Source organism: Mus caroli, chromosome 2, assembly GCF_900094665.2.
Source record: "Mus caroli chromosome 2, CAROLI_EIJ_v1.1, whole genome shotgun sequence".
NCBI lineage: Eukaryota > Metazoa > Chordata > Mammalia > Rodentia > Muridae > Mus > Mus caroli.
Genome location: NC_034571.1, coordinates 166,041,939 through 166,112,968, shown reverse-complemented (window position 1 = coordinate 166,112,968; position 71,030 = coordinate 166,041,939). Strand labels below are relative to the sequence as shown.

The 71,030-nt window shown below is 48.2% G+C and overlaps 2 protein-coding genes across 10 annotated transcripts; both read right to left on the bottom strand.

The window, feature by feature from the left end:
* Positions 1-14,300: 14,300 nt before the first annotated feature.
* Npepl1 (aminopeptidase like 1) lies at positions 14,301-26,774 on the bottom strand. Its single transcript, XM_021153411.1, has 12 exons — positions 26,538-26,774; positions 25,844-26,029; positions 25,323-25,493; positions 23,004-23,093; positions 22,517-22,598; positions 20,789-20,931; positions 17,511-17,588; positions 16,688-16,788; positions 16,349-16,472; positions 15,886-16,062; positions 15,421-15,531; positions 14,301-14,912 (listed from the first exon to the last, which is right to left on the bottom strand). The coding sequence occupies exons 1-12, from the start codon at positions 26,685-26,687 to the stop codon at positions 14,751-14,753; spliced, it is 1,575 nt and encodes a 524-aa protein (XP_021009070.1). The 5' UTR covers positions 26,688-26,774; the 3' UTR covers positions 14,301-14,750.
* A 10,332-nt stretch (positions 26,775-37,106) lies between these two features.
* On the bottom strand, positions 37,107-60,538 carry Stx16 (syntaxin 16). Of its 9 annotated transcripts, none has more exons than XM_029473547.1 (10): positions 60,451-60,526; positions 59,647-59,712; positions 52,167-52,178; positions 46,113-46,220; positions 45,217-45,357; positions 44,218-44,383; positions 43,263-43,354; positions 42,713-42,856; positions 41,680-41,760; positions 37,211-39,929 (listed from the first exon to the last, which is right to left on the bottom strand). In XM_029473547.1, the coding sequence occupies exons 4-10, from the start codon at positions 46,203-46,205 to the stop codon at positions 39,825-39,827; spliced, it is 822 nt and encodes a 273-aa protein (XP_029329407.1). In that variant the 5' UTR covers positions 46,206-46,220; positions 52,167-52,178; positions 59,647-59,712; positions 60,451-60,526; the 3' UTR covers positions 37,211-39,824. The 9 variants fall into 9 exon arrangements, with proteins under 9 accessions (XP_021009176.1, XP_021009193.1, XP_021009184.1 ...); XM_021153549.2 differs by having other exon boundaries at positions 60,461-60,522; XM_021153555.2 differs by having other exon boundaries at positions 59,698-59,712; positions 60,461-60,476.
* Between the last annotated feature and the right edge of the window lie 10,492 nt (positions 60,539-71,030).

The window sequence follows — 71,030 nt, the reverse complement described above, 5'->3', positions numbered from 1 at the left end:
AAGATATACTTACAGAATAAACACACAACTCTGCTGAGTTTAAAGATGGCATTCTCAAATCCCTCCAGGTCCAGCAGGCTCCGTGTAGTGTTGTGCGGCAGAGGGGAAGTGAGAGCTCTCCCTCTCTCCAACCCACATTCTTTGGGGACCTTTGGAGCTCTGCTGAGCTACAGGCCTGTTTCCCACGTGCTTTCTGGCCCTGAGCCATCCTCTGGACCCTTGGCATCCTCCCACCCTGTGACATTCCCTGGTCTTTCTGGTCTTTCTGCTTTGACAGAGTCCTGAAATGTTCCCTGGTGGTCTGCTGCCACTCAAACCCCCTCTGGTCCTATGGTATTCTCTGGCCCCCTGTTGGTTAATTTTTAAGTACTTTATATATTCTGGGTATTGATCCCTGTCAGAATTGTACCTGGCAGAGATCTTCTTCCCTCTGAGGCTGTCTTTTCACTCCAGTAATTGTTTCCTTTGCTGTGGGGAGCTTTTAAGTTTGATAAAGCCCATTTGTCAATCCCTGCTATTATTCCCTAAGCTGCTGGAGCCCATTCGGAAAGTAGTCATCTATCCTGTGTCTAGAGGTGTCTGCCCACAGTAGTTTCAAGTTCACATTAAAGTCTGTACTGTTTGAACTGACTTTGGCACAAAGCGAGGAACAAGGGTTTTGTTGAATTCTTCTGCATGCAGATATCCAGTTTTCCTGGATCTCATGCTAAGGAAGACTGCATTTTCTCCAATGATTTTGGCCCAGGAAGCTAAGATACCAGAGGCTGTAGAGTCAAGTTGGTGGGTACTTGCTATGTACCCATGAAGGCTTGGTGCTCATGCATAGAGGTATGTGCGTGGAACCCCAGTGCTGGCAGGCAGAGAAAGAAGGATTCCCCAAGGTTCTCTGGTCAGCCAGTCTTGCCTTATTGGTGATCGCCAAGTCCCAGTGAGAGATTCTGTCTCAGAACAAATTGTTGGGTGGCTCCTGAAGAATTTTACCCAGTATTTCCTTCTGGCCTCCACAAACATGGGGACAAGTAAACACTTGTGCATGTGCATGTATTGTGTGCACAGGCACACATGCACACACACTGACTTGCAAATGAATCAGATGGCTGTCATCATGAGGGTTTGTTTCTAGGTCCTCTATTCTATTACTTGGTCTGTTTGTTTTGGCGGTGGTGCCAAGCTGTCTTTGTTACTATAGCTAGATATTATAATTTAAAATGAGGCATTTCAATCTTTCCATTGCTGGTCTTTTGTTCAGAGTTGCTTTGTTAAATTCTGCATCTTTTGTGATCCATTTAACTTAAGGTTTATTTTTCTAGTTCCTGGAAGAATATCTTTGGAATAATGGTGGATATATTATTGAATCCCTAGATCCTCTTGGATCATATAGCCATTTTCACAGTGTTAACATTTTTATATTATTATTTTCTTTTTATGTATATGGGTGTTTTGTCTGTATAAGACGTATGTGCCCAGTGTCTGTAGAGGCTAGAAGTAGGCATTGGGTCCCCTGGATGTAATTCCATTGTGTTTCTAACATTTTTTTGAATGAAGGATCTTGAATCTATGAACTTTCTTTCTAGAACTACCCGAGGTGACTCCCAGGTCATGGTTTTATTTTTCTCTCATTTAACTCTTCACCAGTTACCCAAAGGCCTGATGTTGAGTCTTCATGTTGATATTGCTTCAGCAGTCAGTTTTACAGTTGATTTCTAATTGTATTCCATTATGGTTTGATAAAACACAAGAAAATATCTCAGGGTTTGGGGCTTTTTTTCTTTATTATTTGTTAAGACTTTCTTTATGCCGGGCGTGGTGGCACACGCCTTTAATCCCAGCACTCGGGAGGCAGAGGCAGGCGGATTTCTGAGTTCGAGGCCAGCCTGGTCTACAGAGTGAGTTCCAGGACCGCCAGAGCTACACAGAGAAACCCTGTCTCGAAAAACAAGCAAGCAAACAAAAAACAAACAAACAAACAAAGACTTTCTTTATAACATAAAATGTGAGCATGTTGAGGAATATGCTAAGAACTCATGAGAAGATTGTATATATTCTTCAGCAGGTCCGGGAAATGGTCCGTAGACAGAGGCTGTCACTTGAGAGCGTTTGTCTGTGATAATAGTAGTTTCTTTGTTGATTATTTCGTCTGGCTGATCATCTTCTAATGAGATTGGGGGAGTGAAATCACCCACTATTATTAGGTCTGGACCATCTGCTCCTGTGTGTCTGCTAGTATTTGTTTTATGAAATAGGATGCCCTGTTACAGCCATATCACCCTGCAGATGCCGATCTTCTCCGAAATTGAGTGTGCTAACATTCAGTGTACATATGCTGATGTCCTCATGGACAAAAGAGCCAACAGACCTGCCATTTGTCTCCTGACCTCCACATGCCTTCTCTCTCTCTCTCTCTCTCTCTCTCTCTCTCTCTCTCACACACACACACACACACACACACACAATAAATCAATAAATGTAATAGTTTTTTTTTGAGATTATAATATAATTACATCACCCCCCCATCCTTTCTCCCTCCAAACTCTCCCATATGTGTTTTACTTTCTTTCATGACCTCGGTTTTCATTAGTTGGTGTGTGTGCGCACACATGCCTGTGCACATGCTTATTCATGTGTGTGTTCCTATTCCTAAGTACAGAACTACAACCTGCTCGTTCTGTATAACGTTAGTTGTGTGTGTGTTCTCAGGAATGAGCATTTCGGTTTGGAGAACCAATTGCGTGCTCTTCCCTGGGAAAGACTGTTTCTTTAGCTCTCAGCATTTCGACATGGTTACCTAAACAGGAGCTGAAGGGGAACAGCAGCGAGAGACGCTCATCTCTTGCTTGTCTCTACCACAGGCAGAGAAAAGCTCGCAAGGAATGAACCCTACATTAAACAAGTCTGTAAAGAAGAACTGGACAGGAAGATGACTTAGCACTTAAAGACGTGTGTGCTGCTATTGCACAGGACTTGAGTTCAGTCACCAGCAGCCGTGTCACTGGCAGCTCACAGCCTCAGGGGATCCCATACCCCTGGCCTTTGTGGGAACTTGCACTCACAGGCACTGGACACAAAAGTATAAACATAGTTAAAAATAAAGAGTAAAATTTAAGAAAAAGTAGAAATATTTTTTTCTGCATCAGTCTTTCTTTTCTTACTGAGTTCAGAAACGAGCGTTGGACATACCAACGTTGTCCCACACATCCCAGAGCTTCTCGTCCGAAACCATTGTCCCCTTCCTCAGACAGCATCATTTCTGTTGCTCTCCAGCAGACTTACCGCCTCTGGCCTCCTTCTTCTTCATCCTGCTGCGATTGTAGTCTGTTTCATTATTCCAGATACTGCTCTTCTCAACTCTAAAACCCTGATCTAACTGTTTTCTAATTAGCCTTTGATTTTGGTAATAACTTTCCATTTGCAAAATTTTGCAAAATGAATACAGTTCATTTCCACCCATCCTCCCACCACCACCACCACCACACCAGTTTCTCTCTGGTGCTAATGCTGGTGTCCTGCTGTAACACGATATGCCATCAAATATGATATCAAAGCTAACGGTGGGTTGATGGCCCTGATAAACTGTGCATCTAGAAAAACCAGACCCCAGATCCTGCAAAGATCACGCCAGTCCTTGCATACTCTGGTCACGTATTGCTGTCACTGGCCCAAGGTGCCCCATCCCATCTGCGGCTCGCTTCTAGTTTGTCTTTGTTAACCTTTGACTTTTGAGTGTTACCTCAGTAATGATCACACAGATAACTGGAGTTTTGGTCTTTTCTAATTTCAGCATCTAGACCATCTCATGGCTAAATTTGGCTACCCTGTATTTGTTTGTTAGATTGTTCTTTGGTGTTTTGTTTTTGTATCTTGTTTTTATGTTTTGTTCCATTTTATTGGTTGCCTTTCTTCTTAAGGATTGATCTACTGGGCAGTGGTAGCACACGCCTTTAATTCCAGGACTCAGGAGGCAGAAGCAAGCAGATTTCTGAGTTCAAGGCCAACCTGGTCTACAGAGTGAGTTCCAGGACAGCCAGGGCTACACAGAGAAACCCAGTCTCAAACCACACCCCCAAAAAGGGGAAAGAAAGAAAAGGAATTGGTCATGTGTTCCAAGTTCTTAGTAGACTGAGTAATGTTACATTTTTCTGGCTGTTTGTCTTTCCTGTGTAAGAAAATGGAATCCTGCTAAAACCCTTCTGCAAATGGGAGTTTTCGCTCCTTCCTCCTGCTCATCCTCTGGCTCCTTCTCCTCTTGTCCTCAAGTCCTTCTCCTCCTCCCCACACCCTTCTGCCTGCTCTGCTTCCCACCAGTTTCCCACTGTAAGCTCCTGGTTTCTTCCTGAGGATGGTGGCTCTGCTATCAGTTGTGTCTGCAGACTTTGGCTCTTCTGTTTGGCTTCAGTGGTCGTAGTGTTATTGCTGAGACCTTTGACCTCCAAGTGATTTGGCAGCTGACTTCTACTCAGTTGCATTCTGGGCAGGAATAGTGGGGAGTCTGTTGGTGCCCAGTAGTTCTGTGCCAGGGACTGGAGCATCTTCAGGGGCAAAGCTCTGGCAGCGTGCTTCTCCCTGTATGTATCAGTCACTCTTCCCATAGCTAGGACAAAAGCAATTCAAAGGCCAAAGGGCTCATTGGGTTTATAGTATAGAAAGCAGCTGTCCATACTGGCACTGGAACCTAGGCATCTGATCACATCGCATCTGCCTTCTGAGTGCTCACTCTCTTCTTATGAGGAAGGCCAGGACCACAGCCCATGAGATGGTATCATCTACATGACACCAGAGGTCTTTCTTCCCCTGTTAAAGGTGAACTCAGAAGTATGTTTCCATGGTGACCCATAGGGGGACAGTAAGGCTTGGCCATCGTACCTCCTCTTCCTCTGTCAGCCCAGGACTGTTTTCAGGAGATTGGCTTTTGCATATGTTGAGAGTTCACACTTGATTCTGGTTTTCCAACAACCACTGACATTGTGCTTGGCCCTTATGGCCTCCTGAGAGGTGCCAATGCAGTCACAAGAGAGAGAGAGCTGAGCTGGGAATGAGTTGGGAATCATCGGGGTAAATTCCTATGGCCAGGATGTGGAGGAGCTTCACGGTGGTGCGGAACTGGCACCTTAACTATGTACTACAGAGAACCTGCATTTATTCCAGTGGCCCCTGTGTGTGAAAATGGTTCCAGGAACACGGGTGAGCAGAGATTGCCTCTGGTGAAGTGCAGCCTGGGCCCTTCACGGATGTGGGCTCTGCCAAGCTCTTTGCTCAGAACTCCTTGATGGCTCCTAGGGCTCTCGGAGTGCAAGCTCAGCTCACTCTGCAGCCCACCTCCCACCTCACCTCAGTTTTCCAATTAGAAAGGCCTCTGTGTTGTCCCAGCAGCTGGTCACAGTCTCCCCTATCTGCGTATGCATTTTCCTCTGTCTGGAAGGATTTTTGTCTATCCTCTGCTCCATTTAAACTTGTATCTCTGTACTCTCAGTTCAATTATCTGGCCCTTAACAACTAGGTGTGTGTGTGTGTGTGTGTGTGTGTGTGTGTGTGTGTGTGTGTGTGTGATGTATATGAATGGGCACACGTGCCATGGCAAGCATGTGGAGGTCAGAGTACAACTCTGTACCAACTGCTAGTTCAATTGAACTTGGCTCATGGGCCTGCACAGCAAACACCTATGCCTACTGAGCCATCTTGCCAGCCCATCATCCATCTAGTCTTTGAATGATGTCTCCAAAATGTCCTCATCCTCTCCCCTCCCGAGGTTTTAGGGAGGTTGTTGCGGTCTTTAGTGTCTTTACTTGTGTGACAACCTGATGAGCACCCATCACCCCTGCTAGGCTGTGGCCATCATGAAGCTGAAAATTATCTTTTCAACACTGTCTCTTGGCATCTGACACCGAGGAGGAATAAGATGTACGCTTGTTGAATGAATGAATAAAAAACACACCGGAAGGTAAGGAGAAAGATGAGGTAGTCCTCTCTGCTGTCTCTGTGTCTGCCAGCTGTTTATTTATAGCGTGGGAGGAAATGGAACTGTGATGTCTCCCAGCACAGACGGATATGATGTCTTCCTTTGGGGGTCTCAAAGAACCATGTGTGGCTGTCTTGTTTGGAGTTCCCAGGGCCGGGTGAAGGCTGGCTGAGGAAGGAGAGCGGAGGGACAGAGGTGGGTCATCAGCTGGGAAGGAAGAGGCTGAGACCCACTCCCTGGCCTCTGTCCCTTGGGATCTGGGCTTTTCCACCCCCACTTCAGTGATGTATTTCTGACATTTAAACATTTGGCCAATGTGTAATGGATATCTAACATATGGTGGAGGAAGCCACAAGAACACTGGCCAAATGCTCAGCCATGCCCTGAGGGAGCCCTGGAAACATCCCTCCTGGCTCAGATAGAGCCTTGGCTGAAAGGGTGTCCTATCTAGACCATCTACTGTGGGTGGGAAAATGAAAAGGGGGTCTTGTGACAGAGGACACCCCAACAGATCACCAAACATGCTATATAAATGAAAGATTCAGGGAAACTCCTAGTCCCAGAGCTACTAAGAGACTGAGTTGGTCTGGGTTCTGCTAGCCTCAAAGCTACTGTTCACAGACCAGCCTAATTCCCTGGCCAGGGTGCCCAGGGACCATCCATGCTGCTAAGCGCTTATTTACCCCTTGTGTGTGTGTTCATGTTTGTAACATGTTCAGGGGTGTGTACCCATGTATACATGTGGAAACCAGAGGTCAACCTCAGATTTTGTGTCTCTGGAGCTATCTTTTTTCCCCCTGTTTTTTTGCTGTTTTGTTTTGTTTTTGAGACAGGATTTCTCACTGGCCCAGGCCCTGCAGTTTAGGCTGGGGTCCAAGAATTCCTCTTGTCCCCATCTGCAAGAACTGAAATGGAAAGCTCACATCACTTCCAGCTGGCTTTTTATGTCAACTCCGGGGATCAAACTCAGGTCTTCATGATTGTGTGGCAAGCCATCTCCCTAGCCCCGACAAAAAAAATGTATTATTTTTATTCTGGCAAATATATATACAACATAAAATTTGCCATCTTACCCAGTTTTAACTGTATGAGTTTTGAGAGAATTCACCCTGTGCAAGCCTTCGTACCACCCACCTCCAGAGCTACACTGATCCGGTTGAACTTAAACTCTCTCCCCATCAAACTAACTCTTCTACCTTCTCTCCCTCAACCCTACAATACTCTAGTTTTACAATTTAGTCTGAATAGTCTGGGGACCCCCGTGACTGGCTTATTTTCCACAACCGAGCAGCATCAAGATTCATCCAAGTTGTGGCTCAGGTCTGGGTTGCCCTCTCTCGGGTCCACTTCACACGTACCGTACTCATCTCTCCATACCCAAAGTAGTTGAATGTGTGGTGAGCTATCGTGTTAGCTACAACCATGGGTCTACACACCTAGCTCCGAAAACTTTCCTTGGCTTCTCAGAAGACGTGCTCAGTAGAAAAACTGCTGTGTCATGGGGTAATTGTCCTTGAACTTTTGGGAGAGCAGCAGGCTGTATCCCCAGCGCTCACGCCATGCGACATACCAGCCCCGCGTGACAGCTCCAATTTCCCTCCAGCCTCATCAACATTGATTATCTTCTGGGTTCCTTGCATAGCAGCCACCCTAATGGGTGCGAGGTTGTAGCTCGCTGTAATTTTGTCTCGCATTTTTCTAACCATTAGCCACGTTGAACATCTTTTCATGTGCTCATTAGCCGTTTGTGTATCTTCTTAGGAAAAATGTCTATTCAACTCCTTCGCCTATTTTTGAATTAGGCTGTTTTCTGTTGTTGCTATTTGGTGGGAGCTTTGTTGTCCTTGCTGCTGCTTTTGAGATGAGCTCGCACTGTGTAGCCCAGCCTGGCCCCCAGCTCACGATTCTCCCACCTCAGTCTCCAAAGTAGCTTGAATTACAGGTGCCTGCCATTGTGCCACCTAAATTGGTCTGTCTCAATTTGGGAGGATGAGGTGGAGGAAATGAGGCAGGGCTTTGTGTCTGCTAGACAACGCTCTGCTACATAATTTTGAGTTATAGGTGTTTATGTATTCTGGGTCAGACCCTTATTAGATATGTAATTTGCAAATGTTTTCTCCTTTTTACTCTGTTAATAGTGTTTTTTGATGTGTTTATATATAGGGAGGGGGTATGCATTGCTCATGTATACCTGTGGGGAGGTACGTGTGTGGCTACCTGTGTGTGTTATATGCATGTGTAAATGTGTGTATGTATGTTTGTGGTATGTGTGTGTGAGAGTATGTGTGTGTATATGTGTGTGTATAGGACAGAAGTGGACATTGGGTGTGTTTCTCTGTTGTTCTCCATCATATTTTTGGGGAGAGGCAGAGTCTCTCACTGAGCCCAGAATCACTAGTTGAGCAACATGAACAGGCTATCAAGCCCCAGGGATCTGTCTGTCTGTCTGTCTTAGACCCCTGACGCTGGACTTGCCTGCATGTTCAGCTGGACCCGTATGTGTATGCGGGACTGAGGATGGGTCTGGGCCTCACATTTGCACATCAAGTACTTCGCTGTCTGAGCCACAGCCTCCACCATCCTCATCCTTTTTGATGCACAACATTTTAGAATTTTCACCAATCCCAATTTTCTTCTTTGTGTTCTTCCGTTGCCAGAGCTATTGAGGTCATGTCCTAGACGTCATTGTCACATGCAAAGCCATGAAGCTTATGTATGTTACAGGTGCAGAACCTGAGGCTCAGCCTCCAGGCCACATGCAGAGCCTCCTGGGTATACACTCACTGTTGAGTGCCTTGGAAAGTGCCATCTCTCTGACCACACAGAGTCTGGTGCACTGTGTGGGGGTGGGGACAAAGGACAGAGGGTCTTAGAGGATGAGAGAGCTCTTTCAGTGCACAGGCTATGCCAGGCCAGATGCACCTTACTCTGCATACAAGCACCAATCATCTGTGGACTTGGGCCTCTGTAGATGCTATACAGGACAAGATCATAGCATTTAGCCAATGGTCAGGCTGTCAAGCAAGCAGCAAACTGCTGGTGACATATTAGCTATTCTTGTAGCCCATGGTTGGAATAGATGCTAGCCTCTAAGGTGAGCCTTAGGACTTTGATTTCCACCAAGCAGGCTCCCCGGACACCATACACAGCTTTCTCCAGCCTCCAGCAGGGCAGCCGAGGCTTCTCCTAACAGTTGATTTCTAAGGTTCAGGGTGGGAAGACACTCCCAAGAGAGGGGTCTGTGGTTAAGGGAGTTTACATGCAGGTGATGTTGGATAAAATGTGGGTGAATGAGGAAGTTAGCTTTATGCCGTTGGTATACTGATGTCACACTGGACTTGGCGTGGGCATGAATCTCAGAGACTCATCCAGCGCATGACAGGAAAGAAGACATGACAAACAAGTAAAGGTGCGTGGGGTGGAAGGAAGGAAGGTTCATCCCCCACCCCCCCCACCTCCCTGAGCAGGCTAGGGCCAGCCAACAAGAACAGAGACTTCTGGCTGGAGGCACCTTTTGTTCTGACTGCAGACTGGGAATGAGAACCAGGCTTCTGAACCTTTTAAGCTTGGGAGGGTGATTTCGTTTTCCTGCTGCATCCTCCTCCCTGGATTGATCTCAGAAACCCTCAGGACCACAGCAGGCCCCAAAGAAAGCCAAAATGGCCTCTGGATTAGACAGGGATATGGACAGGTCTTCTCCTCAAAGGAGTGTTAGTTTATCTCTTGTCCTCCCCTCCAGCCCCCCTTAGCCGGGGCTGTATCTGGGGGTGGAGACTGGGTTTGGGGGGACCAACCTGGAGACAGTCCCCCCACCCGCTCTGAATCCTGAGTAGGAGCTTCACAGCGGGACCTGTAGCTAAGCCCAGTGTGGGGGCAGGGTGTGGAGTGAGCCAGCTGCAGAGCTTGTCTTCCGGCAGAGCTCACAGGATGACAGTACCCCACATGTGCGTGGGGTTGGTACTTTTCCAAGGGCTTTTAAATGCATTATCTTGTTGGAGGCGCATTTGAGGCAAGGACTCGGAACAGACTGGAAAACAACTAATTTACTGAGTCCTGAATGGAGAGGAAGCTGAATGCAGCCTGTATTTTTGCTGAATCTCAAACCAAAACAACCTTTTGTTAAAGAAAAAACAAATAAACAAAAATGTTGAACACTAATTCACCAGGGAACATCGCCTGAGCTGGAGCTTCAGGCAGAGTCACAGCAGAAAATTCAACAGGCATTTACTGGGCAGTGAGGGACCTGCTGGGATCAGAGGCCGGGGAGGGGTGGGCACTGCAGCATGTCCTTGCGGCAAAGAACAACCTTCCCGGAAGCCCTCCAGCTGGGAACTCACAGGAGATGCTGGAGGGAGGGGCTTGGTGCTTGATGCTCTAGGTGTGGGGCTCTGAGCAGAGGCCGAGGGGCAGGCTGGGGTGGAGGAGGGGGATGTTCCTGAACAGGGTGTCCTCTTGGGAAGGGCCTGGATGAAAAGGTTTGGGAACAGGTGTCAGCAGCCTCTGATGGAATCATACCTAGAAGTAAACCGCAGTGTGTGTGTGTGTGTGTGTGTGTGTGTGTGTGTGTGTGTGTTGGGGGTGTCTCCTGGCACCCAACACCCTCTGTAGAAATAGCTCTCACTTGGTTCCCCCCTTCTTGTTTCTTTGTTTTTGTTTGTTTTGTTTGAGGCAGGATTTCCTCTGGATAGCCCTCCCTAGCCTTTCTGGAACTTGCTCGGTAGACTAGGGTTGCCTCAAACTCAGAGATCCGCCTGCCTCTGCCTCCCAAGTGCTGGGATTGAAGGCGTGCGGCATCAGCACCTGGCAACCTGGTTCCCTTCTTCTAAGAAAAATGTTTGTATGTATTTGTATGTGTGTATACATACAAACATATGCATATATGTGTGCATATGTGCATACGAATTCACATGTGTATGTGTGTGGTGGTGGGGATAAAGATATGCGTGTATTTGTATGTGTTTACATGTAGATGCCAGAGGTTGATAGCTGGTGTCTTTCCTCCGTTGCTTCTTACCTTAGTTTGTTAGACAGGGTCTCTCTCCCGAATGATTTGCTAGACGGGCTGATCAGCCAGCTCCAAGAATCTTCATGTCTCTATCTCCCAAATGCTGGGATTAAAGACACATACAGCTGTGTCTGCCTTTTACCTGGCTTCCCTCTATCTAAACTCAGGTCCTCATGATTGCACGGCAAGTACCTTACTGGATGAGTTCTCTCTCCCAGCTCTTCCATCTCAATGGGCTTCAGAGGCCACCTCAGCACCCCTAAGGGTCAAGAAAGCAGACTTCTTCCTAAAACACCCATCATGTCTTGTAAGGGATTACTCCCCTGTTGCAGTCACTCAGCCCTGCACGGTCTAAGATCTGGGTAGCAAAGATGGAGATCTGGCACTGACTTCTCCTTGTTTCTTCCATCCAGTTTGGATCTAGCTTTGACTGGATCTGTCCTCTGGGGATATTGTGTTGGAGGTGCAGCCACACTCAGTGCAGCCATGCTCTGCTTAGAGGTGATATTATGGAAAGGTGGTGGCTGGGTCGGCAGGAAGAGTCTTTGTGAGGCATTAGGTATACTTTGGGGATGTCTGTGGGCAACTGCGTCAAGTTAAACGATAGGGGAAGCCACAGCCTACTGTGGGTGGTGTCATTCCCTAAGCAGGGCATCCTGAACTGTGAGGAGTTGAATCACTGAGATGAACACCAGCATGTGTTCACGCATTTCTCCCCACTTATAACTCTCCACAGTGATGGACAGTAGTCAGGAGTTCTAAGCTAAATCCTCTCTCTCTCCTAAGCCGCTCTTCCTCACGGTGTTTTAGTTACAGAAGTGGAACTAGATAGCACTGACTTTGCTGGTGGATTAAGCCACTGAGGAGTTCATGCTGAAACTAGGTGGTGAAAGCTGACAGCAAAAGCAGTTTTTGACATTTCTTCTCTGACTCCCAGCTACCATGAGGTAAGCAGCCTCGACAGCTACCTGCTCCTACCAGCTGCCTTCTGTAGCAGGTCAATGCCATGATACAAACCATGGATGGAGCCCTCTGAAACCATGAGTGAAAACAAAAGGTTTCCCTTTCTGTTGATTTTCTTGGGGATTTGTCAGTGTAAGAAAAGCTGATTGATGCCCATTTGCTGGCACAGAGAGAACTGATTTGGGGGGAGTGTCTTCTTGGGTTTTGGGGACTTGAATGGGGTACCGTTATGGCTGTTGCCCATACCCAGCTCATTCAGCCCACTCCTTCAGACTGCAGTGGGGAGACCAGCTGACTTTTCTCCTGCAAGGCTGAGGTGCTCAGGCCTAGGGCTATGAGTACAAACCAGGCACTGGGTGACTGGAGGCACGGGAGTCACCAGAGAAGGTGAGCTTGGGTGAGACACTCCTATCCATAAAACAACATGGCTCCCGCACGTATCCTGTGCTTCTAAGCAGATTCAGGCCACTTTCAGTGTTCCCCGAAAGGCCAAAGGTGTGTGTTTCTATGTTCCCTTAGCATGGGTGCATGGGTTCTTAATGATGGTCCTGTCTAGGGCTCCTTATGTTAATACAGAGAGTAGGTCTTCCTTCTGTGTGTCTCCTAGTCAGGGGGGAAGCTGGACAGCTCCCAGCATGGAAGCTGAAGGTTCTACTCCTTCCTTGAGCATGCCAGGTGGTCATCCACTGTGGTCATGGTGAAGATGACCGCAGTCTAGCTCATTCAGAATCAATCCTGCCTAGGAAATGGTGCCGCCCATGGTGGGCTGTGTCTTCCCCACAAAATTGAACAAAACTGACAATGCATCAAATACATGCCTATAAGCCGACTCAGTGTAGACAATCCCTCATTGAGATCCTTCCTGGGTGATTCTAGGTTATGTCAAGTTGACAGTTAAAATGGACATCATCTTCATGATGATAGTGGTCCAGTTGCCTCTGCACACCTTCCTCATATACTGGGCAAGCCACATTTCTGTGCAGCTCTCCAGAGCCTAGGCTGACCTGACTCCAAGACTGTCCATCTGCCACAATCGAGATCTTGCAACCCTGTGACTCCTGCTGGGACTCCAGCAGAGCTTGGGGAAGCAGTTGTACCCTTAAGCCCTTTGACCTTTGGAAAGCAGAGCCTTTGGCTCACCCCCAGAAGCCCCAACACTGGACATGCCAGCCAGGCCCTGCGGCTGCAGCTGATCCCCAGCTGGGTCCCTACCGCTGTGGCTGCCTTTGTACTCATACAAGGGAGACTCAGTTCCCCTGATGCTCTGTGACCCCTGCTTCCTGTGTCCACATGGGCACAGCTCCCTGGCATGGGGTGGGATGGGGATGGTGCCAGATGCCCTAGAGAATGAACCAGACCACCTTGGTGACACTTTCCTCCTCTGGGGTGTCTCAGGGAGGTGTTGAAAGCTGCTACTGCAAGCAATTAAGTGGACTAATGACCCATGGAGGCCCCTGCCCTCCAGCACGGCCATGCCTCCCCCTACACAGAAGCCCGCAGCTCCCCAGTCATTTGGCCACTGCCCATAACAGCTATTGACTGTCAAGCAAGGTTTCTCAGATAGGGCTGGAACCTAAGAGTTGGCTTTTGACTTTTCAGGTCCGCCTGGGGTTGTACAGAGTCGACGATTATTAAACATTTGCATGGTATCAGACCCAGCAACAGATACCTTCTTTCCAGGGCTGGAGAGAAGTGGAATCCAGGGGTGGGGTGCGAGTGAGGGCTTAGGCTGAGGTTTGTCAGTGAACTGGTACAGCATTTCAGGGCACACACTCTGCACATCTGCAGGCAGGCCCTTGCCTTGCTACCCATCACAGAAGGTGTAGGGAGCGACTCCCTACTCACTGGGGCCTAGTCCTGATCTCTCAGGCAGTCACAATGGGATGTACTGTGTTGGAAGACAGAGAGCAGGTGGGTTTTGTCTAACATGGAGAGTCAGTGTATCTCCAGACACTATGAGACCTGCCCCTGTCCCTTCCCTGTAGCCTAGGTGTGCTGTTTCAGACCCTGAATCCTGGCTGGGCTCCCAGGAATCACAGGTGGTTTCCAAATCAGGCCCTTATGCCCTAGGACTTCTCTGGTAGGAACTGTGAGATTCAAGTTCAGAGTTGAGGAAAGCCAAGTCTACCCCAATATGAACGGAGCCTCTCAGAAGCCCCCGCAGTGTGTGGAGATTGAAAACTGGAAAAGAGGCCTGGGCCTGAGGGCTGCCTGCTGTCCTCGGGCCCCAGACTCCATGGCTCTGGGCTGTAAAACCAGTTCCACTGGCCATCTCAGGCCAGGGCTGCTGGGTGGAGTGGTTCTGTACCTCGGCCTCAGACAGGCTCTAGGTGAGTTGTAAGACAAAGAAGTTGAGAAAAAAAGTGAGCATAGACAAGGTTATGTTGTGGCCATATTTAATTCAACTTCAAGTGAACTGGGGGTTGGTGGGAGCTGTGAGGGTCTCCTGCTTCACAGAATGGGATCCCTAACAGCCAGTCACATCTACCCAGGGCTGGCTGGACACCCCAGGGAGCCCCAGCTTGAGCAAGGGCCTGGGTCAGGAAGTGCACTCACCACAGAGGGTGACCTGAGGTGGCTCTAAAGACCAGGGTGGAGGACAAGGGACAGAGCTTACAGATGCAGACCTATGGGGTCTGTGACAATTTTCTCCAGACCCCACCGAGCCCCTAAGCTGCTTCTAAGAGAAGAATGGCTCACTCCTGTCACCACTGGGCACAGAAGGAGAAGCCAAACTCATCTTAAGAGTTAGTTAATCTTTCAATTGCTTAAAATCAGTCAGTGCAAAATGAGGTAAGGAGCCCTGTGTCACCAGCTGGGAAGTAGCCCTCACACAAGCCTCCGTCTCTTGGAGTCACGCCCCATGTTGTCGCCTTCCTGGGCATCCACCTCACAGTCCAGCGGGGATACCAGGTTCAGCAGCGGGTCCTCGGAGGCACGGCCAAAAAGAGCCAGTAGGAGAGCCACCCCAAAGCCTGTGGCTCGCTCGCCCTGTGGACAGGACAGGGATGGTGGAAAGGTCTAAGCCAGAGGAGCGGCTCTGTAAAAGGGGCTCTCCAGGCTTCTAATCCCTCCTTCTCCACATGGAGGTCCTGGGACACAAGGCTGTGTCTCAGGACCTCCCTGCAGATGTCCTGACATGCTCGGGGCCAGCAAGGTGACTGGGTGGTGGACGCAGTCTAACTAATAGCTGCAGCTCGGGGTGGACATGGTCTGGGCCTCCTATTAAGCATAGGCGAGGCTGGCTGGGAGGACAGCACACAGCAGCTACTCTGTTCCCAGGGATGAGGAGGCCAGAGGTCAGAGGTCAGAGGGACTGCAGCTGGCTGGAGGCTGGGCCACAGATAATCTGACACAGAACACCGAACCTTACTGAGGAACTCAGCAGCGGCTCTGAGGAGCTCTGCAAGAACAGGGCAGGAGGGAGGGAGTGGCCCAGGCCATGAGGCGGAAGTGAAGATGTGTCTGGAGGGAAGAGGAGGAGCCCTGAGGCACTCACAGCATGCACTGGAGCAGCGATGTCCAGGTGGACCCAGACCCCGGGCCAGTCAAATCCGATGTGTGAAGCAATGAAGAGGCCAGCACAGGAGCTGGGGCTGTTGTCTCGGTCCTGGGGACAAGAGGACATTTGGTGACACCCTTTCCCCAGCAGTGGGAGAAGTCTGGAAGGTTCTCTCTAACCAATCCTTATCCATCAGCTATACACGGAAGTTATTTGGTGAACCAGATGGCTGAAGTGGGCTCTGACCTAGAACAGGGCATCTCCCTCCCCCCAGGGCAGGGAACACCCCAAAGGACCTCAAGAGGCAAATGAATCCGACCCTGCTGCCTGTGGGCCTGGTCAGGGAGCATGCTCAGTGACGTCGGACTCTGTACCGCGTCTGGTGCTTGGGAGCACTGGTCTTCTCGCTCACATACTCCTTAGGGCCCCGGCTGCACCCCTCAGCACAGGCCCCACACCTACCGCCACGGAGTTCTTCATGTCAGCCACAGCCGAGGTGAATTCGCTGAAGTGCAGCTCAGGGCAGTAGACTATCGGGTGGACCAGGTCCCCGCACTTCCGGCCAGCCTTCACGCAGGCCGCCTCCCACTCGGCGCTGTTGGTGAGCACGGCTGCATGGTACTTCCCTGTGGCAATGCCCTAGGCAAAGGACACAAGGGAAGCAACCATACCAGGGAAGACGGCAGAGAACTCAACGGAGAGCAAGCAGAGCAGTAGGCAAACGGCAGACGGGAAATACATAGAGGGAGAGGGAGAAGAGGCGTAAAGAGGAGGCTTGGACAACAAGTGGGCGGGGCATGGGTTCCGGTCCAACCGCAGGAGGGGAGCTACCTTGCCTCCAGAATGACAGCGGCACCTGCTCACCTGCCAACGAGGGTTCAGGCTTCTGGGGAGCTGCAGCCAAGAGGTGAAGTGTGGTACTCACTTGTGCCCCTGTCAGGGTGGCCATGTCCACGATGATATCAGCACCCAGGTCTTTGCAAGCATAAGACACCCCATCTGCCAGCACCAGCCTGCCCTCAGCATCCGTGTTGTTGATCTCTACAGTCCTGGGCAAGGCACAGACCCAGTTCAGGAATACAGCTTCAACTGAGCATCGGTGACCTCTCTTTGTAGCGGGGAACACTGTCTCTGCTGCTCCTCTATCTCCATGGCACGTGCCCTCCCAGGACTATGAGACACCTCATCCCTTAGGAGGTACCTCAGGAGGCAGGGTGGGACTCTACAAGTCTAAACGACAGTGCAACGTGAGAGGGGGCCTTACTTTCCTGAGTACAGCAGGTGAATGTCATCCGGCCTGGTGGCATTGGGTCCGACTGCATTCTCGGCCAAGCAGAACACAGCATGGAGGTTATCTTTGAAACCCTGAGAGGGGAGGCAAGTGAGAGGTCCCATTATAGACTGGGAATTCTGGGGGGAGTGAAGGAGAAAGCCAGGTGCTCTCAGACCCGTAGACAGCAGTAGACAGGAAGTGAAGGTGCAATTTGGCAAGACCCCTTTTAGGAGGGGAAAAGCCCTCCATAGGCCAGACCATGCAGCAGATCTCACTACACAACATATGAAAACTTTACATTTGAGGCAATCCTCCTGCCTCAGCCTCCTGACCATCATTCTTACCCAAAATTTTACCACACATCACGTCACTTCCTGGGTCCTGTGACCCGGTTCTTCCTACAGGTAGCAATCCCAGCCCCCATGACAAGAAAGAGTCTTTCCACCTCTGTATTCCTTCAGTGTGACCCCTACAGCATGGCTGTGACACTCAAGTGTCTCATGTGTGGTGTGTGTGTGTGACTGGCTGTGGCCTCCTGGATCCACCACCCCTCATGCCCATCACTGGGTACCCCAGCACCAGCTGGAGGGGCGTCCAGAAGAACCGACCTGCTGGACATTTCCTTGCCAGCATGTCTTAGATGGCAGGGCAACAGGAGTAAAGGCCTTCTGCAAACACGTGTGCCCATGGCTGCTTCCTTCAGAGAACCTTCAGCAAGCACCCCGAGTCAGCCTTTCTTACCCAATAAGCTTGCTAAGCTCCACTGCCGGGCTGTGCAGTCCTGAGGTAGAGAAACCAGAACTCGCGCCCTCACCTGCTTGATGGCGGCTCTGAAGGCTCCCAGGATGGCTGCCGCACCCCCACAGTCTCGCTTCATCCCTGGCATAGTGGTCTGTAGTCACACAAAAGGACCGGAAGTGAGGGTACAAGTCACATAAGTCATATGAGCATGGAGCATGGCTGACAGCAGCCTCTAAGCGTCCAACCTTGCATGGCACACCAGGACCCCACCTTTCACAGGGCTCCCTGAGCACCCCTACAGTTCATGAAACTGACTGGCCAAAGGGGGCTTCTACTAAAGCAAGAAGAAGGAACAGCAGAAATGGCGGAGATATAACTCTTGTTTGTAGAGTTTTGGGGCTACCAAGCAATAAATGATATGGTAGAGGGAGACCAGGAAGCTACAGTGGCCAGACTCACCATGACTGGGTTCTCCCACAGAGCCCTGGATCCCAGGCCAGCTTAGGAGTCTACTCTCATGGTCTCTGCCCTCTTCTGTACCCTGACTCCACAGAAACCAAGGCTCATGTGGCGTCACTCAGCCAGCACCTCAGGAGGCTTGGCTAGGAATTTCCAGTGGCTGTCAGAACGATGGCTTCCTCCTCAGACGTGGGACCCAGGAGGTAAAGTATTTGCCAATTGGCCATTTTGCCTGTGTTCTACATTTTGCATGGGTTTCTTTTGTGTCTCCTCTGAGGGGGACAGGGTAACCCCAGGCTCATGCCTATCCCATTCTCCCTGAGCACAGTTGGCAGCCAGCCTGTGTGTGGCTCTGGCTTCTAGCAGTTCAGTCCGACTACAGTCAGACACAACAGTGTGCTGACGGCCTCACTCTTGGTCTATATCCAGCCGCAGCGAGGGTACAATATACACAGCGTCCCGTCCACTTCTCCTCCAAGGAAGAGCCCTGTGCCCTAGCCCCTCCAGTTTCTGACCCTGCCACAGGTGCTCACACTCATTCCAGCCTGTCTTCCGTCTACTCCTGCAGTGGCCACTTGAAGACACCGTCACTGGCTTTCTTTTGTCCATCCCTGTAGCTTTTCTGGGGAGGCTCGGCTCTGTGCCTGCCCCTCTCCCGGCCTAGCAATTCCTATAAGACTGCAGAGAGACCTTGCTTATCCCTTACGCCACTGACATCCAACCATCAGTAGGGGGCATCTCTACTCTACCACGTGCAGCTGAAGACCCCTGCCACTAAATGCAAAAGCCAGCTTCTGTGAACTATTATGCTGTGACACGGCTGCGTCGCGTCGGCCTCCAGCTCAGAGTGACAGGTTTGTACTTTAAATAAAAACAAGTCCTCAGGAGAAAGAATCTGAGCTTGAAATGTACAGTCATTTTAGAGACCCTTTTGTATCTCAGGGGCCTTGAATTTTAGCTGACAGGTTTTTTGGGGGGGTTTTTTGGATGTACGAAGGGCTGCTTTTATAAAAACATCAACTATAAAGGATCCATCTCTCATGACTGAAAAGAAGCCATCTTTCTGACCTACTCGGAGAGAACACGCAGGCCCACTGAAATGAAGAAATGGAGCCCTGGGCCTAGCAAAAAACCATTTCGAAATGACCCACCCCGAAAATGCCTCTGACAGCTGTTCATGGAACACAGTGTACCCTAGCACAGGTGTTACCTGCCAAGCAAAGTGCCAAGCTCAGCTGCTTACGTGAGGTCTCCTGACTCTCCCGAGTTTCTTCTGTTATTATAAAGGGAAAGGTTCTCAATACTAAGGTGCCATCTGCCCTGGTCACGCTGACTCACACACAAAAGGCACAGCTACGCAAAGTGTCAAAGCTGTGGCCTCTCCGTGAGCCAAGAGCCACTGGGTCCTTCTTGTTGCCCTCTTGGGAGACCAAGTCATGGTGACCTCACTTGCAGAAGCCCCTCCATGAAGCAGTAATGCTAAGTTTGAAATTCGTAAAGTTTAAAAACTCTCCTGGGGCTGGAGAGATGGCTTAGTGGCCAAGAACGCTCGCTGAGTGGCCTGAATTCAGTTCCTAGTACCCCCATGCTCTCACAACCGCCCGCCGGCTTGCGTGTGGTGCATACTTGCAGGCAAAACACATAAAATAAAATAGATTAAAAAACAAAACAAAAAAAAAGACCGCCACTGGAGTGTGAGTCACTGTCCCTATTGTATGAGGGACACGCCTCAGCTGCCTCTTCCAGGTCAGCCGGAGCACAGGGCAGCCACGAGAGTGACAGACCCAAACAGCCACTGCCTGAGGCAGAGGCAAGAGATAGTTTCTAGATGAGGCATCGACATGGTAATAACAGGGCAAGCCTCCCTGGGAGAGCACAGGGCAGCACGCATCACCAGCACTAACGTGAGCTCTGCAACACAAGGCGGAACTTTGAGAAACTTGTGTATGCCACTTGACAGCCTCCCTGTGCTCCAGGGCTTCTCTGATGAGCTAATGGTGACAAAGGAATGTGAGGTTTCTGGTATGAGGAAGTGCACCAAATTACTGCTTATGCATGGCTCTGGGTGCTGACTGCCTCCAGGAGATCCACCCATCATGTACAAAACAGACACCCAAGGCTCAGGGCGGCCCACTTAACTGCCTCGGGCTCCGTATCAGAACAATCACTCAAAGCCCGTACCCACTCGCAAAGGCTACTGGGGCAAGGTTGCAGGCTGGGGCATCTATGCTTCAAATGAGCCATCAGGAGCCCAGGACAGGAGTGGAGACTGATCATGGCACCCACTGTTTTGTTGTTCTCTGTAAACCTCGCCCCCCACCCCCTGCCCTGGGAGCCTCTGGTATCATCAGTTGCCTAGGGTGACAGAAACCCCTAAAGTTAAAGGAATGGTGGACTGGGGTTCTGCGTAGGAGCAGAAGAACAACCCTGGTTCCCATGTGTACCCAACACAGAAATGTGCAGAAGGGTGAATAAATTTGAATTCACAGGATGAGAGACCCAGGCAAACTTCTTTAATGCTATAATCCATCAGCAATTAGCAGAGACAGAGATGGACACTTATTTCGTGGGTCTTTTCCCTATTAAAACACACTAATGAGATCTGAAGTGTTAATATGCTGCTGCTCTCTTTATTTGGATTGGAATATTTTTCTTTTCTAAATTTTCAACTGGCAAGATAATATGTGTGGAATTCAATAAAAGAGAATTATTTGCTATTGGGGTTATTTTTAAACTTGTATTATTAGTTCCATTTCCTGAGTAGTCCTGAAAATAATTGTGTTGGGTAGAAGAGGAAGGATTTTAAATAAAACAATCGCCCACTCCTGATACTAAATGCACTAGGTACTTGAACGTGCCAGTCTGAATTGCACCCTAAAAACCACATCTTACCTTTCCTTTGATGCTGAGACCGCCGGTGTCATAGACGATGCCCTTGCCCACCCAGGCAATGGTCTGTGTGGCCCCATCAGGGGTGTGGCTAAGGACGGCCAGAGCGGGTGGGTGGAGGGCAGCTTTGCCAACCCCGTAGATTCCTGTGTAGGGAAAAGGAAGAAGTGAGGTGCCCATCGCACTGGGGGAGACGTCCAGAGGCCCTGTAGACTCTGGTGCTGGCCCACACCTCTCCTGCATAGCAACCTCAATAGATCTCCCTTCCCACTCCTGCTAGGAGCCAGTGTGGGATGGGAGAACACAGATCCATTCCAACATCTATGACTGCAAAGAATTGTTAGGCAACAAAACTCGCTGAGGGGAAAAAATATGGCACGGTGCCTATGGGGAACAGAGGAGGTCTTACCCAGTGAAGCAATTAGTGGACGATGCTTCAAGGCCTCTCCCGCCCACAAGAGGCCCCTGCCCTTAGCTCAGAGCCTTCCTTCTCCTGCAGCTCCCATGGCCTTTGTCCCATCACTTCCCTCCCTTTTTGCTTACATGCTCCATCTTCCCAAAGAAAGAGGTGCCTGCCTGAGCACAGACGCTATGCATGCATCAAGGTGCCCTGCCCAACCACGAGGAGGGAGAAAATGCTTGTCTGACAAACTCTACTCATCCTGCCCAGGACTGCCACCTCCTCAGAGAAACGCCCCAACAAAAATGGCCGCTGCCATGGCGTGTTTTTCTGGTTAGTGTGTAGGGGGTTGGCATGGCTCTGACAGCTGTTCCAGGGATACAGTGATGAAAGTGCCCTTCCCATAATTCTCCTTCCCTTAATCGAGGAGCTCCTGCGAGGGTCTTATCTATAAAAGGACTTGGCACAAGTGACACGGCCTTCTGAAGACTAGATGAACATCTTGCTTAGTCATGCTTCCCAACTCTGTCCTCAGACACCTTACTCTGAGGTGGACATTGGCCACATACCATTGAGTTGTCTTTTGGAGAGGACCCACTGGAGGGACCCAGTCTGAGCAGGATTACCCCCGTCCCCAGCCCCAAGGCCAGGCAGCAGCCTACACAAGCTTCCTCCACCAGTCTTCACACTGCTGTGGCAGGTGAAAGCCCAAGTCAGCAGAGGGGTGTAAGACAGAGAGTGCTGTTGCCTGAGCCCAGAACCTTGGAAGGAACTTATTTCGTAATCACTGAAAACTGCGGCAGTGACCTTTGCCTGCTCAGTCTAGAAAGCGCCCGAGACAGCCCAGCTTCCCCCTCTAATTCCTAGTTATGTAGAGATCAGGGAAGGAGGTAGCTTTACGAGAGACATGTAGGCCAGGACAGCCCCCACTGCATGACTGTTACAGGAAACATGTTCGGTATGAGAACACTATCCACTGGGACCCTGAAAGTGGCCATGAACATGTGCAATCGAGGAATGGAAGGTCTCACTGAGCTGGCTCTGAGCAAGCGCATGGGAGGCCAGAGACAGAAGACGGGAAGGAGGTGGGTCCAGTGACTCCCAGGATCAGCAGCAGAACCTGGAAGGCTGCCCCTGCCTCCCCCAGGGATGCTCTGTCTCCTAAGCTCTGGTCTTGGCCTGGGACCCAGGCTGATTCCATTCCCTTCACATCCCCAGCAGGACGAGACTGAGGACCCTGTGCCAAACGCTCCCAAAGCTCCCCCTGCCGCTCGGGTTCCCCCTGCCGCTCCTGACAGTGAGAACTGTGGCGGGGAGGAAGCTCTACACACCTCCAAATCCTTTGGTCTTTAGCTGCTCATCGCGGATGATGGTGGGGGTGATACCCAGCTCCTTTCCAACTTGGATAATCTCCTGGACAGATTCATGGAAAAATCAACAGCACGAGACACGTGAAAAAGGCTTGACTCAAGGCGAGGCTGGGCTTCACGCCAAAGATGAGTCTATCCATGGCTTCATGGTGGGAAAGGAACTACCTTGGGGCCAGTGGCTGTGCCTCCCATGATTAAGCCCGGGGGCAGGGGGGAAGGCTGGTCCTGCAAACTCAGCTTCCTGCAGCTGGTCTCAGTGAGGACCCATCCCACCCATGCCCTCAGCTAAGGATGCTGATCTTCTGGAATAAAACGGACACCAGGATTTGATGAACACAGCCTTGGGACTTCCAGGCCAGAAAAGGTACAGAAAAACCGTAAGGCTTTCTTGCCGTCTCTGTGATCTGCAAACCATCCCACCTCAGCTTATCAGGATAAGGCCACGAACCTCAAGGAAGACGTCTGTGTTCATCTCATTGCATGGCGTGTCCACAATGCGAGCTGCTAGTCGGACACCTTCTGTAGCATTGGTTAAACACTAGAGAAGAAGAATCAAGTTCATCGCTGGGGCCCACAGGTGGGCAGGGTGGGAAGGGATGTTCTCGCCCCATCCCATCCAGTTCCCTGAGGACCACAGACATCAAAGATCTAACACTCTAGAAGAATGCTTCAGGCTGTTCACAGGTATGGGTATGGAAGGAGCAAGTGCTTTGAGGATCCCTCAAAACATCACCTACAATGTTGAGAAGGTTGCTTTCCATGAGCCCTCTGGAGGAACAGAGGTCTGTCACCCTGTCCTCCTGGTCACTGAATGGTCTACTAGGGCATTGCTGTAGAAGGAACGGGACCATGTTCTGTCTTAGAGAGCTCATTAGCCTCAGAGGACCCAGGAGAGGACAGGAGCTTGAGACAACAGACCCCACCAGACTCCTAGCTCTGTGGTAAGGACAACTTGGGGACAGCCCAATTGGGTCTGTAGATGCTAGATGTATCCAGAGACAGGTGGCTCCAGGTCTCTGCAGAGCCACCCCAGCCCTAGACTCCTGCCTATCCATCTTTCTCTGCTACAGGGCCTTCCTCATAGCTGACTTGAGCAGACCTCCACCTCCATTTAATCCCATCATGTGCCCAAAGTCTCAGAAGCCAGGGATAACTGGCTACGTCAGTGCCTCTGTGCTGGCCGGAAGAAACAGATATTAAGGGGCTTGCGGGGGCGCGGGGCTTTAGCTTGCAGTTCATCATCACCTCCCCCGGACTTGTATGTCAGGAGGGCAGGCGCAAGTCGATTCTGCCAGCCGGCCACCGCCCCCGCTGTCTGACCATCACAAGAGCTGCTGCCTGTCCCAGGTAATTAAACCTCGAAGGCTCTGCATGGAGACCAGGGAGCTGACAGCTCAGATATGAGCTGTGCTTGTGAGCCCCTGCCACCTGTCAGCAGCCGGTGGCCTGCGTGGGATGTGTGTTGGGCCGAGGACCGGCCTCAAGGGAGGCAGTCTAACCCCGCAGACCCTCCACCGACTTCTCACTAAGCAAAGGATGAGAGTGAAGAGAATTTCAACCTCGGTCTCACTGACAAGAGAAGAAATATCCACTCACTTCTTCCTCATGGGTTTATGTGAGGCTTGCTACATAGCAATGCGACGGACTCTCCGATAACTGGGAGAGATGTCAGTAGAGACAAGGACAAAGTCTACAGGACCCAGATAGAGCTCTAGGGGTGGGGATCGTGGGGATACCCTGGTGAGGAAAAAGAGGAAGCACTTATCACCACAGAGTGCCCAGACGTGAGCATGTCCGGCTAGTGCAAGGCTGTAGGGATTCATCCTGGGAGGACAGAAAGCTGTGCAGAAGGGATAGAAGTGGCCAGGGCTGGCCATATGTGGACAGAACGGAGGGCTACGCTCAGGTTTCCAAGCTGGCGGCTGGCAGGAGGTGAGGGGGAAGCCCAGCAGGGACCCCCGAGAATTAGCAGGCAGATATGGTCTTCAGTGCCCACTGTCAGATGAAGGCCACAAGTAGTGGAAACCTTGCAGAGTTAAGACACCAAGGCCAGAGAGTTTGGGAAGAGAATGTAAGAGGGTGGAGGGCAGTTGGGACAAGAGGCTTGAGAATTGGTGGGTATGCTTCAAGGAGAGATGGACACATCGTGGCCCTCAGAAAAAGAGAAGGGGCCCAAACTAGATCTGGGTGGGTTGGAAGAGAAAGGGGGTTAAAACCAGCAAAGCAACTAGACTGTTTTAAAAAAACAGAGAGCTGACACGAGATGGCAGACATGGAGGACCGCCCCCTTTTAACTCTATTGGGGAGACAGAGGACAAAGCCCTCAAGTAGGGGGCTTGCTTGAGGCTCAAGCAACAGCCTTCCTGAAGCCAAAGTGGAGGGAGAAGTTGGTCTCTGGCTGCTGGGTGGAAGCCGGGTCAAGGCAGCGGAAGGCAACCTAGGTCAGGCACCTCCCTTGCCTGACAGGCTGGCAATGGTTTTCAGCCTGCATGAGTTTCCTCTGAGGCTCCAGTGAGACGAAACACATAAAGGTGCTCCCCCACCTAACACATAAAGGTGCTCCCACCGTCACACACAAAAGTGCTCCCCACTTAAGGGGACAACTATGCATAATCAAATCACAGCTGCACAGAACAGAGACCTGAAAATACAACACACGACCCTTTTTTGGGGATTCCCGAAAAGCACGGTAGCCCTTCCCTGGGGGAGAGAAGGGAAGAGCTCTCCACCTGCGCTCCCAGAAGGCATGTTGCCTCTAGACACCCACTTGCAAGGTGGACACTTCCACTGGGCCATTGTCTTGTCCCACCAGGAAGAACTCCACAATGACTGTCCTCTTCTCTGCGCGCCGGGACGCCCCTGAGCGGTGTGTGAAGAGTGGGAAGGCCCGTGCCAAGGCACAGGCAGAGGCAAAAACCTCAGTCTGTTCGCAGACCATCTGTAGTGAGAGAGAAGCAAGGTGGGGCTGAAGCCACAAAGGGATGCCACCAGGACTCTCCCAATAGCAGCTCTACAAACCCAGACGGCTGTGCCCCACAGTAACCTGAGGCTGCGTGAGAAAAATGTCTGCCACCAGATGTTGTCCACTCTTTCCCAGACAGATGAGCAGGGCACAGACATAAGCCCAGGCCTCAATAAATCTAGGCTGGCATCTCTGATTTGTCACGCAAACCGATCCGGTGTAAATCACTCGGTGGTTGAAGGGTTAGAATGGGAGATCACACGGGCCAGCCTGCTGTGCTTGAGGTGGGCCACGGGCTGGGATACACTCACGGGCCCAGCACTCACCAGGATACACCGGTGGGTTCCAGGAGGCAGGCAGGTTCTCACGAGCCTGGTGATGAAGTGGGCTGCGGACGGGCTGTTATGCCGGCTCACCCTAGAAGGCAGAGCTGCCACTGTGGCGCAGTTCAGGTACAGAGGACAGCTGTCTGTGGGGTTGGGGTTGAGCGTGGCCAGAGCTGCCTGCCAGAGCTGGATTAGAAAGGAGATATGAGACAGACCGGGCTTCAACACGTGTGCTGCCTGTGTGGCTAGATGCGCCCCGCGGGCCACGCCTGCTTGTCTAAGGCACCCTAGCCGCTGCCACCAGGCATGTGTGGCTCTCTGGCACCCTACCACCCTCGTGGGACTGCGCCTCGCGCTGGCAAGGCCTGTCTAGGGACCCTCTGCTTCAAACACTTGGAGGCCCGGCTCCTGGGCCCTGGCTAGTAGCCATGGAAGCGGGTCTCGAGGCCAGAGGCCACGCGGAAAGCCGCCACTGGGCCTTCTGCAGGGCCGGGCCCGGAGGCGCGGAAGCAGGTGGCTCGGCCCGGGCAGGCCGGCGACACAGGCCGGGCCTCGCTGCAGCCAGGGCCTTGGGGACAGACGGCTAGGCCTGTCGCAGGCCTGCGCTCTGGGCCCGGCGGGGCGCACGGGCGAGGCGGGGCCCGTGGCCCAGGGCCTGGGCTTGGCAGGCGCATGGCGGCCGCGGCCCGCTCACCTCCTCGGTGACCCGGGGCTGCAGCTTCCCGCGGACGTGGCTCCAGGGCACGCGGTGCAGGTGTTGCAGCTGGCCCAACAGCAGCAGGGGCCGGCTCTGGGGGTCCGCGTCCCCGGCGCTGGCCTGGAACTGCAGCCCCACGCTCGCCATCTTCCCCCCGCGACCCCGGCCGGGCCGCCCAGCACCCTGCGCCCTGCTCCGGCCCGGCTCGGCGCCGCCCCGGCCCGCCCGGCCTCGGCGCCCCGCCTTCCCCGCCGCCTCCGGGCCGCGCCGCCCTGCAGGGCCCACCCGGGGCGCGAGGGGGCGCCGGCGGAGGCGGGGCGCGGGCCGTACTGCGCCTTCCGGGCCTCCGTTGGGGGGCGAGTGGCGCGCGAGCCCCTGGAAGCGCTCCAGCTCTGGCTGCTGCCCTGGCCCGGCTGGCAGTAGGTTCCTGGACTCGAGGAAGCCTCACTTGCCAGGGACAGCCGTGGCTACTGCAGTGGCCTGACAATTAGGCACTCGGATCCCCCACTTTATTCAGCGTAGGCCGCCTCCTCGGCCTAATGCTCGCCCGAAAGGTCACCATTCAGCAGTGGAGCAAGCTGCCTCTGCACTTTGTCACCTGTGTTGGAGAGGAAAAGACAGAGGAAGTCATTTGAAAGGAGTCAGCTGCTACCCTACACTGCCCAGGTTTTGACAACTCCAGGCCTGGGGCTGGAGCTCAGTGACCTCCAGTCTTCTTCTTTTTTTTTTTTTTTTTTTGGTTTTTCGAGACAGGGTTTCTCTGTGTAGCCCTGGCTGTCCTGGAGCTCACTTTATAGACCAGGCTGGCCTCGAGCTCAGAAATCCGCCTGCCTCTGCCTTCCAAGTGCTGGGATTAAAGGGGTGCGCCACCACGCCCGGCTGTGACCTCCAGTCTTATATGTCACTTTTAATCTACATTTCTTCTCTGTTATCAGGCTTTAAAACTAGCAAAGCAAGATGGCTGAGCGAGAAAAGGCACTTATTGCAGCACCTGAGGACCAGAGTTCTAGTCCCATATCTGGAAGGTGCAAACCAGCATCCAAAACGTGTCCATTGACTAAGAGGTTGACTAAGAGGTACCCACTCACACCGACTTAAACACACACACACACACACACACACACACAGAGCGAGAGAGAGAATGAATTAAATAAAACATTTTTTTTAACCTACCAAAGCCAGTTTCATCACATAGCTCTCCATTCCACTGACCCTGCAGGCACCACCCACCTTATGTCCCCACCTACAAGCCATCTATGGTATGGATTTCTTCAGCTTTGAAGGTTCCATCGAACAGCCCAGAGCAGGCCAGCCCTGAAGACGGCAGTAGCTGAATGAGCAGAGCGGATTCCTTTGAAGCTCCGGCTTTCCTGACACAGAAGTCAACACTAATTGGATCTTATTTTCTTGAAAAAGAGTTTTTACAGCAACTGCATGTTTTCACACATTTGTAAAGGGTACTAAGTGTTCTATCCTGATTCTCTGGTGTTTGCAAATACAGTGTGAGGCACAAGGCACTCAGGAGGGGCCGCGACAACTTGCAATTTTCCTAGAGGGTGGCAGGCTTAAGCTGATCCCTGTGGGAGAAGTACTATGTTCCCAGTCCCCAGGCCAGTCCACAGCAAGATGTCATCTGAAGGAATGACACTGGGAGGTGGGGGAGGAGTGAACATGACGTAGCCTACAGCCTATGAGAGCAGGAGCTGGAGCTGCAGGTGCGCAGGTCTCTGCATATGCTACAGAGCACAGAGTATTTTGGAGGGCTTGGGGAGATGACTTGGGAGGTAAAATATTTGCAGCACAGGCCTGAAGATCCCAGCACCTGTAAAAAGATGGGCTGTATCCTAGCACTGGGGGGTGGGGGGGGGGTGGGACAAGCGTCCCTGGAGCTCCATGATCAGCCATTCTTACCCAGTTGGTTAGCTTCAGGTTCGGTGAGAGAGGCTGCCTCAAAAAACAAGGCGGGGCCTTTCAGATGTCTCTGGATAAAGGCACTTGTCCTCCGAGTTCAACTCCTAGTTCCCTCATGGGAAGAAGCAGACCAACTCTGGTAGGTTGTCATCAACCTACAGGTGAGTACTGTATTCTGCTCAAGCAAACACACAAACACAAAATGAATAAACAAGTAACTGTAAATGTCTACCAAAGAAACAAGGTGGAGATTCACTAAGGGAAGACCCCTAGGGCCAACCTTCAGCCTTTATATATATGTAAACTCACATGTGCATGTGCCCACACACATATGAACACATACGAACACAGGCATCACACACACACACACACACACACACACATTCATAGACAGTAGGGCCTGCCTATTCAACAGAATCCTCCCCTATAATGAAGGAAGTAACTTTTGTGAATCATAAACAAAGATGGCTGAGTTGGCTCAACTCAGCCAGCATTTATTAAATACTACATACAGAGCAAGAGGGACTGTGGGATGCTTTGTAATGAGCAAATATTCCTGATCCCTGGTTTCATGCCACCCCCAGACAGAAGAAATTGAAACCACACAGGACATTCCACTTTGGATGCCTGTCAATTTCCTCAAGGCAGAACGTGTGATGGATCTGAGAGGGTCTGAGGAAACTACTAACCCTCTCACGGCAAGCCTCATGGACACTAACGTAAATGAGACAGGGCGTCTTTGTTTAGTTAGATAGATTTTTATGAAGGTATTAACCCACAGCTCAGGCTACACCTCGCTGTCAAGGAAAAATTGAACTTAATTTTTTTTTTTTTGAAAAATGAAAGTTTAAAACAAATGGCCAGATCTTGCAACCCAAGCAGCAACTTACAACTGTGATGAACTGGAGCCAATTCCACACCGGACGAGGGTGTTGCTGCAGCTCAGAAGCAGCAGAAAGTTCAAAGGCTTCTGAAAGAAACCAGAGTAAAGTTCTCAGGAGTCATGAGGTCACATTCTGGGACACAGTTCTAAAACCCCACATGTCCCCTCAGGCTGTTTGCACTCACTGATCTGCAAGTTTCCTCAATGCTAAAGTATTTAGCCCAAGAAGACAAGTGTCACGGTTTATGGTATGTTCATCCAGTGGTCATATGTGCATTCATGTATTCATTTTGATGCGGGGACAGAGCCCCAGGATCTCATCTGGCTGGCCAAGTGCTCTGCCATGAATCATATCCCCATGTCTCTCTTCATTTTCTACTAGGCCAGTCTCAAGCTCATCTCTAGCTTAGTTGATAGGCTGATCTTGGACTTGCAATCCTCCTGCCTCAGCTTTCTTCAATCCAACCTAGTTACGTAGCAAACATCAGTTCTGAACAGCTCTAGACCCCTGATCTCTCCAAAGAGAGCAGCAGTGTATGAAAGCTGCTTAAATGTGTGAATGGGCAGAGTCACAGGCACAAATTCCAGACACCAGGTTTCTGGGAGAAGACCGAGGCAAGCGAGGCCCTGCAGACTGGGAGAGAGTTTTGACATGGGTCTTGAGGGATGAGTTGAAGTTTACTGGCAGCTAGATCATGAACTAGGGAACTAACCCCTCATAGGGTGCCCTGGGGTGCTAAAGGACACAGTCCACTTGGGACATCTGAACTCAGGTGACTAGGCCTAGCATCTATTTAGCCAGACTTTGTTCTTCCCTTGTACATGACTGAACACCAATCAGAAGTCCTTAAGACTTAGGGGAAATGAGCACTATGGACAGAAATTGAAAGACAGCTCTGGTCTGGTGATCCTTATTCTATGACACTTGGCTGAAGCTACCAACCTAGAAAAACATGACATGGCCTCTGTGTGTTCTGCCCCAGGCTGCGATATCTGTGCCTTACATCTCTGCACCATGTCCTGAGTTCCGTAAGGTGAGAAAATGCCTTGGCTACATTCTGTGTAACCAGAAGTACCAGATGGCTCACCTATGCTTACACCAGAGTCACCCAAAGTAAGAGGAGCTCACTGCTGTAGAAAAACAAACAAACAAAAACCACCTCCACCAACTATGGAAAATTGAAAACCTAGTACAATGAAGACACTTCTGTGCCCTTCAGCAAGACTGTGCATGTTTATAATCTATACATATTCATGTATACAGGTGTGTGAGCACATATTTCTTTCCTGCATTGTTTAAATCAGATTGCATACATTTATCCCTATGTACCTCAGGGTGTATCCTGGGAATGAGAATGCTGGTTGGACCACATCATCCCATTCAGACCCATGGGCAACTCACGATTCAAACAATACTATCCTCTAACACTGTTGACAGTGAGACATCCTCACTGTCCTCAGACATCCTCTGTGGCTTTTTCCTTTACCAGAAGCCACACAAGGATCAGACGTTCCATTTGGCTGTCAGGTTCTCTAGTCTCCCTGAATCCCGAATAATCCCTGCCTCTTTCTCACGATGAGGACATGTCACACAAAAGGCCTTGAAGTTTGAATTTGCCTGCTACTTTGAGATTAGATTTGGGTTGAAGGTGTTTGGCAAAAATCTATATTATGCTTTCCATTGTCCCTCATGAGGAGGTACAGGGTCTAAGTGTCCCTTACATTTGGTTTAAGAGGGATCTGAGAGATCCCTTCTGGTCAAAGTACAGGTTTTCTTTATAATCGATAGAAGTAGAAGCGATGCCTGCTTTACAGTCCAATAACCACCATTCCTACCATTTATATTTATTATTTATTGACCTATTTGTGGCAGGGATTCACGTTGCCCAAGATGTCCTTGAGCCTACCTGAGGTTGGCCCTGAACTTTTGACCCTCTTGCACCTGCCTCACAAAGGCTGGGCTTGCAGTTGTGCGTCATTATTGGCTGTGAATGACCTCAGAGTTTCATGAATGCTAGGCAAGCCCTCTACCAACTAACTGGGCCAAACTCCCAGCTCCCCACCTCCCTTGTTTAATAGATGCTTGGCAGCAAAGGGCTCTGGCTTGCACGGTTGGTCTTATTTTCTCAGGAGGGGCTAAAGAAACTGCTGCTATTTTGTTAATTTCCTGTTCAGACACCAGAGCAGATATTTGTTTTCATCTACTGTTAGGGAAGATCATCTTCCCTACTAGATAGAGCCTTTCTCTTTTCCTTATGGGGATGGACACTTTGGGGCTGCTAGGATGCCTTGGTGTTCAGTGTTTCTGTCCATGGTGACCCAGCTCTAGTACTATGTGCATATGAGGGCACCATGGCTACAACCTCTAGGCTGTAATTTCCAGCTTTTTCTGAATGGCTTCCTTCTTGCTTTCTGGGACTGGCTACATCATGTGAGAAGTCCAGTACAGAACAAGAAGGCAGAACTTCTGTCTCCAAAAGGAGCAAGTCAGGAAACTGAACCATGCATGAAGCCCTAGGGGCCCAGCGCCCTACCCCATGTCCTTATGAACACTCACACGTACTGCTTGTCTGACAGTACAGTTGCTCAGGCCAGTAGCAGTCCCCTTGGACGGGTTCGCATGTCCTAACACATTCTCAGTTTTGTGTTTTATTTAACGTGGCTAGCTTTATTAGTTCACTCTGTTCCTTCTTGTCCAGGAAGCTGTGGCTCTTGGGTGGCATTTGGGACCAGTTGGTTAAGTAGAGGCACACTACTAGGTCCCCAGTGACGATTGTCATGGGGTCTTTTCATTCATAGGCTTGCAGATGCCTTCCCTTGTGACCCCTCTGCAGGCTTCCTCCTGACAGGCAGCCACCCTCTCATGGATGCTCACTTGCTCTCCCCACCACAGACAGCAGCAGCTCCCAACCACACAGCTGCCCTTTCTTTATTCTTTTTGTGCTTGCGCTCATGCACTGCCACGTGAGGAGCTGGTTTCGTGGCTGCGTGGCTTCTCCGTGGCAGCCGCCTAGGTTCCTGCTTGTGTTCAGATGATGGCTGGCCTCCCCTTGCTTCTTGTTCCATTTTCTTTTCTGAATACGTGAAACATTTATCCATCTCAAAAAAACCCTAGCTGTGAAGAGGGATGCTCAAAAGGGGGTTCTTTCTGTCCCCACTTTCTATTCATTCCTCACACATCCCTCTTCACCCCCACAGGCAGCCATTTCTACTAGTTTCTGGTTTATCTTGCCTGCCTCTTTTAGAAAAATACAGCTACTACCTTCACGCATCTTACACAAAAGGTGTCACACAATCGTTTGCGCCTTGCTTGAAAAGCATGCCATACAATCTCATCTCTGTGACTGTCTTCAATCTCTGCCATCAGCAGAACAAGAGAGAACTCGTGAACAAAAATGTACTAGCAGAACCATTTATTAACAAGCTGAACCTGATCCTTTGGACACGGGGTCTTGGGAACTCCTGGAGAAGATGGAGGTCTGAACTAGTCCTTGAATGAACCTCCCAGCTTCAGGCAGCAATAACCCTCATGTCTCAGGAAGTAAATTCCTATTTACCTCCAAACACCAGCACAGTTATTTTTGTAGTTATGAAAGTTTTCGAGGGCATATTGAAGACCTGGAGCCTTGGGACTGGGGAGGATACAGGAAGGAAGAGAGCAACAGCTAGTTCAGTCCCACATTCCCTTAAGCAAACCCAACCTGTGAACATGTAGACTTACAGAAAAGCAAAATGGAGGAGAATGTTTATTCTGATCAAATCTTTTCCTGAGGAAAAACCTTTGCTGGCAGGATCCTGTTAGAAGCAGATCTCTCCAGTGTATTGAGATGACTCACTCCAACCCACGTCACATTCACCTCACAAACACCCTTGTGTTTATTACACGTCTATCTGTGCTATCCAACGCAGACCTTTCAAAAAGAATCATAAATCTGTTGTTGAGGATTTGGGCAACTGAGTGGTGTGAGGGGAGGGTGGGGGAGGCAAAAAGCTAATCTAAAATTCTTAGGCTTTTGTTGTCTGGAGTGATGAGCAACGAGAAGCAAATTCAATATTTTTTTCTCACTGAATCTGGAAGGTCCCCTTTTTTTTTTTTTTTCCAGGCTCGCTCAAAGTTATGGATGGAAAATTCTGGGTCTTTATTTCAGGCTGGTTCATAGTTACAGATGGAACATTCTAGAAGGGTCTTTATTCAAGGCTGGTTTATAGTTATGGATGCAACATTCTGGAAGGGCCCTTATTTCAAAGTGGTTCATAGTTGTAAATGGAAAGTTCTGGAAGGGCCCTTATTTCAGGCTGGCTCATGGTTATGGATGGAAAGTTCTAGAAGGTCTCTTATTTCAGGCTGCTTTGGTTATGGATGGAGCATACTGAAAAGCCTTCCTTATATTACAGTGCAGGGTGAAATGCCAGGTCTCAGCCATTTATAAAACGAGAATGACACTCTAACCCAAGCAGAGAATGAAACATTTTCCTCAGACTCATGATTTTCCCAACATCTTCATAATATAGTAACCCTTAAGACATTAAGAAGCCTAGAAAGGTATTTTGAAGCCTTCCTCTCCCTGTGCCAGGTACGCTCAGCAGCGAGCTGTACAGTGCTGTTTTTAAACCAGGATTTATTTGTTGCCTTAAAGTCAGCAGCACATGAACCCAGATGGTACAGCGTCTTCGCATGAGAGGCCACTTTCCATCGCGAGGACTCTCAGGGCTATAGAAAAGAGGGCAGCTGGATGCTGGCACCCACACTCTCAAGGTGGCCCGGGAATCCCAACAGAAGGCATAGTGGGGTCAGTGCTGCTGGGGTCTCAGAAAGCCTGGGTCCCTGCTTGGCTGGTTTGTCTGCACTAGGACTTGGGGGCTTGGACAGCTCAGAGTTGTGCAAACAGAAAACATATGTCTCCATAACGCAGACACGAGGGCTGGAGTTCTGTGTAAATCTAATTATTAGCATGAACCGAAGGCCCTGTCACTGTTTAACTCACCCGACCTTTTAAATGGATGACCAACCTTGAGGCTTAATTGGATTTAAAAAAAAAATCAATTTCTAGCCATCGCATAGTGTTGAAATGAAGTGCCGCACTCTCAGGCAATTGTAAAATCAGGTCTGCCCGAGACTATTTTTTATTATTTACAACTTTAAAATGACATTATCCATCTCGGCGAGCATTTTATGTACGCATATACCTTTGGTAAACAACTGCGAGCTCACATGTACGCACACCCGGTCGCGTCACCACACACTCATTATTTTTCTGTTCAGCGGCAGGCTGATTCATCAGCAGCAATCTCTTCACACCAATTACACAAAAAACTGAGCTGGGGTAATGGTTCACGGCTGCCTGCAAATCTCTCGGAGCTGCAGCCCGGTCTCATCTTTGTAATAAGAAAAAACACCCTTGAGGAAGCTTTTTACCAAATCACATCTTGACCATTAAATCTTTCTTGAAGAAGGTCATTTAATTTTATGGAAAGAAATGAACAATTAAAATGGAATAAGCAGAGAGAAGTGCTGGTCTAGAGATGAGGAAAGTGACAATTCCAGTTCGATCCTGTGCTACACCTGGGCATGGGTCTCGGTTTCCCCATCTGGAGAAGGGGCAGCTCAGTGTGGGAGGGGTTTTTCCTCCCCACAGTGAATAAACCAAAGCTCTACTGTGATACCCTGGGTCAGAATGCCAAGCCAGAGAACAGGCATTTGGTTCCCTCAGCACTTCCTGGGAAAATGAGACCAAATGACATAAACCGGGGCCCTCGGCCTCTACCACATCTGTAAATGAGAGATAGTGATTACTAATGGTGGAATTTGGATGATTAGCCTAAAGCAATTATAGAATTATAGTTGACAAACAGAAAATGCAAACCCCAGTGGTCTGTTGTAACGAAGCCTGATTGGAATGTGCATTGTCAAATGGAGCCTTGTTTAAATAGCCCATTTTTGCCAGATTATGGGATGAAAGTGGAGGACCACACAATTATCTCAGCATTCAGGACAGTCCAGGGAGCTCATTTGCACGATTGGACAAATGATTATTTTCTTTTGCCTCAATTGACCAGATAATTGTGCACAAGTCTCTGCCATTTGGCTCTGTGGAATGTCCCTTGACGTAGTAAGAAAACCCAGCATAGATAGGTTTAGTCTGTCTGAGGATGGCGATTCTGAGCCCGATGGGAAACACTTTTACATGAGCTGTCTACATGTCCACCGGTGCCCCCATTAGCTTGTTCTGACAGTCATCAACTTGCAGGGGCTGCTTTCCTTCAGTTTCAAAACAACTAAACAGAAACATCAGACACAAGGTTAAAGGTGCTGTGTGGGTGGTCAAGAGAATTCAAAGGGCCAATAAACACAGGAAAACACAACTGAGGCAGACCCATACTTAGAGGCACTGAGCATAACTAAGCCCCCAACACTCACCAGATGGATCGGAGCTGCTTCCTTAGAAGAAATAAAATCCTACCGTGTAACTAGTCCCGGATGCTGCTGGCCCAGGTCACCATGAAAGGTGTCTTCACATGGTCCCCATATGGCTGACATAGAAGGGACCCCGATGATCAAGTGCCCTGGCTCATAGTCGGCCTGCTCTGCTCCACTGCCGTTCACATGCATGTTTGGGTAGGTGGTTAGGACCTCACTCGGCAGAGGAGGAAGGTGGCTCTAACTTCATAGACCACGTTCACAATTAGCAGAGGTTCACACTCAGCCTATTGTCTGATTCTCAGGATGAGAATGAGAATCAAACACCTCAGCTGGTCACCAACTCTGACCCAGTACCCAATTCTCAAAGCACTCTGCTTATTGACAATGCCCAATTGTGAGTATACACTCCTGTGTGACCATTAGAAACTCAGATCACCACAGGCTCCACTGCAAAGATGACTCTACTGTTTAGCCACCCACTGCCCTGCATGGTAGCACTTGTCTGTCTATAATCTCAGCAGTTGGAAGGTAAAGATGGGGTCGCAAGTTCAAGGGCAACCTGAGCTACATAGACCTGTCTAAAATGACCCACCTTCCTCCCCTATTCACAGGCCTTCCCACCTTAAGCCACATCAGGATATAGGCTTGAATGTAGCTACCACTGGACTCAACATTCTAGCCTTAGGAAAATGGGTTGTTCCCTGGAAGTGACTGACTGATGAGAAGGAAGGGAATCATACATTGGACAAGGACAACAGAGTACAGGAAGCAAGAGACTAGTCAGTGGTTCAGCAAGCTCCTTGGAGAGCTCTCACGACTGATGACCTGTCTGCCAGGACCCAGCCGCTATGACAGCCACCCACGCTCGGGTCCTGCATCCATTCCCCAGTACCTCTCCTCTCTCCCAGGTATGCATGTACACAAACATCGGTACTCTGATCTGGCCTCCTAGCAAATACTGTCCCTCGACTCTGTCACACCACACTGGAGGACAACATTTCCCTCCCAGTGGCAGGTCCCAGAGCCTGCACACTGCAAACCACTTTGGACATGATCTGAAGATTACCAAACAGGCTCTAGTGCTCGAGTAAAGCACGTTTCCATAACGAAAAATAATTATCTGTCTTTTATGTGGTTTCTTTTTGTATATTGGATAGCAAATTGATTGGTCCCTTTGCAGGCCTCCATTAGATAGACAAATCGACTTTCAGACTCTGAGGCAGAGGCCTCAGGCATAAAATAAATAGCCACGGCCCCAAAGATCCCAGACATGGTCAGGCCCTCTGCTAACACAAACACATTTGAAGAAAATATGACCCCCATTGTTAAAATTAATACTAGGAATGCTGGATGCTCTTCAATCTGTGAGATCGCTTTATTGTACAAAAAGTTTCCAGTAACAGTAAATTAGCTTTTTTTTTTTTAAAAAAAAAAAAAAAGGACAAAAAAAAGTCATTTTGGATTGAAGCATTTCACTACTTGCTTTATTTAAGCATACAAGGAAAAAGTCTTATCTGACCAATTAGGTTGAAGGGCTTTATTACCTTTAAGAAGCCATTAGCTGGGATGAAACACTGCACGCACTTGTGTCAAAACAAATAAAGAATGCTCTCTCAATCAGCAGAGAAAATGGTACATCCGTTAAATTAGACACACATTGCTTCACACAGTGGCCCAGCCAGCACCCCAATGTCCCTCCACCCCCAACAAACAGAATGACAGACAGCAATTTTATGCTAGTCTTAGGAAAGATCGGGGGCCCCGAAGGACCAACAGTTCTTTCCCTCTCCCCTTCCACCCCAATTCTACAAGAGCCAGCAGGGCAGCAGCGGGAGGTGGTGTCCAGAGGCCGGGCTTCTTTCCCAAGGTGCTTCCCAGGCACAGGGAGAGGTGGGTCTGTGTGATTGTCGCCTCCATGGCCAGACTGAAGGGAAGGATGGACGCACAGACAGCGGCTGTCAGCAGGTACAAGAGTCCTCTTCCAAAAGCCATTACCATGAAGGACCTAGCAGGACATGGGTACTAACTTCTCCTCTTTCCCCCAGAACAGGCTCAACGGCAAAGGGCAGTGGGGCCCCAGAGATCGAGTGCACAGAGCTCTGGAGCTCGGTACAGCCGAGTATCCAAGCCCTTCCGGACCCCCACCAGGGTGGCTTGGGCCCAGACCAGCACCACACTGCCTCCAGGCAGAAGGGGACAGTCCCTCTCCCCATAGGTCCTTGGGACAGTTTCTAACCAGATGGATGGGGGGGGGGGGAACCAACGCCCCCACCAAAATAAAATCTATTCAGGGAAATAAATTATAAATAAATAGTGACCCTTTCTTAAAAGGTCACCTTTTTTCAAGGCTTTCACAATTACTCATCATGATCTCCACAGACTGCTTGAAGCCGTTTCCCTAATTCGGCCAGTCTACCCAGGAACAGCTTGTCTAACCTCAGAGGCTGAGAGACTGTAGAGCCCCTTCCCCAATTCTGAAGTGGTGGGGCAGGTGCTGCCTCCTCTTTTCTAACCCTCTCTACTAACACTGCCAACGAACCCAGAAAACCTTTACATCTCATTATTCCGTGGCCCAGGCAGGGAGGGTAAGTTCAGGATGGGTCTACAGGAGTCCATTTCTAGGTCTGAGCTGGAGTTTTGAGACACCCTTCAGTTGAGTCCCAGAGAGGAATTTCATATGCCTGGTCTAAATAAAAATATAACACACTTAACAGGGCCACGCTGTTTAAATAATTTAAGAGACACAGAGAGTTTTTTCAAGCCATCAACAGTTACACAACAATCACTGTAATTCCAGCAGTGTTGATGCAAACAGAGCGAGTGAGATACGCACACTCTCAAAGCTCCATCAGTCTGGTCCGCATCGCTCTAGTTCTGCAGAGCACACCAGCACCATAGAGTTAACAGGTAGTAAACAGAGCCCTACTTGGCCATCTGATAATATATGATATGCTCACACACAGATGCAAAACAAAACAACAACAAAACCCTCAGAACACACACACACACACACACACACAGGGTTTCCCTAGCTGACGTTCTCACTGTCCTCAGGAATACACCCGTTTTCTGGGCATTGCTAAGTGGCAAGAGTCGATAAATCAAATCATGTGTAGAATATTTTACTTTGAAATGGAGTGATGTTTGGTTAATAATTTGAGATCCACTAATCCTAAATGGGGTGACCCATTTAAAATGGCCTCTGTGTAAATTCACAGTTCATCAAACGGAGTCAGGTTTGGACAGGTCATTACGTAGCTAGAATGTAAGTAATGGACTGAGGAAGGATGGCTGGGGACACACTGTCAAGCTTTCTTGTGATGTGAGGTTGGTTCAAATGACCAAGTTTCTGATTCAGGGGGTTTTGCTTAGTAACCCCTCTTGGTTTACAGTAGAAAATGCAGGGCAAAAATTCTGAATGAGGAATATGCTATTTACAATTGATTTAAACGCATGAAGCTGGTTTAACTGGCCCGTCTAAATGTGTTAATTAACATCAATGATGGTTTCTTATTTTTCACACTTTGTTACTCTGATCGTTAACAGTGATGGAAAGCTAAATTAAGTTAATGGGAACAGATTATAAATCCTTGAAGGACTTCTTGCTTTGTTTTCAGCTGGGAAGATGAAGAGGCACTGCCTCTACACTCATAAATTTTTGGTACCAAACTTCTTAAAAACCAGATGGTTAAAAAAAAATTTTCCCAAAAATTATTTAACATGCTGCTCAGACATTAGTGCTAAAAATGAGCATGCACACACGACACGGAGCTTTGGCAGTGCCTGTAAACCTTCCACTCCTTTCACTAAAGCACGCATTCACACGACAGCTCATCATAGGCCAGTCTCTTCGGCAACAGCATCAAGTCCTTAGACTCTGGACAGAGATGGAAAACATGGCCGTGCCTACACGCCAGCCCACTGGTTAGAAGGCGTCCACGGGAAGGTCCGCTGCCCACTGCTGGACCAGTGGGCTGTGCTCTCTACACAGTACAGCACAGCGGTGAGGCACCAGCCAAGTCCTAACACCAATAATCCACGCAGTAGCACTCTCAGGAACCTGGTGCCACTAGCGAGACTTTACGGCGATGAGGGCCACGAGGAGGACTATGATGACGGCCACCAGGATCACGATCACAAGCATCTTCCGGTTCTTCTTCTGGTACTGCTCAGCCTACAAAACAGGGGGAAGTGTTACTGCCTCAGAGCCCTCACCCAAGCCTTAGGTCTGCAAGCCAAACCTCACTGGAGACTCCTGCAGTGTGATATCAACCACCAACCCTGATCCACACTGGGATCTAGTGTGGAGACAGAGGCCAAGAGACACCAAGTTACACTGGGCCTACTACTTCCTACTCTGGATTCTCAAGAAGGCCCCTGCACCTGGGACAAATGTAAGCGTGCATTGTCTTTCTTCCCTGTAGGAAAGGCTGAAAGCATGGAACCAGTGGCCCCAAGAGGCCCTGTGGTCACTTCCTCTGAACGTGGAAACAGAACACTTCATTGTTTGAGGAAGAAATGGACAGTGGTGTGAGTTTATATACCACCCCCACCCCTGGACTAATGGCACACAGAGGGGCTTCCAAAGACCCATCTGCTTACCTCCCCTACATGTGGCACTAACACATACCACTCACCTGCACCACTCTCTCCTACAGAAGCACACACACGTAAATGTGTGGTGGTATGGAAACACAGACCCCTCAAAGGAGGAGAACATGCGCAGACACTGCTGGCACTAGGAGCTGACCATGCTTAGGGAATCCATCAGCCACCCAGAAAATGTCCTCCCCACCTAGAAACAGGATAGGAGCCACTCCCAAGTCTCAACTGCCTTCCCACAGTGTGAACTGGGGCAGCACCATTCCTCATAGCAACCCCAACACTCTGGGCAAACTCTCAAATAACTCCAGACCCAAACCAGTCTTAGCTTGTGTGCGATCCAGTCTCTCCCACAGAGACCCTCCCCCCTCTGCCCCCGGTCTGCATCACAACACAAAGCATGTTTCCCAGTTGTGACTTAAACTTCAGAGCCTATGGGTAATTTAGCAGCAGCTCGAACCTTCTATAGAGAAGCTGGGGCAGCTTTAGCTTGTGAGACACAGGCTGGCTTCTCCATTACTCTAAACACTCTAAGCAAGACTTGTCCCTGCTCTGAGGCAAACAGCACAGGGATGGGAAGGGTCTCTGGCCAGTGGCTGCAGCAGGGCTAGGACCATGGTAAAGTAAGATGGAGGGACTGTTCGTGACTTAGGAAAATGCTCATTCCCTGGCCAGAAGCACCAGTGGGCTTCAGTGACAAGGAGGTGCACAGGTCTGACTGAATGTATCAAGCACACCAGCTCCGTTCCCTTCACAGGAGTCACGTGCCCAACCACACGTGGATACCACCACCCTCGGTATCCATAAGCCCATTTCTCATAAACAATTACAGGATTTCTAAAATGACTTCTCCCAACTTTTTAAAAACAAAAACAAAAATAAGCATGCAACCCCATGAAAGAGGGGGCGCAACAGGAGCACAATCCACCTCACCTCCACCAACTTCTCTACATGTGACAGAGTGAGGAACAATTACATATTTTAGCCTTGTTCAGAGTTTTCCACCAGTAACTTGTCAGAGGTGAACCCCCACACCCAAAGTTAGCAGCACTAAGCAGTAAACCTCCAAACAAAACAAAGTGTCTCTAACAGGCAAGAAACCCAGGCTCCTCACAAGAAGTGCCCAGCTGTGTCTGACCTCAAGGTGTGGTCTGTCTGACACCAGGTTACAGCTCAAAAGCAAGCTCATAGCTGCTCCCAAGGAGACAGCGGAGTCCATTTCTGTCTACCTTGTGTGTCTGATTGAAGCTGTGTGACAGGGGAAGAAACCCTCCTAGGAGGGATAGAGGTTCCTAAAGACCCACCAAGGAGAACGGTAGTACCTTGTGAAGCTGTTTCAAGCCATCTTCGGTCTTGACACAGGACTGTTCAACATTATAGTCAATTCTATCAAGGACCGTTCCCTGAGTAATGAGAGACAGTACAGAAGGTCAATAATTACAGCTGGAGAACTGAACTGCCAACCCCGAGACATGCATATCACAGACCTCAGGACCCACACCAGGATAGTGTCAGACAGTTTAGGGCATTCTGCACAAAGTAAAATACTGTGTCAGTGGCACCAAGAATCAAAACCAGGTTTTGATTTGATTTAGCCTCTACTGATAGAGATATACCACCTTCGGATGTACGAGGGCTTAGAAACCTGTCCTGGGGAGCAAAGAACCCTGGCTTTTCATTTCCTGCTGATTAAATACTTGGATCTGGCAGACAGAGGATACCAGCTAGTTTCTACCACCATGGTCAGGTTACTCTAATCAATGTCTAAAATGACAACTTGGGACTCAAGGATAGGTGATTAAACTGTCTAGTCTCTTGGGTTCTACATGAAGTATGGAGGATGGGCCAGGAAAGATGGCAATTCATTGGGAAACATGGCAGTTAACCAGCCAACTCTGATGATGCCTCAACACTCTGTAGTTGGTTTCATGGGACCAGGACCCAAACAAATCCCTGCTGGCAAGGTAATAAAAAGCCCTAATCAGATTGTAGCAATGAATAACGATTTAATTCTACTTAAAAGCTGGTGTTCCAACAGCCATTACACAACAATCTACCACTGTCAGAAGGGAATTGTACACTGGCAAAATCAGGCCAGGCTTGGTCAGTCCGCCAGGCCTCCAAAGGATACATGTACACGAGCATTAGAATTCCTCTCTCCCTCCCCAGATTTAAAAAAAAAAAATATTTCAGTGTTTTCACAGGGAATGACAGTAGCCCACATTACCTGTAAACACTCACACATATTCAAACACATTAGGTATGAGAAGCACATGTTTAAACATTTTCCCAACTAGAGGACAGGATCTAAGGACCATGAAGAAGGGTGGGCACAACACCCTGCAGGGTACACACCTGCTCCACAATCATGGCTCCCAAGTCCCTGAAGATTTCATTGAGGTCTGAAATGGACTGCACAATCTGACGGATCTCTCGCTCCCTCTCCTCCACCATCAGTGTGTTTTGCTCTACCAGCACCAGCTGGTCATCCGTGAAGCCCTGGCCAAACAAGAGGCTCCCAGTTAGCAAAGCTGTGGCCGGCCAGTTTACACAGCATTCAGAGAAAACAAATTTTGAGAATATTTTTTATAAAATATTTGGCAACAGGTAACTTATTTCCTAGACAGGAAGCATGGACCCCCCTCCCACCCCCCAACAGCATGGTACATAAGATAGTAGCTGAAGTGGGGGACCAGAAAGAAGCCATATCTGCAGCCACACTGGGCTCCAGGATGGCTTTGTGCATGCTGCAGGCCTCTGTGATGACTAGGAGGGAGGTCCAGCATGGCTGCTCTGCTACAGCAAGGACTACTTGGCAGGCATAAGACAACAGTTACCCACCATGCACTGCACAGGGACAAGGAGCTTAGGGAAAGAGGCAGAAGACACCTGCCCCATTGCATACCTGACCATACAGAGTAGCATCATCTCCATCATCCATTAGTGGTACTGGGGTGTCGAAGAAATGCTGCGATCTCTCCTCTCGGTTTTTCATGCCTAGCAAACAGGAGGAGCCCACTTTACTTGAACGAGTATGGCTACTGTTCTACCATGAAAAAGGCTAAGAGTAAAACCCAATAGCAAGGGGAGGCCCCTAAACAGTCTAAAGAGACCACCTCCAGAGGGGAGCCTTGCTTGCGTTAAAGCATTGCAACATCATGCAAGTGTTCAGGGTACTCAGGGCAGCCACTCTCTAAATGCCCAATTCACAGGATGCCAAGACAGACAGGACACAACCATCTGAGACTTCTCTAAGTGAAACAGAAACAGTTATTCTAACTGCTGTTATAAGACATTAACACAACATCCATCTCTCTCTTCTGGAGACTCTCTAGTAAGCATCCCGATCACAGTCTGGAGGAATGAAATGACAGCAGATATGGGAAAGGGATCAGGGTTACAGGAGGAAGTGGGTTCTATCCCTTACAACGACACACAGGAAAACCCACAGTCAGCTGATGCAAGACTGTTCGCACCCTGCTTTCAGGTACCCAGGGCCATGCAGATGTCACTATGTGGAGGAACTGGCTCTAATACATGTCATCAAAACCTACAGAGCCCAACGTCACATCAACAAGGCTTCTATAGCAACACTGTGACTTTCAAAGTCTATGCACAGCTAGGGCTGAGTGCTATTCACCTGGACAGGAACCTGTCTGTACCACTGCACCAGGAGCCAGGCCTTCTCTCCTCAGCAAAGATTCCCTAGGGAGGCAGCTTCCTCTTGCTCAAAAGGTGTGAATGTGCCTAACTAGCTGTTAACAATGAAAGGCAGGTGCTGAAGAGAGAAACTGCCCCAGAGGAGGACAGAAAACACAATGCTTCTTACTTAAAAGTCCCTCCACCAGGCCTGCACTCACGTTTCAGGTAGTCAGACTGTGCATGCCGGAAGCTGGTGGACAGCTCCTGCAGGGCCTGTGCCAAGGAGGCCACCACGTTCCGCAGTAGCCGCTCTTCCTGCTCCGAGCAGGCCCTTCGTGCCCGGCTGGGCAGGGCCTGCACAGCACGCTGGCACCTATGGAAGAGCTGAGAGAATAGCTCTGGCTTACATCAAAAGCCTCTCCTAGACAAGATCTCTGCCAGGAGGCACCCTGTCCTGCAGGCTGGTATAGAAAAGTCAGGTTGGACATGTGTGTGTGTGTGCGCACGCATACACACACATATATGTATGTGTATGTGTGTATTGCAGGGGTGAAAGAGGGTGACTAGAGGTTTCATACACACACACTGAAGACCTACCTAAACTTCACCTTATCTATACAGTGTCTATCCTGTCCCCGATACTGCTCACTTCATGCCCTGTTACTGTATGTTTGACTATTTGACTTCCTACATGAGGCAGGTACTAGACTAGTGTGACTTTTATGCCCATTTTACAGATGAGAAGGTAGGATCAGAGACTGAAATAGAAACATTTAATGGCTACTCAGCTACAAAGCTGGCTTCAGACATTTGGATGTCTACTCTCAAAGTAAATATAAAGGAGACTCAAACACACAAACAATATAAAGCTTAAAGAAGTGTTTCCCAGTCATATCACCTAAAGATTGGTTCAAGCAGGTTTCCATTAAAATGCCCACCCTATCTTCTTATGGACCTGTGTTTAGCATGAACTTCCAAGTCCTAGTATATGACAGCAATTACACATTTTAACATCAACAGTGGTGTCTACCAACAACTGAAAAATAGTACCTAACCTCCAAGAAAACCACACACTCTGAAAATCACTCATAGACCTTGGGTTTTTCCAAGGTCCCCTGAGACTTTTAAGACATTATAAGCAGCGTTTAGAGTGGGGCAAAGGCTGGGGTGGGGGTTGGGAGAATCAGCACCTCCCGGGACTAGCGCTGTGTTCTTACCTGTGTGACCTCCTGAGTGGTGATCTCGATGGCATGTTCCTCCTCGCTGCTGTCATCCAGGGTGGGTCTGTTCAAATGCTTATCATGAAGGCTGGCTAACTCTTTCATCTTCTGTTTAATGCGGCCAACATCATACTGTATCTAAACAAATGAACTCACTAAAATCCCTCTCATGCCTGGCAGCTATCCATCTGTATTCAAGACAATTAGCTACACCAGAATCTGCACTCAGTTGAATTCAGTGGCTTACTGCTGACACACAAGTAACTTTGAAATTCAAGTTATAAAGGAAAAAACAAAGAGCACAAAGGCTGGAGAGACTGCTTGCAGTCAAGAGCCACTTGTTGCTGTTAGAGAAGACTGGGCTCCATTCCCAACACCTCCATGTTCTAATGCTCCTTTATGATCCCCTCAGGCACACACACCTCAGACAAAGATAGACCTGTAGGCAAAACACTATTACACATAAAGTAAAATAAGCCAATAGGTGGTGTTACACGCCTTCAATCCTAGCACTGGGAAGGCAGAGGCAGGTAGATCTCTTGAGTTTGAAGCCAGCCTGGGTTACACAGAGAAACCCTGCCCGGAGAAACCAAACATAATATAAATAAACCTAAAACAAAGAAGCACACACCCTTCCTTATTCCATAGTTTTTCATTTCTTTCTATAATTCAAGTCGTTGTTGCTAACACTAAGTCCACATCATGCAGGCAGCCATCCAGACCCATTCTTGCTTTACTGTGTGGTAGATAAATGAGCAAACTTGCACATGGGTGTGTCTGAGGACACAGCTTTCACTGGAGCCATACTGGCTCATATGACAGATTCTCAATCAACCGTGTTGTCATCCAAACTTAAAAGACAAACCCACAAAAGGAAGCATGCAGAAACTTACTTCGTCCACGCCATCCACCCACTTGGGAGGCGACCGCTTTGTCACGCCAATTGCTGCTTCTGGATCTAGGCTGATGCCTGATACTAGCGCCATGCGGTCATCAGCAAGCTACAGGGGATAACGGGCATCAAGAGGTGATCAGAGGTCAGTGTGGATGTGGAAAGGCAAGGGGAATGCACGTGCCTATGTTACACGCTTGTCTCTGACACACTAGGGTCTCAACTCCATTCCCATCTTTTCATGCACCACTTCTGAACTTTCTTGGACATTCTTGTGGACACAACTTTGACTTGACTTGGCTACAGAAATGTAATGAAAATGTCAGAGACCAGCAGTTCCTTAAGGAAAGGTCTCTCAGCAGCAGAACTGAGGTAGGGCAGCAGGAAGCAGAGGGTGAGTGTGCTGGGCGCTGCTGTGCTACAGGTGTAATGACTGCAGCAGGCCTGCTGTGGACATCAAGTTAGTCCAGTTACCTCAGCAGACTGTTAACTACATGTTAAAATAAGTCCAAGAACTGCTTAGAAGGACTGGCAAGACTGTGCATGGGCCACGACCATCTTTGGGTTAGTGTTGGCCACCCCGCCATCAGCACACCACCCCACCTGGGTCGTTGCTTCAGCTACTGGTCCACTGGCTCAACTTCCCTTACTTTGAAATGACAGACAGTTTTTGTTTTCAAAATTTGCAATATATATTGCCTTTGAAATTTCTGAGAGTGGGAGGGAAGTCACAAGGACTAGCCTGGTTATTTATTTATTTTGCCTGGAGGCAAAGAATGGATCTGAAAGGATCTATAAGTCCTCCGAAACACAGGATTTTTAAATGCTAATTTCAAAAGACCCAAATGATACCCACACTAAAATGGGTGGTGGTCTACAGACATCTACATAGACAATGCTTTGTGAGCGAGCAATGTCCATCCCTTCCTTCCTTGTAATCATCTACATTTATTTTTTATTCATTTGACAAATTCATATTTGCTTACCTAACAATAAAGAGGCAAATCTAAAATTCTCACAAATGAAAACTATCACACACGAAAATAAAAAAAAAAACTTAAAAACTCTTCAAATAACAACCCCTACAATACTGAGAGCTCACACTCCAACTCCAACTGTTATCTTCAGCAACATCCCCACACCCCCACACCTATACCCATTTCCTGTAGTCTGACCTCCACCTGCCCCAGCATCCATCAAGGACAACAATGATGGGAATGGACCCAAGGTCTGGAGTAGTGACCACATCCACCACTGTCCACCTCACCACTGCCGGCCCATGTTCCTTCTATTCCTTGATTAACGGTGTGTCCTTTAAGAATCTACCACCAGGAACTGCAAGGCCTGGCAATTCCACAGCCTTCACTAACAGTAAGTCTTACTTTTATCCTCATAAAAACCAGGTGAACTGAAGAATATTATTTCAATTTATAAATAAAGAAATTCAGAAGTAAAGCAACCTGCCTTAAGCCACCACGCTATTGGTGATGTGACATATTAAAACCTAGGCCAGCTGATTCCAGAATCCCCTGCCCAGCCCAGCCCACACGCTCACTCATAGCAACCCACGCAATGCAACTACAGCTCACTAAGCAAACAGACCTGGACAAGGGACTACTAAACAGAGAGCAAAAAAGACCCGGGGCTTCAGATCTTCCTGGAGCATCTACCTAGGCTGGAGAAGGTTCCAGCATTCAAGTGCCAGTCTGAGCAGGCTTGTCTTGACCACTGTGGAAACATATTCCCATCCCACAGCACAGCCACCAAGAATGTCCTGTGGGAAGTGTACTGACCAGAGGCAAGCCTGATGCTTAGCCCCAGCTCTGACGTGCTGTTTTCAGTAGAGCCCGACAGACTCATTGCTACAAGAGGTGGAACCTGAACTCAGGGCCAGAAAACCACACAAAGCACAGCTTTAACGTGCCACAGTAACAAGCCAGACACAGTAATTTTAATGGGCATTGGTTCTCGCTCGTGTTCCCACTGAGACCACATCAACTTGTTAACAAAACAGACAGTGCTACTTTCACTGGGAAATGTGCAGAGATGGCATCTTAAATCACGAGTACTCTCACGAGGAGTCCCGTGGTTACACATGAACATCCAGCTCAAGAGGGCTGCAGTGTTTTACGCAGCACTTCTGTTTATCTGAGACACCAAGACTCAAGTCAGGACACTCTCTCAGTGGGCCCCAGAGGACCTCAAGAGGGACGGGTGCCAGCCTGGACAGTCACTACTGCTTTCCTGAGCTGCACCAAGACTGAGGACTTGCATGTGGCCAATGATTTGTCCCTGATAAGAGTCTATGGCCATAGTTCATCATGACAGAAACCCCATGCTACTGAGAAGAAACATTCCATGTCTCTTTATCAGTGCAGGTTGGTAATGCGTATCACAGTGTGTACAACTGAAAAGGAACATGTGTTTTGAAGAAGGAAAACAACTGAAGATAACGTCAACCATTTGAAACTGGAACAAACAGGAACATGAAAATGTATCTTACTAGCAAAATAAATGCTCAGCCTCCCACCTTGCCGAAGCTCCGCCCCTCACAGCATGTTAGTGCTGTGCAGAGCACACATGAGTCTCCAGGCTGCTGGCCTCTCCCCAGAGCCCACAGCCATGCCTCTCCACATTATCCTTGCCTACTTTCAGCTCTCCCTACTCCCCAAACCCAACGTGAGTTAGGATTTTTTAAAATAAACTTGTACTTTTGAAATTAAAAAAGATCTTTGTATTTTTTTTTTAATAAGAAAAAAATGCTAAGTAAACTGCACATTAGCGAACTAAGAATTCAAGAATTCTTGTGTCCTTAACTTAGGGCTGTCTTCCAAGAACCATGGGTGACTGGCCTACCTCAGAGCCCTGTTCCTGTACAGAATGCAGACATGCAGAAGCCCCTGACTGTGTTCACAGCACAACTCATGCTTCCCTGTAGGTGTCTTATCACCCTGCCTCCACTCCAAATATAAGCATTTGTCTGAAACAAATTCCTGACCTATGGAAGAAACACATGCACCCTGCCATATAAATCCTGCTGTTGCAAACACACAGCCTTCCACTCATACAACATTCCCCTCACACACAGACAACTCCGTGAGATTTAAGGATGAGCACGGGGATCTAAGCCAAGTTTGACAATGGAACCAGAGCATCTCAGACGAGCAACTAGATAGACCACATGACTACTCAACACTTCAGTGTCCAGAAGCGATGCCACAAACCCCAGTCCGGCAACTCTGCAATGGGCCTATGTATCTTGAAGCCAAAGCCTGAGGATAGTCAGAATGCCGTAACAAGTCTCGAGGCTCAGGGACCCGTAAACAAGCAGTGGATATAGAAATGGAGATGTCACAGCCAAATTATCAATGAGACTAAAAATAATGCTATCTTCTCCTGACGAAATTACTGAAAGCACGTCCTAAACAGCACACGGAATAGAGAACACAAATCGTGGGAGTCTCACACACTATCTTGACAATCTTGCTAACTCGCCAACTTTCTTTCCTCCATGTACACAAGCTGAAAAACAAAGGGGGCACAGCAGCTCCTGCCTGCCAGCATGGCACTGAGCACGCTCACAGACCTGGACTCTCAGCTGAAGACACAATCCTCCTAAGGGCTTGCTCCTTCCTTCAGTGGGTGTTCAAACCTTTGGCATGGGCATCTGCTCAAGGCCACAAGGGCTGGATCACAGGTCTAGGTGAGTTGGTGACTCACATTCATACCTTCTAATTTGTTAATAGCACCCATCTTCTGGAAGATTACCTCTCAAGGCCAGGCACAGATGACAGGAGAGAATAGATGCTGCCCTGACAACAATGTGGATGGAGAATGGCCTCCTCCTCAGCCCAAACTCTACAGCACACACTTCCTGAGTAAGAGAGAAAGCAGAGTCTCCAGGGCTCAGCTTGAGCAGGAAAAGAGCTAACACATCTGTCTATCTGCCTGCAGGGCTACCTGAAGGGAGTAGGGGGCTCTCAGACCCATGGCTTCATGCCAGGATCCCCAAGTGGCAGATGTTTACTACTTCCAGAAGACACTACCTTGAAGCCCTAATTCCTCCCCAACACCCCCCCTTGTGAACCGAGCCTCTGGACACCTTTCCCAACAACATCCCTAGTTCCTCATTCAGCACCTGGCACTTCACAGTAATGAACACACAATTATAATTAGCTGAATGAGTCAACAGTAAATGGGTGGAATGAATGGATGAGGTAAATAAAGTATGTCGCATATAATTGTGGAAGCTACACTTCATGAACAACATAATGGTGCTGGACAAGGGCAGGAAGTGAAGCCTGCAGAGCCAAGAGCACACGTCAGAGACGCTCAGCCACTGCACCGCACTTCCGCCGGGTACTGCTCACACAGGCCAGGCACAAGAGAGGCAAACAGGGGCCAAACATGGTAGTATAGATCTGTGACCCTAATACCTGGGCTGCTGAGGAAGCAGGACTGTCAAGAGCTGGAGACCAGCTTGGGCCACATGGGGTGAGAATCCAACTCAAAAACCATGAAGAAATACAAAACAGTCTTCCAGCTCCTCTCACACAAGGCTAGTTTCTAGAACCTGCCCCAACAGAAGGGAGAAAGATTGGAAGCAAGCCCCTGACGAGGCTGACTGTTATCCCACAACCACACCTCTTTCCTCAGCCCTCAAGGATGTTCTAAGCTTCAGTCTTCTCAGTGAAGAGGACAACCTCACACCCTGATGTCTTCACTGTTGCACATCTACCAGAATCTCTGTGTCAGGCTTAACCTAGCAGGAGTTTCTCTAGCAAACTCACCTTCATCGGCTGTGCCCCAAGAGTCTCCTAGCTTCATTCTTCCTCAGCCCAGGCCTAAGGGCCTAGGCTGCTGGTACTGAGGACCTTGGGTGGGAACTGGAAGGTCTAGCCTTGGCACCTACCTAAGCAGTAAGCTTTAAACTAGAGTGTGTTTTAATATAGAAGTGACACCTGCCAGTGATTACATGTTATGTGTGCAGTAAGAACAGGCTCAAAATTGAAGCTTTCCCTCCCAGTCTCAGGAGGGACCTACTGGTAATGGCGTTCCATACATCTTTTCAGACCACACAAATATGGGTCATTCTTCTTAAACCGAAAAGGGGAGCAGGGGTCTGTCCCCTTTGTATGTATGTGGTACCCGTCTCCGTTGACCGAGAGCCAACCCCATTGGGCTCATTCTCCACTAGCTCTCACAGGTACAGCATGCAGCAGGCTTGAGGATTGGAGCTCCCAGGGATGGCGAGTGAGTGGTGCGGAGTGCTGCCATCACCAACTGCAAATGTAGGCACCTCGAATGTTTGCTAGAGCAAACCCAGGAGCTGGAGCCTGCCAGTTTATAAAGGGAAATGGTCCTGCTCTCCTGATCTGCCTTTCTAGATAAACTTCTTCCCTCAGTAGGCCCTCAGAATAACCCTTGCTACCCCTTCATCACTGAGACACAAAGAGCCACTAATGTGGTCAGCAGCCGTGTCACTTCCCTGTCCTCAGCCCTGTCAACAGGGCTATAAACAACAACAGCAAAAGCAAAACAAAAACCCCAAGGGATATAGACTCACTCTCCACCTTCCTGGTGAGCTGCTGCTGCTAGGAAGGGGCTGAAGGGGGCTTCTGCAGGAGCAGCTGAACCACAGAGCACCCCTTACTTCATCCTGAGCTCAAGGCACTAGTGGCAGCACAGCTCCATTGCTACCTGCCTGAGACTTCCATCAGACGGCCTGTCCCCCTTTTCTCCACCTCAACCACTCGATACTCTTTATCTCGGAAATCGGGCGTCCCAAGTCTTCAACCTACATGCAGGTAGCTTGCTTCCCACCCAAGCAACTCTCATACAGGACTGCTTCCCAAACAGGAAACATGGCCCCTTCTAAGTCACTTCACATGGTGTGAACATAGATGAAGTATGAAGTCAAGGCACTCCACAGTGATTCAAACCAACTCTAAATGTATGTAGGGCTAGTGTCACATATCTGAACCAAGACTGCAGGAAAACAGTTATTTTATAAACTAAAATCACCCAACACACAAAAATACCCAAAGCACTGTACCTCGTCCAGCTCCTGTGGTTGTGGCGTTGCCGTCGGGCCGTCCGGACAGGAAGAGCAGAAGAAAGGCATGGGCAGACAGACACACAAGGCCATCAGGTGAGGAGACAAGTGTCCAGCTACTCAAAGTGACTACAAACGCAGTACTTAAAAGGCTGTCCTAGCGTCTTTTTCCTTATGAAATGCTACACCAACATGTGCTTCACTCACTGTGGCTCTTTTGGTAAAGGAGGTGGCAGCCAATAAACAGCTGTAAAAATTAAAGCACACTGCGGACAAGCAAAATATGCTTGGTTTCTTTCACTAAATTATAGTCGTAATCTTTTTAGTAAGCATCAATTATCACTTGTAATTTCACTTCTTAACCTCCTTAGGAAGGTAAAATGCTAAAATATGTTACTGTGTCATAAAAATGCATATTTTAACACATCAATCAGCTCAGAGAATTCAACAAAATTAAAATATAAACAACCCACAAAGTGTCCTCCAGTGGCTACATTCAAATAATCCTGCAGTAACCCCCTCTCCCTAAGAACTGTACATACCACATGCTACAGCCGCAGTTTCCCCCTAGTCATGGAGGCACAGGTAGGAAGAGGAAGTAACACTCCTGCATTAGCTAGCCATGCACTGTGATAGCCAGGCGCAGCTATAGAGAGTGCTATACAGCACTGCAAACTAAAGAGACAAAGCAGCAGGTAAAAAGGATCCAGTTTTAACCAGTATAGGGATGGAACACTGGGCATTTGAGGGTTAAATTTTGGTTGAAAATTAAAGATTCCTTTTGAGATCAGCGTGGAACTCTATCTTCTGAGGAGACAGTTACTAATGACCAATAATCTAAACAAGGTCCTTTTTTTCTACAGTATTGATCATGGAAATAATTAGTGGTAAATTTCAATAAACAACTGTGCTGATTTTTTTTTGTTTAGCAGTAAATTTAAAAAATAACATAATTTTCTTATTTAAAGATTAGTAGTGCAAATGAAGCTTGATTATTGATACCAAAGTAGTGTCACACAATGCTAGCATAACAACACAACAACAACAACAACAAAACCAAACACAGACTGATCACACACTAATGCCTCAGTCTCAAAATCTACGGAGAGAGCCTCTGGGAGTGGAGAGCCTCCGTGCCCTGCACTTCCCCCGCTGGTACGAAGATGTATCACACAAGCGTGCTGCTAGGGTTGAGGCTGAGGAAACTATGGCATGGAAATAGCTCATCTTATCTCATCTCATTTTGCTATAAAAGAAAACAAAGTATGTATTTTTTTAAAGCTTAGCAGATCCAGAAAGAGAACACGGACATCTTTTTTATTAATAAACTAGATGCAAGATGAAGGCCACAGTGGAGCTTGAACCTAGGTCCCTTTGAAGGTCCTCCCAGGGCTTCATCTTGGGAAGCGGCACAGCAGGCACAGCAAGCCGCTGTCTGAGCAGCCTTGCACCTGAGCCCCTGCAGTGCCGTGGGTTATTAGCTGGCCACACACATTCTCTTCTTCTCATCCCTACAATTACTAGGCACTAAGAGGTGAAATTACAATCACGAGACTAGGAATAAAAGCAACACTTACAAATGCTCAAAGCTACACTTCAAAATGTCACAGTATCTGCTGCGGCTGCTGCCGGGGAGGATGGGGGCAGCCCAGGTGCACCAAGCCTTTCTGCATCCCACCCTCCAGCCTCTATTTTTATTAATAATTCCTGGAATTACTTGCATATCAGGAATAAATTCAGCACACCACCTTTTCAAAGACCACCTTCATTTTATTCCTTAAAAAACAGGAGGTTTTCAAAACCCTCACCACAAAATTACCAGGAAATGTAGTCAAGACCTGAGTTAAAACCTAAGAATCACCATCAGGAAAGAGCATAGTCTAGTCCAATAAAAACAGCTTACTACCCATCACCACCTTCTAAGCCTTTACATTGTCTAAACCAAGGCTTGGGACCTGACCATGGCATCCAATCAAGCAAACACTGAAAAATTCCAAATAGCATTTGGAATTTATAGTCTAAAGGACTTTCTACATAAAACTGAGAAGTGGAAACCCATCTGTGTTTGCTCAGGGGTCTGGAGGAGTTGAGCAAAGCGAGCTGGAAGCACAGGTCTGTGCTATACTGGTGTTTACTTTATTCCCATTGCTGCCAAAATAAAAGTTTGCTTCACTCTCATCCAGCAAAGCACGCTCATTTGCAAGTCAGTCTCCTGCTCACACAGAATCTTTACACACAGAAAAGCAAACACATCTAAAGAGAAATATACAGTGATTTCATACTTGGAGCCTACCGACAGAAACATGATTTTCCAGCAGACTGAGACCCTTCAATGAGCAAGTTAAACTGACTGTGGATGGCTGTAAAAAGGAGAGAGAAAAAACAAAAAACAAAAACAACAACAACAACAACAACAAAACCCAACCCAGGCTAGCCGACTGCAAGAAGAAAAAAAAATGTCATTAATCAACTACGTCCTTCCATACCCATTGGGCATCAGCCAGGGCCAGTGTGGCAAGGGCTTTACGCACATTGACAAATTCATGAGGTGGGTGACTAGGGTCATATCCTAACTCCACTACCCCATCATTCTGCTCAGGTGAACCACCTAAGCATCAACTTCACCCAGTATGACACAAGGTTACTCATGGAACAGGCTGAGCCTTGCCAGGCACACACAGTAAGCACTCAATAAATCTTCACTAATATTACAGTCAAGACTAAGGACCTTGGGTTCCCTATAACCGTAGTTAATCCTTAGGTTTTCCCTACCACCAAACACAGATTTTATTAAAAATAATGTGCTAGTTTCAAACTAATCTAGGAGCAATTAACTCTAGCTTCCATGTATAGATTATGCATGCTTTTACAGCAGAGTATAGGTCAGCAGTCAACACTAACCAAGAACTCCCACTCCTGGCTCAGACTCCCAAGAACCAAGAAAACAAGAGCAACACAGCATCTCAACCAGCTGGCACAGCCTTGCCCTTTCAGGCACCCCACGATTTAAAAAAATAATAATAATAAAAATTATACACACACACACACACACACACACACACACGTATATTAATTTAACTTCATAAATCCATTCAGGTTCCTGAAGCTAACTGCTTGCAATCGCCTACAAGAGGCACTGCCTGTTCTTGGCAGACATGATGTCAAAAAGTTACTTCTGCAATGTGCTGGAGCTACTTCTAGGTATTTTTCATTAGTAACCTTGAGCTGACAGCCACACACTGTTGTTGACTATGGATTTCTCCTTTTCAATTTAAAGGTAAGGTTGTGTGCTTTGGTCAGGAGAAACAAGTATTAAAGCAGAACTGCAGAAAACACTGCTGAATTGATGGGGCCACCAGAGATCACCTCACTCAAAATCCTCAATTTAGCAACGAGACAAAAGATGTCCAAAAAGATTACATCCACAGCAGAGCAGGGCTTAGACTAAATTCCCAGACTCACATCCATCACTCTCCCTTTATCATATGCTGCCCGAGGGATAACGTGATGGATGCCCCAAACCCAAGACAGAACACAGCTCCTGAAAATTACCAACAAGTGCCTGTGGCTTGGACACAAAAACCAACCCCCAGTCTGTTTCTAATGTTAACTTTGCTAATATGAACACAAAACATAAATGAGTAGAAACCTGGATAGATGTTGTGCTGAATTTTAAAAAGAATAGAGAAAAATCAGCCCTCAATCCCAGAGAAGAAACAAACTATGCGTCCGACCCGGGATGGCTGAACCTAGAAAAACCCTCCAGGGAACAAGGCAGCTGTGGGGTCCACAAGCAGGAAGAATTAGTGTCCTCTGCTGCAAACATCAGGGACAGACTACCGAGTGAGTGGGAGACAGGATAATTGCTGGCATTGATAAAGAAAAACACATTTCAGAAGTAAAAAGTGACAGCTGCGGACTGTCTTGCCCATCACAGAAGTGTCCAGCAGAGAAACATGACGGTTCCACAAAAAGGGACATTGGGCCAAGGCCTTTAGGTCCAGTCTGGCCCTTGGGACTTTCTGTTGCTTGTTTTGCTGCTGCAAATCCTCCTGAAATCCATCCTTGTTTGCAGCAAGTCTACCTGCACCTAGCTGTAAGTCTACATTGCATGCACGGTCTCCTACAGCAACCATCACCAACAAACTTACAGCTTTTTCTTCAAACTACTATTTAAAAAATATGGGCTTAATGCTTTTACAAGTTCAGGCTTCCACTGTGGTTTGTTTTGAGTTGTGTGAGATAGGCACATACACAAACCTCCCAGCAAGCCATTTCTGTAGTACTGTTTACATATAAGGACATAAAAGCTTGATATTAAAAATTTAAATAATCTATTATTTTAGATACTTACATTTGGTTATACATGAGACAGCACACACACCAAAATCAATGTCTACAGTTTGTTCTTCTAATTAGAAATTTAAATTTCCAGGTAATGTATTTTAAAAATCAAATTCTCTGGTTTGGTTACTTCCTTTTTAATTATCTAAGTTTAAATATGCATCTACAAATTGTCTCTTTTGTCTTATGTGACTAAGTCAAGTTTATACTTTTAAGTTTTTATTTGTAATTTTTCCAAGCTGAAAAATCTGCTGGAAAAAAGAAAATAGAAAAGTAATATGGTTAAAGTCCCTGAGGTAAGCTGCATCTCTGGATCTCACAGTCAGAGGTGCTCAGCTTTCCTGCTCCGTTTATCTTTGAAAGCAGAATATATAAAATGAGCACTCCTTTAGTATTAAGCATTTCAAGATACCTAGTACAATTAACAAATCTAATTACAATTTCTAATATCTTGTCCATATTCAAAGCTGAGCAATAAACTTTTGATTTACTACATGATTTTGAAATCTGTAAGTCAAAAATGTGGTTCTCAAATTTGTTCTGAGCTAGAAGCACTGTATGAATGATGTTGTAGTTTTCAAAAACTGTCTTAAGCATATCTTTTCTTTTTACAAAATATTTATAATGCTTTTTTGACTTCCAAAAGAATTATTAAAAACTGTAATCTCTATCCTGTTAATATCTTCGTATTCTTGATTATTTTGTGTGCAGAAATAATTTGTGGAAAAACCTTATGAAGAAATTGAAAAATAACAGTCGGAAACACAGAGAAAAATGCAGAAATATGAAAATGCACTTTTGTTTTTTAAATTGTAATTTAGGTAGACTATTTTTGTTGGACTGAAAAAAAGCTGGGTTTTTTGTTTGTTTGTTTGTTTGTTTTTGATGGGGGAGGCAATCTAAACTGAACACACAGGTATTTCCACGGACTTGAGTCCTTTTTAGTTATCTAAGAAAAATTCCAGAAGCACAGGCTAATAAAAGCATCCAGTATTTTCAGTAGTGTGACATATGAAAATATTTTTAATGTTCTTGACTTCAACATGAATTTTAGCTGTACTTATAAATCACTTTCAAAAAAAACTGTCTGAATTTGTTAAATATAGCTGTATATTTCTTAACATTGCCTGCTTTTCCAAACCATATATTATAACTAAACATTTTAAATTATTTTATTCCACATATATATATATATAGATAGATAGATAGATATACAAACAGATATGCTCAAATTGTCTAATTTAGAAAAATATTTAAAGAGTAATTGGACACAGCAACGTGTTTTTGAAAAGGTGCCGGTCCAAGATACTGTATTTTAAACTCTCTGAATCAAGGGTCAAATTTTTTCTCTCAGGTAATCTAAAAACTCAAGCTACTTAGAACTTTACAGAATTAAATTTTAAAAACCAAACAGTATCTTTTTCATCAATTAAAACAGAGAACCTGGAAGCTTTAGCGTGGGTTTGGCTCTGTTTTGTTTTGTTTTGTTTGTTTTCCCCCATGAGGTAGCATAAAATTAAGTCATAAAGAACAGGAGACCTTTATTTAACATAACTGAAGGCCCACAGATTATATTCATTCACTATTTCTCCGGTTTATTTCTGGAGACTCTTTTCAAAAACCACATTAGAATGAACACATTTCCATGCTAAGATTTGTTTCCTACTTATTTCTATGTAATATTATTTCTTTCAGTCTAAAAATGTAAAAATCCTTCCAATGTAAATGTAAACAAAAGCCCCAACACACTCCGAGCTAGTTTTCTATGCCTTGGGACCGAAGTTAACATCCTGCATCCTTTTATCCTTAAAACTGCTTGCACAGATTAAAAACTCCCTTTTCTGTGAATAATATGGTCAAACATATTTTCCACCGTGACCTAAACAGGGACAACTGTCCTGGCAAGACAGTGCCAATCATGATACACAGCTTAGTTTTTCATTAGCACTTCCATAAATGATAAAAGGAAAAAAATTAAAAGGCAACAGTGTTTAAAAGGCGGGAAAGCTGCAGCGTTTCACGAACTATGTTTCAAATGCAGCCCCTAAGGTCGTGGGGTGACCGTGCATTCCCCCATGTTTCAAGGCTGCTTCCATTCAAACCTTCCCTTTTCAATTAAAGGTATTATTATTACAAAGCTAACAATATTCATCTGGCTGCACCATTCAGACCCGCCCCCTATCTGAGAGAGCAGGAAACTGAGGCTCTGGAAGCCAAAGCCTCCATCAAAAACAAACCAAATACAGCAATCATTCTGGAACATTGCTTTGAAAAAGAACAACAACAATAACAAAAACCCTACACTGCTAGGCGAAGTGAAGTTGTGGTCAATAAAATCAAAAGCCATGTGCTATTTTGGGGGGGTTAATTTTCACATCCGCATCATGTTGGTTCTTTTTTGTCTTGTTTTGTTTTTTTAAAAAAAAGTTCGAATGGAGAAGCTTAATTTCCTGTGTGGGAAATGGAAAATGAAGCGCCTAGCACCTTGCAGTCTCACCAACATGAGCCCTCGGAGGGGGGGTGGGGGGGCAGCAAAGCAATTACTCCTAGTGTTCATGGCCACACCGAGAACTAGGGCCATTGGAAGAAAAATAGTGGGAAAGAAAATGAGCTGAGCAGACCACACACACACACACACACACTCTCTCTCCTTCCTGGGGGGTGGGGAGGAGGGTTGTTCTGCAAGGATTTGAGTCAACTAATCACCCACCTGGCCCACAGAACCAAAGTGAGGAGGCCATTGCAGGGGGGCGGGGGGGGGGTGCCAAACAGAACAGAACAAAACAAAAAGAAGGTTGGAGAAAGGCCTAGGTTCCAAGGCCTCGTGTTAAAACAGATGTAAATCGAGGCTGCCCGACGGATGGTGGGGGAGGAGGACCAGGAGGTCCAGGAAGTGAGAAGGCAGGGCAGGGGTTGATACTGTGGTCCCCATTGGGGGTTGCAGGTGCCCCATAAGCCATGGCCGTGCTCCACTCCCTTCTGTATCACACTCCTAGTCGTCGTCGCCTTGTTATTGTTGTTGTTCTTTTTTTTTTTTTTTTCCTTTTTAGACAGAGAGACAGACAAGAGACAGACAGACAGGCTGAGCCGCAGTGCACACGGTGTGTGTGTCTGGAGAGGCCGCCAGGAGACTCACCGCAGCAATGCTACGTGAATGCAGAGGGCTGGAGGTGGTGTGACTACTCACTTGCTCGGCTAACAGCTGCCGGGTTTGGATGGAATTATTCCGCAACAACAAGAAAGCGTCGGTTAAACGCCTGGTGGCCATGTCTCCCCCTTTGTGACCCCCCCTCTCAGGGTCTCCCACCCCCCTTGTAGTCCTGATTTGTTCACTTTCTCTCTCTTGGTCTGGCCTAGCTGATTCCACTCTTGCACAGAAATCTCTCTTGACAAAGCCTTAGGCTTTTCACGGCGCGATTTTGCGCTCCGCCTAAGCGCGGAGACCCCTCCCCAAATAACCACCTCGCCTTTTCCAACTGCCTGACTCCCCCTACCCCAAGGCTGGCTCGGATCTCAAAGCACTCGAATCCCCCCAATCCTTGCGTCGAAATCGAACGTCCTGGAGACCCCTCCCCAATCCCAGCTCGGATCCACAAGCGCCAGACGCGCCAATCCGGCTCGGGGATGGGAGAGACCCCTACCCACTCACTTCCTAAGACCTCCCCAAAGGTGCTGGCGCCCTAACCCTAACTCAGAGCGCCTGCGTGCCCGGCATGTGGCTCTAACTCCGAGTTTGGGTTAACTCTCCTCACAAAAGGCCTGCTCCAAACAGGCCAAGCCCACGACAAAGGAGCGTCTACAGCTCCCATAGAGTCGCCTGAGCCTACTGAGGCTCAGCCCGACCTGACCCCTCTCTTTCCTGTGCGGCCTGCTTCTCCACTGCCAGCAGGCTGCGGGCCTCCACTTGGACCTCACGGCCTGCCTCCCCCAGCCTCCTCACTCCTCTTCACCGGCACCCTCCATCCCGGGATCTGGCTGCAACCCTGCCCAAGGCCGCTTCCGTGCAGTGGTCCCGGGCTCTAGCATTCCCCCAGCCCTCTTCCTGTCCGTTCCTCGCGGGTGCCCCCCTGCGACATTCATGAGATTGCTTGCAACGTTCCGGGAGCGGGAGCTCCCTTATTGCCCTGCCCCGGGATGGGAGTGCTCCGCCCTCTCTGGGATAGTTCCCGGGGCGCCTTCTTCCCCTTTTCCTAAGAGTGTGCAGGCTCTGGGGCAGGCGTCCTGGCCCCAAAAAACGGCTTCAAAACCTTGGCCCTGGAGCCGAAGACCACCACTGGGGTCCAGGCAATTGTAAACTTCGAGTAGGATTGTCAGGCAGGCAGAAATGTGGAAACGTGGCTCTTTCAGAGCCTAGTCCTGCGCGGGGGCGGAGGAAAAGTGGAAGAAGGCTGCCTCTGCAGGCCAGGCACGCTCCACTGCAGGCGCCTGGCGCTGCTGAGATGGCCTTACCTTTTATTTTTTTATTTTTATTTTTTTAAACTGTGAGAGAGAAAAAAAAATACCCGAAAAACAACCAGGCCAGGGTGGGGGGAAAAAGCTGTGGGCAATAAAGAGTGGTCAGGCATCTACACTTGGGCACTACAAAGTTGTGGGAAAAGGTTCCTAAACTTAGAGACAACCCCTCAGTCCAACTCCTCCAAAAAGAACTTTGTGTTGAGGTTATGCCCACGTTCCCTCGAGCTGGGGTTTCTGGTCGCCTCCCAGTCTCTGGAACCACGCATCCCACTCGTTGCTACCCTGGCTTGGGGGGTGGGGGGGTGGGAGCGTCTCCCAGGGGCCCCCAGGGCTGCAGCTGCCGCACTCAATGAACAGAGCAGCTCCGGAGGCCGGGGTCACCGGCAAGCCTGGATGACAGACCAATATCTGCAGAGCGACTTTATGGGGTGTCTTGCCCTCAATCTTGCTCTCAGCTTTGGGGTCTGATTGGGAACAGTTTGGCCTGACTTGAGGGTCCCCTGCGTCTCCCAGGTGCCAGGAGGCAGACGTGGGAGCCGCGCGTAGGGCCAGGCTCGTGAGCCCCAGGTGCTTTTGCTTTTAAGAGCGCGTGTTCCTGTGCTTGTGTGCAACAGTATCCGTGTGAAAAGTATCTTTGAGACACATAACACAATGAATGCATGGAGGAATCGAGGCCCGGAGAGCAGCGGTGCGAGCTGATAGAGAAGAGCTGATTCGGATGCCGAGCTCCTTAAAGACAGGGGCGCCCACTCCCCCCGCAGCGGTTGACGATCAGCGGGGGCTGCTCGGGAGGTGACAAGCAGCCCAGACCCCGCTGGGGCCATAGAACCAAGCACTGCTGCTCCAAAACCACAGGCCCCGGGTTAATTTCGTGGAGGGAAATAAGAGGAACCCTGTGTGCAGACCCCAGGGGATATTTGTGCAGTGAGGGAAGAGTTCCGGCAGCCCACCCTGCTGGTGAGAGCTGACCCCAGTCACGTGGCAAAGCCCACTCCTCCTCCTCCTCCTCCTCCTCCTCCTCCTCCACCTTCTTCTTTCTGTGCTTACGGCGTTAGTAAACAACCGCCGAGCCGGTCTCCCGCAGGAACATTGGATTAGAGCTGTGGGCCTGTTCTCCTCCATTCTCAAGAGCACACATCGGCCTCCCCCCAACCCCCCTGCAAAGCAGGGGCTTGTTTACTTCTGGCTAGAGCCTGATCTCCCTCCTACGCTGGACTGGACGGCTGTGTTTTAGTCATCTTTGTACCCACTGCCATCTCATCTGGCTTGTAACAAGCTCCGAATAAATGGTTTTAAAATATATGCACGAATATTGGAGACCTAAGATTTACGTTCCCAAATGTCTGTCCTCCATCCAGTGTCTCTAAAGCCTTTAGAGCCTTCTAATGTATATATTTTAAACACATCTATATGTCCAGTTTACATAATCTTTGCAATCAGTTGGCCTGTCCACCTCTCTAAGGTTATTGTGCAGATCAAATACAAGCACTTTGTATTTGATGTCAGATTCTGGGACAAATATTATATAGAATGGTAATTTATTCATTTTCTGCATTCAGCAAGCTTAGCAGAGTTATTCCTGGTGTTGTGTTCCAGCCCATGATGACGACCCTTCCTGGTGAATCTTAAATATTTATTGTTGGACATTTAGGAAACCAACCAAGCTTGCATCTCTTTGAGAGAAATGAACAGCGTTCGCACATATGAAGAATAGAACAAGAATCCTCTTATTCTCAAAACAGGCACCTCAAGCAACTCCAGAGCTCAGTAACAGGGAGATAAACCAGGAGCTGAGCACAGGAGCCAGCCAGAAGGAAGGCAGCCGGGAGCAGCTGAGCCCTAGCCCCGTGGAAGCACAGGATTCTGGGCATGAACTAGTGTCAAGAGCTGGGGAGAAGGCATGTCTGTCTGCTCATTTGTGGTCATGCCCATGTAGATTCTGACCCACATTACAGGAGAATATTCCAATGTTCTTAGCTGTTTTATTTTTCTGTCGAGTAGCTTCAGATTTTTTTTTAAGCATTCCCTCTTAGCCAAGTATGTGTTACCCTGAAACTGAAATCTAGGTTGATGGTTTTATATTTTAAAAGCTTTCACTGTGACTCACTCTTGGCCCGGGGTAGGATTCTACAATACTCCCTAAGCTTACAGAGCCTTGGTGTCTTGTTTCTTGGGCTTCAGACCCACTCTCTAATGTTTTGCCAGTGGGTCCAAGAAGTCTCTTTTGGGAACAAGTGTTCCAGTGTCTACTCATCCTTCTAATCAGTGCCCGAAGGGGGCCGTAAACATAGACTTACTGTGAAGCCAGGCTGCCAGCAGGAGCAGGCTCTTAAGAACAGGTTAGTGGCTTGACAAGATGGGTTCCTAGCACTGTGAGATTCACACAGTTTTTAGGAAAGAAATGTAAAGGAGATGCTGCGGCTGGGAAAGCCCTTAATCCCAGCTCAACCCAGCGAGCATGATGGGAATCTGTTCCTGCAGCAGTCCAGCCATCTGAAAGCACTGGTTTGGTTCCACGCTCCCAAAGAGGAAGGCATAGTTATGGGAACTGAACGCTATCCAAGCACATGTTGGGGATTCTTGTTTAATGGTTTGGGAATCCAGATGCGTCTGTAACGTTCCTTCATAGGAAGGGAGTTTAGCTAGTCCCAATGGACACCACTGACTTTTGACCTTTTAAAAAGGCAGGTGGCCGTTCTCTCACCCACATGAGCAGCAAACATTCCTAAGCTCCCTATGCCTAGGAAATGGCTTCCTTGCACAGATCTGACAGGCAGGCCAGGCAGACTCAGGAAACAGTAGCTTTGTATTCTGTCCACCTAAATTGTTGCTCACAACCTCAAGGGTTTCTGACCCCCAGAAAGCACCGCAGCTCTGCCTTCAGCTCTGATGCTCATCCCACTGCGGAGAATGGTAAGAGGCATAGGTTTGGTTTCATACAGACTCCATTAGCCTTCTGTCCTAGACAATTCAATTCTATAAGCGTTTCTCAAATCCTGCTGGTGGCAGGGGCTAGCTGTTGGTCAAAGGGGACAAACTGACCCAAACTCTTGCCCTCAAGGGATTTTTTCCCTTTCCACTTCAAGTGCCCAAATTCTAACTTCCATCACGTGGACATTTCCAGCAGCCCCATGACAACCACACGTCTCTTCTTCCCCTTCATCCATCCTCCACAGTGCAGCCACTGTGACCTTTCCCTTCCAGAGCACAAATCTGATCATGTCACTGCCTGATCGAGGCCCTGAGACAGCTCCCTCTGGCCACAGCAGCCTCTTCAACCAGACTGCACAAAGCAGGTGCTTTCTCAGCTGAGCTATTGCTAATATTAAGTACAGACAGTCTCGGCTGGCAGAAAAATTAAGCTAATGGATGGACTAGTCTCCTTCTTGAGTATTTTCTCTCCTCATTTTCTCTTCAAAGTGTCGGTCCCTGCTATCGCATGGCTGTATTAGAATATAGTGTGGGAGCTGATCTGATTTATTCCAGGAACATTCATTTAATCACCGGCCCATCCCCCACCTGCCATGGCCCCATCTTTCCTGATATTGGGCTTGCAGAGTCTCCATTGTGTTCCTCAGCAGAGAGCCCCTGGGATGGAGGGCCAGCATCCAAAGCCCTTTCTAACCTGCCCCACAGTGGAAGTCCACCCCACGGCTTCATTTAAGAGTCTTTCTTGGCAAGAGTGGCCTCTTCCTAATCGGCTTGGAAAACATGTCCTTCCAGATTGAGCGCCCCCTACAGTCTGGTGCAGTAAAGGTCTGGGGAATGGATGGAAAGGTTAGGTAGATGGGAAGATGGATGGATTCCTAGATGAAAAGATGAAACTGAATGCATTAAGTAGCAGAAATCTCCATAAAGACAAGATACCAAGTGGGTGATGTGAACAGAGAGAATGGAAGTTGAGTCTACATCCAGTGCCATTTTTCAGCCTCGCCAGCATCTTCCTCGCCCAGGCTGGGCCTTTCTAGAAATGGTTTCTTTATGCAACCTGGATCCCCTCGATCTAAAGCCACCTTTTTATTGTATCCTTATGGGGAGTGGACTTGCCTTTTTCAGAACCCACATTTGGTCAACCTCAGGACTCACATAATATCTAACATCCTGGCTTTTGGTCTCCGTGGCCAACCAAGCAAGGGGCCTCTTTGGAACGGCACGTAGCAGCAAAGCATATCCGCATTTCTTTGGCTGGGATGATGTTAACACATGTGGCCTCAAATAAATCAGTTCCCATCATAACCATCACCCTTGGCAGGAGCATGAAGCTGCTGTGCCTCATATGTGTGACTCACTCCTGGTGATAGAAAGGAAACCGTTGTCCTTTTGTACTGATGAGTACTGAGAGACAGCCAGCTTGTCAAGTTCTAGTGTTTGGGTTTGTTTTGTCGTTGTTGTTTGTTTGTTTGCTTGTTTGTTTGGTATAACCACTGACCTGCTCTGGCAATTTGTTTAATGTGCAAGTGCAGAGCTGGATGTTGGCCTTCTCCGTGATGCCACTTCATTACCAGGAGCTTCTCATTAGCTGTGGGGTCAGCACTCTTCAAATCAGACTGGCTTAAGTTTAAAAGCACATCCCGTTGGTTCAAGTAAACAAAAACCCTAGGTGTGTCAGGATCTAGAGGGCGAGCAGTGTGTCCATTCTCCTCCTCGGTCCTTGGTTTTCATTCTCAGGCCAGCCCTCCCGAGAGGTGACAAATTGGTATCTTGAAAGCTCTGTACTGGTGGCCTATAATATCACAGCCCCAGCAGGAAGCAGAACACTTGTCTTCTCAATGGTTTTAACAAGTCTTATAGTTGATTCTCATGGACAAGTCTTAGGTCACATCCTTAGCCCTACACCCTGAACTGGTAAGAAATAGTGATCACCCACTGTTTCAGCCTTATGACCTCTTAAAATAACTTAGGAAGGTAAAGGGTCTGGAGTTAGACCCCATCAACTAGCGTGTTAGAACCAAGAGTATGGGTGTCTGATGTTTTAAGTGCAACAGACTTGTGGCTCTAGCCAGTTTTCTATCCACTGTGTGGTCTACATGTTTGCCATCTGTCTTTTCCTAGAACTCACTGCTGATTCTCCTTCCTTGTTGGGATCTTTCTCTGGTCCAGCCCTATGTTTTAACCCATTACTTTCATTTCTGGGGTCACCTGCCCATGGGCTATCTCCATAAACTCTAGAAACACCCTTCACTTTCCCTCTGTGGCCAGCTGCCAGAGTTCCTGGAACATCCTGCAGGCACCCTCATGAGCTACTGGGTTTCTCTCTGGAATGCATCCTGCCTCCTGAATTCTTGATATGAAGTGGTGGCCCCATAGTGTTCTTACTAGCTTCATTCTCTGGTTCTGACAACAGCTGGCATACCATCCATGACCAGAGTTCAAAGAAACTGCATCTAAATGGCCAATCACCTTCTGCTGTCCAGTCCTTCCCCACAACCCCCGGACTGATCCTGTCCTCTTTAGTCTGGAAAATCACATCAATAACTAATCTAGCTAGACTCCATGACCCACAATAGGGGTCAGCTAGATTCCATGACCCCTATTGTGGGGCATTTCCTAAACCATCTCCTTTCTAGAAAGATCAGTCTGTCCACATGTCACTACTGATGATGTTTTTGTTTTGTCTTCCTCCTGCCTGTAGAAGAAATGGATTTAGACTGCCTTAATAAACCGGAAGTGTCTCTGTCCTCCCTACCACACCCACTTCTAATCTTGCCACACTGCTGTTTCTGTCCATTTTATCTTTGATATCCTCTCCCATGAATGCCTGTCTCCACACCATCCCCTTCTACAAATTTTCTGTTTATTTTCAAGGTAGAACTCTGGTGTCACCAAGAGCCCCCATCCTCCATCCCTACCCCAGCTATGACTTCAGCCTCTTTTCTGAGGGCAAATACTGCTGTCTTTCATGGCTTGCAGAACACACTGCCCCTCTTGTATTGGTGTGCTTTTGTGTTGTCTACTCCACCGGATGTGAAAGGGGTAGAGGATAGGCCCTGTCTGACTTGCCCCCAAGCTCTACTTCCTCTGGGGATTGAGCAATGAATGTGCTAAGAGCCTCCTACTTGTCAGCAAGCAACATCTCTAAGCCACAAGGGAACTGTGTGTTAATGAGAAGGTTGTATGAACCTGAGTAGTGATTTTGTGTCTTCAACCAGAACATCTCCTCCTTCTGAATGGCTGACTCATCCTTAGCTGGCAGTCTAAATCAATGCTCACCTCTAGCTTGGACTGTCTGAAGTAAACACATACCACTGTCTCCATCTTTTTCTCTTCCCTTCTCAAGTTCAGTTCTAAAACAAGTTTAGTGTTTCCTTTGGCCATATCAGCTGTGGCATCACTGCCATATCAGGACGGGATGGCAGATTCACGTCAAGACTTCTGATTGAAATAAAGGTCAATGGAGAAGGACTCTTACCAAATTATGTCTGGAAACGCATCTAGACTTCAGACAGGTTCTGAGCAAATTCACTCTGGGTTCTCTGTTTCTCCTCCTCCTCCTCCTCCTCCTCCTCTTCCTCCTCCTCCTCCTCCTCCTCNCCTCCCCGTGCCTCCCTCCCTTTCCTTCCTTCCTTTCCTTCCGTCTTCTTCTTTGTCTCCTCCTCCTCCTCCTCCTCCTCCTCCTCCATCTCCATCTCCTCCTCCTTCTCCCCCTCCTCCTTCTCATTCTCCTCCATCTCCATCTCCATATCCTTCTCCTTCTCCTTCTTCTTCTCCTTTTCCTTCTCCTTCTCTTTCTTCTCTTCCTCCTGAGGTATGGGTGATTATGGGAGCTGGAGTGGAAGGTGCAGACTGTGCTGTCTTCTGAAGGATGGAGGAACTTCAGCCAGGACCTTGGTGAATCCCAAGCTCACACTTTAAAGTGTTTTGAAAGAGCTAGCTTAGGTAGTGGTAGTTGGCTACACCACTTTGGCTCCCAGCAGGTCACATGCATACACCCACCCAGAAGCTATCTGTATTCGAGAATGAAACACACACACACACACACACACACACACACACACACACACACACACACACACACACAAACGTCAGTTAATTTTAATATGCCTTGACTTGCTCAAAGGCTGGGCAGTTCTAATCCTCTGCTCAGCTAGCACACATTTCTCTCTAGTACTCCTGCCTCAACACCTCCTAAATCTGTGTTTTATCTTTGGTGCCCTAATTCCTTCCGGGAAGCCCCCTAGTCTTGGCTGCCTAAGATGCTTCTAGGCAACTTTTTGGAGGGCCGCATTCCTTTTCACCTACATTTCAGATGATTTTCCTTCTGCAGCTCTAAATCCGATCTGTCTCCCTTCGAATCACGGTGATCCTCTGTCTTCTTTTATCCCAGTTCCTAGCCCATGCAAATCCAAAGGTCCTATCTCAGTTTGCCTGTCCAGCCATTGGCTGTTGGCTCTTTATTGATTGATCAAAAAACAACTGGAGACAAGGATCTTCAGCATTTGGACCCACAGGTTCCCAATACTGGGGGCCAGATTAATTCAAATCATTGGAACCAATCCCCAACAGGATAACATGGGAGTTCTCTATGTGACTTGTATTTGCTGCTGTGACAGGAGAACTGTCCCTTTCTCCACTTCCCTGATTCCCCAGGGAGAACATCCAGCAATCAGTATTGGAATCTGACCCAATCAATGGAGGAACCAATTGCTCTATTGAACCACTGAACAGCTTCTGTAAGTCCTGCATTGTGGGAAATGCTCTAGTATCACAGAGTCAGTTACACTCTCAAAGAACACACAGTCTAGCCCAGGGACACAAAACCAACAGACGGGAAACAATTAGCAGGCAATGGAGCTTGGAAAACTATGCTGAAGTGACTGCTCAGGCGGCAGCAGGGTGGAAAGGATGAGATGCAATTCAGCGAAAGCTTTCTTGACAGAGCAGGTGAGGGAAGACCTAAGTGTGAATGATGGGAAAGGGCTTCCAGAGCGAAGAATACTACCAGCAGGGATACTGGTGAAGCTAACAGAACTAACAACAATAGTGTTCTGGTATGACTGGGACTGAGAGTGGGTGTATGATGTGACTCAGCCACTCTCTCAAGTCTGCTGTCTATTGAACTCACAAAGCCCTTGAGTTGACTAATGTAAACATTGCTAAGACTCAGGAAGAACAGACAGGCCAATCTTTTGAGGTGGTAACTTTTTAAGGTTCAAGATGTTTGGAGGAAAGGAGAATCATTTCAATCTGTAGGGAAGTTCTTTAGGACACAGAAAATAAACAACTGAATCATTTCAGGAAGTTCCTGAAACCAACCCAATACCAGCCTCCTCCTTCCCCAAGCTTATATAACATCAAGAGCTGCAGGGAGACACTCTTGGACAAGCTGAGATGTTGTCTTCATTAGGGGTTTATTGCTGTGAACAGATACCATGACCAAGTCAACTCTTATAAAAACAACATTTAGCCTGGTGTGGTGGCACATGCCTTTAATCCCAGCACTCGGGAGGCAGAGGCAGGCGGATTTCTGAATTTGAGGCCAGCCTGGTCTACAAAGTGAGTTCCAGGACAGCCGGGGCTATACAGAGAAACCCTGTCTTGAAAAACAAACAAACAAACAAACAAACAAACAAACAGAACAACATTTAATTGGTACTGGCTTACAGGTTCAAATGTCTAGTCCATTATCATCAAAGTGGGAACATGGCAGCATCCAGACAGGAATTATGCAGGAGGAGTTGAGAGTTCTACATCTTCATCTGAAGGCTGCTAGCAGAATACTGACTTCAAGCCAGCTAGGATGAGAGTCTTAAAGCCCACACCCACCGTGACAAACCTACTACAAGGCCATCTCTACTCCACCAGGGCCATACATTCTAATAGTGCCATTTCCTGGGACAAGCATATACAAATCATCACATTCCACTCCCTGGCCCCCATAGGCTTGTTCAAACATATGAATCTATGGACGCCATACCTAAGCACAGCATAATGTTTAGTCCAACTTTAAAAGTCCCCATAGTCTTAGTGAGCAGGGGAAGGGGGGATGGGATAGTGGGGTTTTCAGATGGGGAAATGAGAAGGGGGGGGGTAAAATTTGAAATGTAAATAAAGAAAATATCTAATAAAAATGAAAAGAAAAGTCTCCATAGTCTATAGCAGTCTCAACAATGTTAAAAGTTCAAAGTTCAAAGTCTCTTCTGAAATTCATCTGATTACTTAACTGTACTCCCCAAAGCAAGGCAGACAGGAATCCAGCCACACAAACTCCAAACTCTGCATCTCCGTGTCTGATTTCAAGGTGGTCTTCAGATCTCCAACTCCTTTTTTATCTTTGTTGACTGCAACAAACTTCTTTTTCCTGAGTTGGTTCCACTCCCTGTTAGCAACTTTCCTCAGCAGATAGCCCATGGCTCTGGCATCTCGAATATCTTGGGGGTCTCCAAGGCAATTTCAATGTTGCAGCTTCTTGTTTCAGTGTCTGGGATTCCACTCTTTTGGGTTCCTCCTAAGGGCTGGCATTACTTCTCCAGCTCTGCCCTCTGTAGCACTTGAAGCTCAGGTGGATTCACTCTACTGCTGCTGCTGTTCTTGGTGATCGTCCCATGGTACCGGCATCTTCAATACACTGGGGTCTTTTGCTGCAACTAGGCTTCACCACTAGCCTCTCATGATAGTGCCAAGCCTCAAATCCTTTGCACAAGTCCTTCAGTCCTGGGCCATCAACTGCAACTGAGGCTGTACCTTCAATAATGGCCTTCTCTGGACTCTCACAGTGCCAAGCCTCAGCTGCTCATGACCCCTTCATGTCATCAAAATCAGTACCACCTGGGTGACTCTTATACATTACCAAGTACAGCTGCAGCTCGAGGTACAACCTTGGCTGCCTCTGGAACATAGCTTCGTTGTGCTCTCAGAAAACACTTCCTAGAAGATTTCACCTCAGTGATGCTGGTCTCTTCTTAATCATCACTAATTTCTTAGCTCCAGCTAACCAGCATCAATTGTCCCAGTAGTCCCTTCTATTCTGGACTCTAAAGCCTGAGCCACATGGGCACAACTATAGAGTTCCACAGCTTGCAGGAGCTGAAACATGGCCCCCTTGTTCTAGTGCATCATCACTGACTT

Bases quoted from the DNA above. Each gene is read 5' to 3' on its own strand.
- Npepl1 (XM_021153411.1), bottom strand. From the start codon at position 26,687: ATGGCGAGCGTGGGGCTGCAGTTCCAGGCCAGCGCCGGGGACGCGGAC. The intron at 17,589-20,788 runs GTAAGATGTGGT...GTGTGACTACAG, and splicing joins GTCTCAGCATCAAAGGAAAG to ACCACTATGCCAGGGATGAA. The intron at 16,473-16,687 runs GTAAGGCCCCCT...TGCCTTGCCCAG, and splicing joins CACCTGCTGTACTCAGGAAA to GACTGTAGAGATCAACAACA.
- Stx16 (XM_021153517.2), bottom strand. From the start codon at position 59,778: ATGGCCACCAGGCGTTTAACCGACGCTTTCTTGTTGTTGCGGAATAAT. The intron at 45,358-46,112 runs GTAAGTTTCTGC...TCATTTGTTTAG, and splicing joins GGGTGGATGGCGTGGACGAA to ATACAGTATGATGTTGGCCG. The intron at 43,355-44,217 runs GTGAGTGCAGGC...CCTGTTTGCTAG, and splicing joins ACAGTCTGACTACCTGAAAC to GCATGAAAAACCGAGAGGAG.